Source organism: Psammomys obesus, unplaced genomic scaffold (assembly GCF_907164565.1).
Source record: "Psammomys obesus unplaced genomic scaffold, mPsaObe1.curated_primary_1811, whole genome shotgun sequence".
Taxonomy (NCBI): domain Eukaryota; kingdom Metazoa; phylum Chordata; class Mammalia; order Rodentia; family Muridae; genus Psammomys; species Psammomys obesus.
Genome location: NW_026596040.1, coordinates 37173651 through 37234593, shown reverse-complemented (window position 1 = coordinate 37234593; position 60943 = coordinate 37173651). Strand labels below are relative to the sequence as shown.

Here is a 60943-nt window from a genome sequence, read left to right as displayed (position 1 = left end):
TGTATCTGTGCTGGGAATTAAACCTGGATCCTCTGGATGAGCAGCCAGTGTTCTTAAGGGCTAAGCCATTAAGAACAGTTCCTCTGTTTCCTATTTTAATCTGCCTACTTGCAATGAGAGATATTGAATGTTACAGATAGGCTCAGTGCTATAGGGAGGCCAAGAAACTCACAAGAAAGCTTGTCATGGGTTTACTCTACAACCAGCTAGTCTTTCTACCCAATACCTAAATCAAAGGCAATGAGTTCACAAATGATATAAACAGCATAAATATCCTCTGGAATGTTGTCACATAAGCAAGTTCTGCTGCTGGCTAAGCCAAGGACAGAAATAGAACAACAGTTTGTAATAAGAGGTAACAGAAAACCTGATATATCTGTGGCTAGATAAATAACAGCCCTCTTTTCCTTCCTTTTGTTCTTCCTCCCTCCATCCCTCTCCTCTTTCTTCCTTCCTTCCTTCCTTCCTTCCTTCCTTCCTTCCTTCCTTCCTTCCTTCCTTCCTTTCTTTCTTTCTTTCTTTCTTTCTTTCTTTCTTTCTTTCTTTCTTTCTTTCTTTCCTGGATTCTAACTTAAGTTTTTTTTTTGTTTGTTTGTTTGTTTTTAATTTGGGATGAACTATCTTCAAAATCAAGTGATTTTGTCCACAGCACATGTCTCCAGCACAGTGCTGTCATTAGGAAACATAGTTAACAATCCTTGGAAGTCCTGATTAATTCAATCCTTCAGCAGTTTACTTTCATAGAAACACCATCTAGAAAACTGAGTGACCAAGACACACTCCAGGCTCCTTCTGACTGATCTACCCTGTTTAAGATCCACCTTATCATTGTTGTTTTTAAAACAACTTTATTCTTCAAACAAAGATCAGTTTTCTCCTAAAATGCTCACACCTTTACACATCTACAAAACTAGGCTTGGGGATTGAGAAGTAAACTTTACTAGTTAACTTAATTTTGCATGCAGCTAGTCCTTTGAGGCAATTGAACGGCTATGTTGTCTTGGCTTATTCATAAGGCAAGTGCTAACCAACATGTTCAAATTAATAGTTTTCAAATGGTTTGGAGCTTCTTTCCTCCATCACAGCAAACATGCAGGACATGACTTGGAGATTTTCAAATCTCTCTGCAGAATTTTTCTGTCGGTTTAATTTCTTATCCTTCAAAATAGTCATCCAGACAGGATGATCTCAACTCAGGATGATCTCCAAACCTGTGAAGATCCTGAAGCTAATGCAACTCTGGGCAGACAAGCTTAAATAACTATTCTATGATTCAAAGGACCCAGGAGTGAGTGAGGAGTGGCTGAAGAAAGAACACATACAGTGCATTTAGAACTTTGCCTTTGATGATTCCAAACTTAACACTTAAAAAAAAAAAAAGATTGATTTATTTATTATTTATACAGTATGCCTGCACGTATGCTGACAAACCAGAAGAGGGCACCAGATCTCATTGTAGGTGATTGTGAGCCAACATGTGGTTGCTGGCAACTGAACTCAGGACCTTTGGAAGAGCAGTGCTCTGAACCACTGAGCCATCTCTCCATTTCCTTTTCTGGCTTTTAAAGCTGTGTGCTAAGGTTACACAATATTTTTAAAATGTAACTGAGGGAATATTTAATAACTTTATTCTAATACAAAGTGAGCATAACTTAATTTTCCTATTCCTTTCTGATGTAAAAGAAATCTGGGAAATAAAAGGCCCAGAGTCAGAATGGTGACTCAGTAGATGCCAAGGACTTAGCTTCTGTTACCTTCCTGTGTCCTGTTGTTTCCATCTTCAAAATCACCACAGTGCTCCAAGTGGTTGCCATGGCTTCATATTACAGACTTCAAGAAAGTAGGAAAAGGGGTCCAAGGAGATGGCTCAGTGAGCAAAGCACTTGTACAAGCATGATGGTCAAGTTTAAACTCCAGGACCCATGTAAAGGTAGGAAAATAGAACTGACTCTGGAGTTGTCTCTCTGGCCTTGGAGTGCCCTCCATCATACACACACACACACACACACACACACACACACACACACACACACACAATCAGTTCCTTTTTCTACTACTGTGTCAGAATACTCTGACCAAACAAACAAACAAACACAAACAAACAAACAATCACAAACCGACATCTTAGAGGAGTAAGTTTATTTTGGCTTACAATTCCAGGGATAGAGCCTACTTTGGGGGTGGAGGGTGGGTGGAGGGCATAGCAGTGGGAATGTGAAGCTGGCTTCATGGTCAGAAAGCAGAGCAATAACAGGAAGTGGGCTATAAACCCTCAAAGTGCTTTCCCTCCCTGCCTCCTGAAATAATGTGGTTCCTCCAGCAAGGCTCCACCTTCCCAGGTGGTGTTTCCAAGGGTTCACACACATGAGCTTATGGGAGTCATTTCATAGTCAAATCCCTATAACATGTCTCCCCACAAAAGAGGGTATGACAGAAGGTTGGCTATGAGAACACTGATGGAGTGATCAGACCTTGGGCATGCAGTAAAAAGGCACAAAGGAGCTGTCCCTGGGCCTGGAGTCAGCAGAACAGCCCCCGAAATGACATGCCACATATTCATTCACGTGACAGAACTCCCTTTTCCCTACTGCTCTGGTTTCGTTTCTGTTGCTGTGATAAACCACCCTGACAGAAGTCAATTTAAGGAAGAAAGGGTTTCTTCAGCGTACAGTTCCAGGTTGCATGCCGCTGTCACTGTGGGAGAGTCAGGGAAGGACCGTGAAGCGGCTCGTCTCGTCGCACTCACAGTTGGGAGCAGAGCCAGTGGATGTGTGCGTGCCCGTTATTGTTTTACACAGACCAGGACTCAAAGCCAGGGAGTGGTGCCGCCCACCGTGGGCTGGGTCTTCCCATGTCAAAGAACAGAGTCAAGACAACCCTCAGAGATGTGCCTACAGCCCCACCGGATGCAGACAGTACCTGACTGCAACTCCTCAGGTGACAAAGCAACCATTACAGTAACCTACACTGTTGACCAGTGCTGTCTTTGATTCTTAAAGGACAGAGCTCTTCTCTGATTGATTGTGCCCCTTGGAGCTAGGAGAGAGTTCTCCCTCTATTTTCTACACTTACTGATCAACATAAGGAAAGTGGGATGTGATGTCCCTCTCTCCTTACCTGCAGCAAACTGAAAAGCAATTATTCAGTATTCTGTGCACCAGAAGCAGCAGGCTAACAGGAAATGCTTTATGTGTTGTGCTGAAAGCTTTGTTTTGTTAGAGCCTTTTAAATTTTTATCATTTAATTGGGCATTAATATAGAGGACACTATTTGTATCACTAGACTTCTTCCTTAGCTAGCGTTTGGGCTGACCTTGGATTTTGATGATAAAACAGTGAAAGAGAGAAGTGTGACATTCTTCGGCTGTCATTTGGGAGAGCCAGGAATTTTTATTCGTCCTTCCAAAGAGTGGCTTTATTTTTAGCCCCCTGCAAGCACCGCAGATGGATGTCCTGTCGGTTTCTACGAGGCAGCTGAGATAACCCAGGCAGATCCAGTTTTAGCAAGAACTTCTTCTTACTCCTGCTTTAAAGCACCACGTTACTACAGTGAGGACGAGGTGTTCTCTGTCTTCGTGAGAAGCCGTGTGGGGTAAATGCCATGTTTGCCATGTTCCCACAGCCCATGCTTGATGCCTTGGTGCTTTTTCTATGAACGCCTTTGGGTTCTGCTGAGTTGCTAAAGCGTGGCAGACTGCTGGGTTCTAGCGCTTAAAGGGAAAAGAGACTAAGATATGAATACCTTAAGAAACGGGGCTCTGCCAATTGTGGTGGGGCACATTGGTAGGATTTGCTGTAGGAGGCAGAAGCAGAAGGATTACGAGTCGAGGCCAGCCTGGGCTCCACATAGAGAAAGAAAAGAAAGGAAGGGAGGGAGGAAGGGAGGGAGGGAGGGAGGGAGGAAGGAAGGAAGGAAGGAAGGAAGGAAGGAAGGAAGGAAGGAAGGAAGGAAGGAAAGAAGGAAGGTAGGTAGGTTAGGAGGTGAACAGGAAGACACAGTGTAGCTTTCCATTCTCAGCTGCAGGCCAACGGTCTCTGCACTGAGTGTGGTCTTCACATCAGTTCAGAGCTTTGCTAGGGCAACCTGGACATAGTTATCAAGTTATCCACCTCAGATTTCTTTTTTACTTTGTAACCATTTGCTGGTGTTTGTGCAGCAATAACTGAGCCATTTGAAGCTACAATGGGAAATAAAAGAATGATGTTTTGGCCTGGTGTCTCAAACAAGTATCTCTCCCTGCCCAGAGCCATCCTTAAAGGGGACATTCTTCATTGCACCATCTTCATCAGTTTCTTCAGGAGGCTGCAGGGACCTTATTTACATCTTGGCTCTCACATGGCCTCTCATTCTTCATGAGCCAAGAATAAAGGAACAAATTAGTAGGCTTCTCGTTTTCGTAATGTGTGCTTTGGTTCATTCTTTAGTCAGTAGCCTGTGGTGCTACTGGCCATGGTGGAACCTTAGAAAACAGATCCTCATGGGAGAAAGAGCGATCATTAGGGGTGGACCCTTGAGTGGAACGTTGGAATCCTGGGACTCCCTCTTTTTGTCTCTGGGCATCCTGGTTCCTCTACACATTCCCATCACAGTGATGCTTTGACATCAGCCCAAAGGCAATAAGACTGACTGACCATGGACTGAAACCTATAAGGCAAAGGAATTTTTTTATTCTTCTCATTTCAACATCATCTTCTCCTGTCTGTCTGTCTGTGTGTGCATGCGTACGTGTGTGCATGCATACGTGTGTGTGTGTGTGTGTGTGTGTGTGTGTGTGTGTATGTGAGTGCAGTCATATGCATGCCCCATCGCATATTGTGGAGGAGGAAAACTTCCAGCATTGGTCCTTGTCTTCTGCCTTGTTTAAGGTCTCACCCATGCTGCATATACCAGGCTAGCTAGCTCATGAGCATGCAGGGACTCTCCTGTTTTGGCCTACCATTCATCTTAGGAGCACTGGGATTATAGATGCATGCTATCAACCCAGTTTTATGTCAGCTCTTCATTACTTCTGAGGCAAGTGCTTTTCCCGTCTTCCAATCCTTCTTTAAAAAAATTAATATGTATGTGTATATGCCTGAATATATGTGCATCATGTACATGCAGTGCCCTGAAAATGCCAGAAGAGGGCACCATATGCCCTAACTGGAGTTGCAGAGTTTTGAGCCACCTGTCACATGTGCTGAGAACTGAATCCAGATCTTCTGCAAGAAGAAGGAAACTTCTTAGCCTCTGAGGCATTTCTCCATTCCCAACATCCTGTTTTTATAAGTTCATGTATTTCAGGTATTTGTTACAAGGTCAAAAAGCTAATGTAATGTTTCATGTAATGTTTCATGTAATGTTTCAACTTCCTCCTATCTCAGGAGGAAGTTGGGGTGTATTCTTAGAGAGTTCATAATAATAGAGCTGGTGTATAAAAGGATTAAACATCATGAAGACACATTTAAAAACTCTTTGTGTGTGTGTTTGTCCACATGAATGTGAAGATGCTCACATAGACGCCAGACCCTGGAGCTGGGTTGGGAGTTGAGAGATGTGGGTGCTGGGAACTAAACCTGAGTCCTCTGCAAGAGCAGCAGCTGCTGTTTCTCCAGCCCCATGATGATGCCTTTTAAATGCATTTTAAACTCTGTCAAAGGATGACAACAGTGGGGCCTATCTTCTATTAGGATGGTTCTTGGCAACTTCAAGTTAGGAGGTCATCCATGTTGGATCCAGATGAACCTTAGAAATTATTACTGCAAAAGGGTCACAATTTTGGCTCCTCTGTTTATTGCATCTAAAAGGCCTTTTTTTTTTTTTTTTTTTTTTTTTTTTTGGAGGGGCATAAAACTATGGATTTGGATTTAACATCACAGAAAGAAGTAAGCCATGGACCTAAGCCTGTCACTAAATCTTTCAGAAGGCTGGACAGGAGCTTAGAAAGACTCTGAAGTCATGGAGTGGTCCCCAGATGCTGATGGGGCCAAAGGCTAGTCTAATAATCATCTGTGAAGGAAATCTGTTTTCAAAAATAATTTATTCAAACACTTTATGCCAGAATAGCTCTGAAAATAGCTTAGCATTAGCTTCTGAGTTGCCCCCAAGCAAATATGCATTTAACTCCATGAACACATCTATTACTTCATAGTTTTTTATTATAGACTTTTTATCCACATCAATGTTAAAGAAACTACAACAGAGTTAAATACCATTTTTGATAACATGATTATATTCTTAATTACACTCAATATTAAACTGTAAAATATTTTCAGAGGAATACAATCTTCATACAGCAGGCAAAGTACCAGGAGGGGGGCATGTGTGTCTGTCCTGCTGGCTATGAAAAGCAGGTTTGTCTAAAAGCAAGTCCCCATTCCCAGCACTGTTCTTCTGAATTCTTTCCACTATGAATCACTTCTGAAAAAGCAAAGGACAGTTGTGTGGTGCTGCAGGGACCACACGGGACCATCATGGAGTGCCCACCCCGCCTGTTGGCCGACAGCACTTTGTACACTCTGGGTTCAGGTATGCTTTAAAAACACAAATATTCAAACTTTGGTTCCACCAAAAGATGTGACAAGCATTGGCTGCTCTGGTCGGCTCCCCCCTCCCCCCTCCTAATGAATGACAGCCACAGTCTATTTTACATGGTTGTCCAGGCCGCTGTGAGGTCACTTGTCCTTGGCTTCTCTCGAACCTGATTTTGATTCCCAAGCCCTTTGGGTTTGAAGTTCTTCTTTCTGCAGGTCCGGAAGTGCTCAGTGGTAGGCTGTACCTTACAAGAGAACAAGAGTAAGTGGGTCTGTCACCTGGGATACAACAAAAGCACGTAACAACCTAAGCACAACACTATCAGACAATGAAAACACTTAAAGTGGTAGAGAAGATACTTGTTATTACCGTTTCAATACATATCAAATAAATCATGGGGTGTGTGTGTGTGTGTGTGTGTGTGTGTGTGTGTGTGAGTGTGTGTATAGAGGCTATTGTGTGTGTATGCACACAGGTGCAGATGCATACCCATGAGTATGTATGTGGAAGATTGATGTTGGTGTCTTCTTCCTATATCTCTCTCCACAATATTCTTTTTTTTTTTTTTTTCACAATATTCTTTGAGGCAGGGTCTCTCACTGAACCTGAAGTCCCTGATTTGGCTTGATGAGCTCTGGGGATACATTGTCTCTACTCCTCTACTCCACCAGTGCTGTGGTTTCAGAAGCATACAGCTGCATGGTTGACAGGGATCCAAACTCAGGCCCTTATGCTTGTGAAGCAGACACTTTCCCTGTGAAGCCATCTTCCCAGACCCTGAATACAGTTTTTAAATGTAAATATGCTTAGCATCTTGTTTGTGCATACTTGTCTGCTAGGTTAGATTGTGCAGCTCTGCTGACACTGACATAAACCAGAACTGTTAGTTAAATCACAGAGTGCTGCTTTGCTCTGCCTGCTTCACAGTAAAGGCATTTGACTGGTTCAAAAGCTCCCCTCTGTTGCCGGGCAGGAATTAAGCCAGCCTGCCATGAAAGGACAGACGCAGCCCATGCTCCCTTGCCTGCTGGTTTCAATTGGGTGCTCTAAGTCATGCTGCTTTGTTTATTTATTTATTGTCAGTGAAACTGTTGAAGCACATCTAAAGGTTTTGTGATTCAAAATCAGCAAGGTCATCAGGTTGGCACACGCATAACCTGATGACTAGCTGCAAAGCAGGTCACGGCTTCAGGTTACAGTTCGGAGGAGCACAGATGAAGTTCAGAGTCTCTGGCCACACTGCAGGTCTCTGCTCATCAGATGAGCGACAGAGGAGCAGCAGTCCAAATCTCATCAGGTGACTCTTAAATAAGGCGATGTGGGGCACTGAGGACAGCGGGGGTCCATGGCTGTTCCCAGTAGAGGTTCTAGGAAGACCCTTGCTCTCCACCACCCATAAAGTGCATCCTTGCTCTTCATCTTTGGTCATATATAAGGACAGCAGGATGTTCAGCATTATCTTCTCAACGGCCATCTGCAATGTTTTCCTCATTGTTCTAAAGGGTTTTTTGTTGTTTTTTTTTCCACAAGTGAAATGAAAATACTAGGGATTTAGCAAAGAGGTAGATATTCTTAAATGGGGTCAGAAGTCATTTTCAAACCCTCTTGAAGTGTCTAAAGTAGCAATTAGTGATAGAAATAATGCAAACATAGGCCAAAAAAAAAAAAAAAAAAACCAACCAGGTGGGACATCGTCTGTTACACATGATCACTACTTGGTCTCAGTAAGAGGAGCTCTGGGCCTGGAGGGATGGCGTGAGTGGCAAAGAACACGCACTGCTCTTGTGGAGGGCCTGAGTTTGGTTCCCAGCAGCCGCGTCTGGCTGACCACACCCGCTGTGACTCCTGCTCCAACATTTTCCTCTGGACTCTGTGGGCACCTGTACTCACTCATGTTTACTCCCACACACATAATTCAAAATAAAAAAATAAAACTTAAAAAACAAAAGCATCCCTTTAGGGAAAGAGAGACTGTAGCAGAAGCTGGGGATGCAAGATGATCCTCAGGGCTGCAGAACAGGGAGAGGCCTTGCCCTTTTAAAATGTACAGATAAGAGCAAACCTGAAGACGTTGAATGGGATTGCACTGTGTCACATTAGAATCCTGTCCGCTCCTCATCAGCCCTAGGATCCAAGGGAGGCAGGAATGCGGCTAAGTGTCAAATAGTCCAGGGCTAAATCCTGGCGATATCAGTTGCTAGCTACATGACCTCCCTAAGCCTCAGTGTTGGAAGCTGTGAAATGGGAGCCAAAATTGGATCTACCTTACAGACCTACAATGTCTCCCGTACAGAGCTGTAAACCACGGGGGTAACAGAGTAAAGCATTTAGTCCTGGCTCTGGCACAGTGCCTGCTGAAGTAACGATGGGTACTGTTGTTACAGCCTGGAGAATAGTGTACCACCATAAGGAGCCATCCTATGACCCACTTCCCACTGAGGTAAAACAATTTCATTATTAGATGGTAGAGACGGGTGTTTTAACCAGTTACATGACTAACATTTGCAGCATTTTGAAGGTAATTAAAAGAAAATGAATCATTAAATCATGAATAATTATATCAATGTTGACATCATAACATTTTTTTATATGGGTAGAGAGTAAATGCAGGCTACACTGAGGTATCTAGACAGGAGCTGGTCAGAGCAATGACTACAGACAAGGAAGAATACTGGAAGTGATTCTGAAGTTAAATATGGGCCCAGGGGCTAAAGACATGGGCTCAGTGGTTGAAAGTACTTCCTGCTCTTGCAGAAGACCAGGTTCAGTTCCCAGCATTTATGAGGAGGCTCACAGCCATCTGTAACTCTAGTTCCAGAACATCATTTTGTTCTCTGAGAACTGCACATACACACACACACACACACACACACACACACACACACACACACTAAAATAAAATAGAAAATGTTTAGAGGGGCCCAGGTGAGTATCCATACATAACCCTTAGATATATTTGTTAACTCCTTCCCGTCAGTCTCGTGAGCTCACAATACAATAGACTAGCCAAGCAGAACAATGTCTAATCTAATGGGGCTTGTTTTAGTCGATGGTTTAGAGATAAATAAACTAAACTACACTTTACACAGCTGGATGCTAAACAAATAGAATTCATTGCCCCAAAGGGGACTGCGCCTAGGTTGAAGAAAGACTTTAAGTAAATCCACAGATAATGAATATATTAAGGGTGAGTTAAAAGTGTTCAGTACATATGCCTTAACTGTGAAGCTGATGTCATTGTGAGAAACTTGGCTCTTCCGGTGGAATTAGTTACTATGCTGGCCTGGGTAGACACTTTAATTTGACACACCATGGAATTTCTTGTATTCTAGCAGAGGGCCAAAGGAGATCTGTAGAGCAGTGATATGTGGCGGTACTTGCTCAGCTTATTAAATGGATTGCCTGTGGTTTTGAAAAGCTTCCTCCCCTTAATATTCATATTGGAATCCACTGGGTGGCATGAACACTACCTTACGGGTCACTCTTGCATAAGATGTTAATGTATCAGTCCCTAATTTGGAAACCTGTGGTCACTCAGCAAGACAGAACTGTCTCTCTCCCTTGGCATAATGATTTTTATCTCATACTCTCTCTTGGGGTAACTCCTTGCAGGCTCCACACACTGAAAGTCAGAGACCGCCTCTAACAACATGGTCGTGATTCTCCGCTTGGCTGAGTTAGCTAAGTAACCGCTAATCTTCCGAAAGCACTAGGGTCTACTTAGAGAAATCCCTGCTGTCTGCAAGGATGGAAACAAAATCAGCATGGAGGAAGCATTAGTTACTAAATATAAATCAATCTCTTTCTCCACCACAGCATAGCCACACGGTAGGCCTCTGTCAGAGATCTCAGGGCAATGAATACTCTCTACATTCCTGCAAGATGGGCTTTTGTGATAAGCAGGAAAGAGGAGACTGGGAAGTCGAAGGAATAAAGAGCTCACTGAAGTTCCTACATATAAATCAAGCCACCCTCTAATGGATGAATCTCACAAACACTGAGTCAAACACTTAATACAGCATCTTTGACGTGAGGCTCACAAATCCGCAAAATTAACTCATGTTGGGGGCAGGAAGTGGGAGAAGCTGGCTGGCAGTGAGGCAAGACTGTCATCAAGTGCTAGAAACCTGAAAGCAAATTTATCTTGTAAACTCTGACTCAGCTTCCATTTCAGACTTCTCCATTTATGTGACTTCATAAATTTGTAGGCTTTACTGAACGTGTGTCACACAAAGATTTTGTTTTTTTTAAACACCCATGTTAGTATTTTCTCTGTGATTTGAAAGATTAGTTTGGCATTTTCAATACTTATCACAATTCATTTGGGTTATTCTTGTCTTGATTATCTTAGTATTCTGATTTAAGTTTCATGGAATCTGAACACCATTAAGAATTTTATTCATTCGCTTTACCAGTACCATCCTGCTCTATCATAATATGGAACAATCATTAAGTCAACATTGGACTGAGCAAAAATATTTCAGTTGACAGCCAAACTCACATGCATGTTTGAGTTTAGCTTTATGGAGATGGAGGTAGAATAATTTTGCTTCCAATGCTTTTTCCTTCATTTTTGCCAAGAAGAAGATGTCCAGGTTGGAGCAGATAAACATGGTGCCTTGCCACCTCTTCCTAGCTTCGCATTACAGACAAAAAATGCTGCATGCCCTTTTTCTGAACTTCATTTCCCAGTGTACAAAATGATGTGTGTTTTGCAGGATTTTGGGAGGCAGATGAAACATGACATCATCATCATCCAAGCAAAGACTGAAATCTACCCCTGACAGAGATGGTGGCAAGGACAGCCACCATCGCTACATGGGCAGATACACAATATGCAGAAGAGAAGCATGGCTGAGAGCAAGGACACTGAACCTGCTTTGTAAGGACCCCCCCCCCCCCGCCCAAAGAGACTCTAGGGAGGAAGTCTCAGAGTCCTCTGAAGGAAATGGATAAAATGCACCTCTTGGCCATGAGCAGGAGGAAGTACTACCCTGAGGCCGGGGTGATGGCTCAGTGGATAAAGTGCTTGCTGTGAAGGCACAAGAACCTGAGTTGGGATCCCTGGTACCCACAGAAAACCTGGGTCTGGTGGCCCACGTCTGCCCAGCCAAGGGCCGTGGTGGGGATGGGCAGAGACAGGTCGATCACAGTAGCTGCCAGCTAGTCTAGCTGAAGTGGTGAGTTTTTGTTTTAGTGGAAACAGTGTCAAAGCATAAGATGGAGAGCAATATAGGAAGACAACCCAGCACTGACTTCTGGCCTCCATATGTACGCATGAGCAAGTGTACCTGCACATGTACATACATGCATACACCATAAACAGCACACAGACACACACAGACACAGACACACACACACAGGGTATGGCGGGAATACTACCTCTACCCCTGAGTTAGCAATTCTAACCCTTAGGTAATCCTGCCTATTGTCATAGAAACAATCATGTTTTAGTTTTTTGCAGTCTTACAATTCATATTAACAAGTGTGTCTTCCTCAAAAGGCTCAAAAGGCTGCTTTTGAAATTCTTAGGCATGCTTTGATTATAACCAGAGGATTTTCACTGCCTACTTTCAGATTGTTGCCAGGAATGTGAGCCTGAAGCTGGTTTCATTTGAGACAAAACTTTGGTTTAGGGGAAAGGCCAGATCACTGGTCCCTGCAGAAAGTCTCCCTGGTAGTGCCACTGCTCAGTTGTTTCTGTCACCATGTGTAGAGACTCCCAGAGTCAGATGGAGGAGCCTTTCAGGGACAGCGACACAAGGAGACACGCAGTGAGGATGGCTGCTGATACCTCAGAGGGGCAGATAAACTCCTACAGAGAAAGAAGTGTCAAAACAGAATGACTATCGCTTCTAAAGATTGGATAGAGAAGTTTTTAAATTTGGGAGTTTACCATGGCACTTCCGGGAAGCCCTTAGCTGCTGCTTTAGGAGGCTGGAGCCTGGGATAGGAAGCACGGCCGGTATTTTGACTTAAACACAGACTATAACTCTCTCAGTCCCTCAGGCTACCATGATGAAACCTGCCTCTGCTGCCAGCTCACCTTTTAGCTCTTGCTGAGATGGGCGCCAAGCTTCTCTTTCCTGATCAAGCTTGCTGCATAGGGAATCTGTAAGACAGAAACAAGCAAGACCCTCAAGCTGGAGACAGATACTTCCTGGAGACCCTTCGTCACCCCTAACAACCTGGATGCCAGTGCACCTTCCCCGCAGAGAAGAGAGCTTCCCCTGCTCTCTTCTTTGTAGGGGCCTCAGAAAGGCCCCTACAAAGCATAGTAAAGACAGAACCGGTGACGGCACACCTGATGGTTGTCACAGCTAATCATTGAAGTTAACATGAGGTGTTTTCTTTTTCAAAGGTTTTGAGGTCTTTGTATTTAATAGTATGGCACTATTATTATTGAAAACTGAATTGCAATGTTGAAATAGGGCCAAGGTCAGAAAAAGATGAGTGTGATTACAAACTAGTTCAAAGTAATCAGTTTAATTAGAGTGTTTTCTTTACAAAACATGCTATCATTGTGAAGCACAAAAAGGCTAAACATAAATTATTGCTGTGCTAAATTCTCAATTACTGATAAGAAGAGCTAGAAATAACTGCATTGAATGGGAGACATGATTCATTCTATCTGGGTGGACTTGAGTGTGCCTCTGAATAGTGGGTTGTGAATGAAAGCCTATCACATTTGATATGCGACTTTTCATTAGAAAATTCAAATGGCTGCGAGCAGACACATACATTATTTACATTTGCTTTTATGTTAACCCCGGTCAAGCGACTCTGTCATTGTGTTATCCTAACCCTGGTCAAGCGACTCTGTCATTGTGTTACCTGCCTGCATCATTATGAGGTTAAATTTAGGACTCTAAATTTGCATCTCTGTTACATTTGAGGAAATAAATATCCAGCACCTTTTAAATATTTTATTTAATGCATGTGTATCTGTCTGTGCACCAACTGTGTGCAGTCCCGTGAAAGGCAGATGGGGTGTCAGATCCCCTGGGATTAGGATTGGAATTGTAGACTATTGTAAAATACTGTGTGGGTGCTGGGAATTGAACCTGGGTCCTTTGGAAGAGCAGCCAGTGTTCTTAAAAGCTGAGCCATCTCTCCAGACCCGATACTAAGCCTTTTCGAATGTAACCAAAAAGAGGACTGTTACATACAAGCAATAAGAGAAAAAAAAAAAAAAAAAAAAAAAACCACAATCCTTTTCCTTCAAAAAGGTGATATTTCTCTCCCTTCCTCCCTCCCTTCCTCCCTCTCCCTTTCTTCTTCCCTGCGTCTCTCATCTTTCTTTCTTTTCTTTATAGCTCAGGCTGAATTTAAAATTGTAGTCCTCCTGCCTCAGCCTCCCAAGGACTAGAATCAGAGATATGCACCACCGTGCTTGGCTATGGAATATTTTCATATTTTGTTAATGCATCTCTCCACTCCCAGAATTTTATCAGGTATTGGTTTTATTTCCTTGATTCACTGTTCCACTCATGAACCTTTATTAATGGAAAGAAATTGTGAGCTTACAATAATGTGGTGACTAAGATAAGCAGGGCCATTTTGTTATAAAACTGGTCTCGAATCTAGCAGTGTGTTAATGAATAAAAAAGAAGATAAAAATAAGCACCTCACCATTTGGATACACAACATATCTGAGAAAGCACAAGTGGCAGCATTGAAATTCATGATTCACACAACAGCACAAACTGTTGAGTGCTCTAATGTTCTATTTCAGGATGTGGGCTGAGTACATCCAGATAGCTATAACAAGGGCAGTTAGATGGGCACCTACTCTAGTTGCCTCTTCTTCTCATGAGAGGTTATGTTATATCTGCTATTCACAAAGACACTCTTGAATGGAGATTTTCCATTCTGGTATAGGCTGGAAATACCAAAGAATCTGGGTGACCTCTCTTGTTGGCTGCATAATGTGAGAGTCTTGAATGCAATTTTATTATTTAGGATAGCAAGATCTCATCTAGACAGACGTCTGAGTGCGAGGAGTTAAACAGTAAGATGTGCTTGCTCCACTCTCCTGTCTACAAAGGGCATTTAAAATGATGAACAGATACTACAGGACTTTTTAAGTGTGTTATGTGCTGGGCACTATAGGAGAGAAACTCATACCACCCTAGACTACTCACCAAAGTGAGTAAACCACATCCTAACCCAAAGAAAACTCCAGGACTGATGCTACTTTTTCAGCCAGGTCACATCTCTTCCCTTTCACTTTCTTTCTATCCCACTCTCCTTCTTTCCCTCCTTGGCTCACATTTTATTCAGCTAGAAAAAAGGGGGGCTGTTTCCAATTAACTGTGTCATAGTCTCAGAGCTCCAGATTAAATTGCCACAGAGAGCTGTCCTCATACAAATGCTGGGGTCTATGTCTTTTTCCTTGGAACAAGAATAAAATAAACACCAGGTAAAAACAAAGATGAAGAGTAAGAGCATCTAGACCAACAGTTGTATGTTTGAAATTCCAAGCCCCAGCTCATAAATGATAAATAAAGATTATCCCAGGCCTACTTGTTCCTTAAAACTACACTGTTTCACTAGTTCCAAGACACACTTTCCCCTGCACATTTTAACATCTCTGAAATTGGATGTATAATAATTGATGGCATATTAGAATTGTAGTTAGAAGCTTTTTTATTTGTGACTCATTAGGCAATGGTGCCTTGTACAACTGATGCTTTCTTAGATTCTATAAAACATAATATTGGATTTACAAATGTCAGAAAACACTCCTGCCTTGGGAGCTTTATATTCTAGAGGACCTTTTAACATATATAAATATATATTTATATACACTTATATAAATATATATAAACTATATATTTTGTTTTGTTTTTTGAGATAGGGTTTCTTTGTATAGCCTTGGCTGTTCTGGACTCTCTGGACTAGGCTGGCCTTAAAGTCACAGAGATCTACCTGCCTCTGCCTCTCTGAGTGCTGGGATTACAGGCGTGTGCCACCATGCCTAGCTTAGAAAGTTTCTTTAAGTTACTTATTCCCATGGAAGTCTACTGTAGGACTTACAAACACTCTCTTTTCATTTTGACCAGTGTGGAAATCATGAAGGCTTGGATAGAGAACTTTGAAATGTTATATAACTTATACCTTACCCTACTAGGCCAAAAGCATTACTATCTCACAAAAAAAAAAAAAAAAAAAGGCTAATGTTCTAGTTAGTTCCAAGGTAGAGTTGGTCTGAGCTCAGACACTCAGGTGAGTCAATATCTGGAAGCTAGAAATGTGAGAAGAATTCCTCAGGATGGAGGGACAATCAAGTCACTGTCAAGACACAGGGCACTCACTCACTAGTGGGGAAAGATGCACATGGGTCAAGGTCTGTCTGCTGATATAGAGTCTTACGAAAGCTTCTGTGGAAGTTCAGATTTTTATCAAGCTGGGAGGCTACAGGGACCTCCTTCCCACGCATGCTTAGTTACAACAATAAAGCTTCTTAATGGCTCTGGGAATCTTTTTTGTAAAAAATACAAAACGGGAACAGTTCTACCCGCCTTTTAGAAAAAGACAGACAATGCAATTTAAAGAACTTTCTGGTTTGAGACTGTGGACATTTGGTCAAATTCCCTCTGAAAGAATACTGGACACTATCCAAAGAATGATGGGTATCACCCAGAGGCTGTGTCCTCCCTCAAAAGCTGGTGTTCACCAATGATGATAAAGGTTTACAGTTCCTCTGCCAAGAGCTACTGTGTGCCCATCACAGGGAAGTGGGAAACTGATTTTTTAAGTCCACTACTAATGAAACATCAATACTAAATTTATTGCTTGGACGTTATTCTAACTGCAGTCCTTTAAAGGGGGACATCCGGTTCCCTAGCTGCATGTGACTGCAGCATTCTGGAACAACAGCAGAGGGCACTTCAAGACTAGCACATTTGCTGCATGCCTGCTTGTTGGAGTAGCTGTCAAGAAAGCTCAGGGGCTGAGTCTGGGTCTAGCCCTGGACCGGGTGTTGACAGCATCCTTGTACTGTATTGTACTGTACTGGTAGTTGACAGCATCCTTGAAGAGTTTGGGGTTTGAAGAGTGCACCATAGGTAAACCTACAGTAATTGCTTATTTAGATGCACTTTCTTAAAGAGTGATTGTCAAATTAGTAATGAAAAAGAAAGCTCATCAAATTCTATATATTACTACCCATTCCAGGACTTAGGTCAATTTCAATTGAAAGGTTATGTGCTGAGTAAAACATCTTCAGTTTCTTTCCAAACCTACCAGGCAATAGATTTACTTTTTAAAACCGAACACATCCTTTGCCTTTTTGTATGCTAAATACTTAACATTTTCACAAACTTGCTAAATTTTAAAACTTTTGTATTTGGCTCATAACTAGAGGACAGTCTTTGTTTTCTAGAAATAAATCTGGCTTCATAAAGAAAACACTTTAAGCATTTGCATTTGAAAACTCAGAACAGGGATGACAGATTTTTTTTTTTTTGCACATAAGTGCAAAATTTTAAGTATTCAAATTTTAAGTATTGTTTTAAGAGTTAGCTTGTGGCCATTTATAAATGTTAAGTAACTTAATTCTGTGTGTGCATTGACGCTGGCAGGACAATATACGCACATTCATTTATAAATGCACAAGGAGGCTCAATCATTTGACTGTGTAGCCATTACAAGTTTATATTCAACAAGCTGGAAAAAGAAGATACAGAAATTATAGTCATCAGAGGATCTAAAATGTAGGAGTCAAGAGAAATTCATGAATTTTCTTTTTATGGCAATGATACCCAAGATGCTTTCCATGTAAGTATTCTGGATAGGAACACTGGGTAAACAATACAGAATAAACACACTGTGCTTCTACAGGAACCATTACCAAGTATGACGGTTTTTAATATATATATATATATATTTTATTTCTCAAGGATTGCAAGACAGGCTAGGTTCTACTTCATCTGTGATTCCTCACTCTGTAGACTTTGAATATGAAATGACTGAACTCGTTTACCTTGTTACCAGAGAGCAAAGTTCACAACCGTATGTACTGACAGATCCTTGACTAAAATACTGTGAAAGCAAATAAAAGTGTGACACTTTCCCACTCCTTGATAATCTTCAGAGATTCTCTGAAGACATGCCCTCCAGTGCTGTACAGAAACATAAAGCTGACTAAGGAGCTTGGTGCTTGTTGTGCAAGCAACATTGGGTCTGTTGTCTTGTTTCCAAAGTAAGTAGAAAAATTAAAGTTAGAAGACAGCTCAGCTTCATGTGGGTTCACTAGTAAGGGGAGCAGGAGTTGGGGAGGAGGGCTGTCTGTGACATGGCTCTGTTGCCTTCTTTTTGATCACTTCCCTCTGATGGCACTGCCTTACCAGGTCTCAGGGGAAGAGAACAAACTCAGTCCTCATGTGACTTGATGAGTTGGGGTGGGGGAGCTCCCCTTTTCTGAGAAATAGGGGAGGGGGCTGAGGGAGGGAGAGATAGTGGGACTGGGAAGAGAAGAGGGAGGGGCTACAACTGGTATGTAAAGTATGAATAAATAATTTTTTCCTCTTGCTTAAAGATTCTTTTTTTAATTAAATTTTTATTTTTTATATTAATTACAGTTTATTCACTTTGTATCCCAGCTGTAGCCCTCCCCCCCCCCAAGGATCTTTTCTGAGACTGATACTCTAACCAAGGAACATTCATGGATATAACCTAGAACCCCTGCTAAGATGTAGCCCATGGCAGCTGAGTATCCAAGTGGGTTCCTAGTAAGGGGAACAGGGACTGTCTCTGACATGAACTTGGTGGCCGGCTCTTTGATCCCCACCCCCTGAGGGGAGAGCAGCCTTGCCAGGCCACAGAGGAGGACAATACAACCAGTCCTGATGAGACCAAATAAATAAATTTTTTAAAAAAGTGTGGTGGTGCATGTCTTTAATCTCAAACCTCAGGACGGTAAAGCCAGGCAGATTGTTGTGAGTTTGAGGCCAGCCTAGTCTACAAATTGAGTCCAGGACAGCCAAGGCTACACAAAGAAACTCTGCCTTGAAATCCCCTCCCCCCAAAAAATCTTCAGCTTCCCAGTGAATTTAGGTGCAAACAAAACCAAAACACACACACACACACACACACACCCCACCGCCACCACCACTACCACCACCACCACCACCACCAATGAAAACAAAAACCCACAAGAAGACCCCAGCTAAGCAATGCCTGGTATATAGGTTTTCCAAACCTGGAGTTATTAATGAGTGTTTGAGACCAGAGAAACCCCAGTGGGAGTGTCATAGTTATAAACTGTTTATACAGCTAAGACCCCCAAATAGAAGATATAATGAAATCAAAGATTGCTTTAAATACTCTCAGGAGTCTCTGTGAACATGGGCATACTTCCTCTTTCCATACATCGGAAACATTAGCAACCATCTTTCTCAAATAATCCTGACAGAGAACTACATGGTTAGATTTTAGACATGACACTTTCAACACACTCAGTGGTCCAAGGGGTAGAACAGATCAACTAAAAACAGTATCAAACAACTAATATGACAACCGTTCTTCTAGAGATCAGCATAAATCTTTAGCCAGGTGTTTAAAAATAATCTCAAAAATACTGAGTATAAATTATTTTCCCTATTGCTTGCTCTTTGGAAAAATAAAGACTGCTTCAGAGACTGATTTAAAAACTTAGGGCTTATAGCAGATGTGTCTGCCTGGGGTGGAACAGTGAAACATTCAGAAAACCAAACCTCAAAACAAAATAATTCTGTTTATCAGCTGTCTTTCTCACTGTTGTTGGTTTCCATTTAAAGAGATCACTCTGAGACTCGAGGAGAGAGAACCCTTCACCTGGAAATGAATTGCTTCTCTTGATCAACCTTCGAGGGCATGTAATTGGTTAATTGTGTGTATATTCTGTTCTATTGACCACAGAGGACCCGCCTGGTGAAAGGTGTTTCCCATTTCTTCTCCTCACGATGCCTGCGAGTTTGCAGTTAAAGAATGCTAGATACCTCTGGTTTGCCCACAGAGGCAGCGCACACAGCTGTGTATTAACACATGGGAGGTAGTTACAGTTAGAAGAAACACACTGACACATCTGTTTACTCTGAGCCTACGTAAATCCCTTGGTAATTAGCATCTCAACCAGCTGAGAGGTAAGTGGACCAAAGGATTGCCTGCAAAACACATGGCATGCATTGAGGGCTTTGAAAACAAAGCAAGGACGGTGCACATATTTATAAGCAGAAATGCATCTTACGATTTGTAACTGCTGCACCATTTCTTCTCGGTAAGCCAGCTCCCTTTTCATCTGATCCTGAAAGTTATCTGGGGAAGACAGAAACAGAAAGGAAACTAATGAAAACGCAAAATCCATGTTTAGTGTGCATTCGGCCCTCCAAATCCTAGACTCTTGAAACTACCATAGAACACCAACAACATGACACTGAGTCTATAATAAACAAAATGGAGTATCTTCCACCCATCCAGCATCTATCTGTATTAGGTACAGAGACATCAAAAATGAAACTCTGCTCAGGACAAACACTGATTGATATATAAATATATAAATCATAAAGAAGTTTATTTAAAAAAATTCTCTGGCATACATATAACTTCCCAATTAGTGGCAAAGTCAAATCTGTTACTCAGGTGAACATGCCTGCTTTTTACTTCATGTAAATAGTTAAATATTGGCAGAATATTTGATACTATAGGATAGCTTCAGCGTTTGTCAGAGTTTATTGATCCTCTGATCTTGTAATTATTAGTGCTGAGAATGTGGTTTTACATAAATATGTACCACAAAGTGGCAGAGGTATGCTTAGGGCCATTTTAGAAATTGTTGGAAATTCTATCCTAATCCAAAACCAAAATTCATTTATTGATTGTTTTAGAAGACTCAAGTCAGCAACTCAAACAGCAATTTTAAAAAAACCAAACATCCTAACACAATATAATCAAAAGATATATTAAATTAATCTTTATATGCTGAAGAATGATAATAGGGAGATATAAAAAAAAAACCACTTGTTCAGAGTTCTGAAAAGATGTCTCAGAAGTCAAGAGCACTGGCTGCTTTTCTAGAGGCCCTGGGGCACCCATATGGCAGCCCACAACTGTCTGTCATTCTAGTTCAAGGGCACCCTACACCCTTTTCTGGCCTCCACTGGCACTTTCCATGTGGTGCACAAGCATACATGCAGGCAAAATATCCATACACATGAAAACAAAATCAAATAATTAAAAAATCATTTCCTGTAACTTAACCATTCTGTTTAAAGAGCACGGAACTTCATATGGTAATCATGAACATCAAAGCGTGCCATGCTTGAGCACCTCAGGGCTTGGTCTGCACGCTAGTGGCAGTCAGGGGTGAAACAAACACAAGTGCTGCCCAATAATGTTACACAACAAACACAAGTGCATGCCTTCCACAGTCACTTATGTGACCCCTTGGGGGGGGTGTGACCCGTGGCTTAGTGAGTTGTAGTCTAAAGTGTGTGGGAGGAGGTACCCAGGCTGTATGAAAACACTAAGCAATGCTGTATGGGACTGGCACATCCATGAAATTTTGTTATCTGCAGAGGGTCCTAGAGCAATCCCCAGTATCCCATGCTCCATCGAGTCTGTTCCCTTGCATGTAAGAATCACCCAGAAATGTCCATTGCAGTCATGTTCTCTACTTGCGCAAGTCACAGCAGGGAAACCTCTTACTGTCTGCAGTGCTACCAGTCGGGGGTGGGGGAAAGGGTGTAGCTAAAATTCTGCCTGAAAAAATCTCCAAACGGCTTCCCAACACTTCCAAGGTAACAAATCCTAAGTCTCTGGTGCATAGAAATAAAAGTAACTGGTCTCTTCTTTTTTTTTTTTTTTTTTTTTTTGGCATTTGCCTTTCTATACGATTAGAATTTCTTCCCCCAACCCAAGGCATATATTATCATTTATGTTTGAGAAGCATCCAAACCCTATTTTACAATACCTCTACATGTACCTCTAAATGTGATGAGGAAGTCTTTACAGTAGGGGGGGGGTCAGTGAGAGGGAGGGGGCGGGGAGAAGGAGTGCTGGAGCAGAGAGGTAAACAGCATCCTGGGGAGAAAGCAGGGAGGGGCCCTGAAGGTGACTTCACAGGCTGCAGCAGAGGGAAAGGAGGACATTGCAAGAACCCTGCTGTCCATCAAACTACTCTCCAGCTTTCAAACAGGCATTACGTTCCTTGTTTCTGGACCCTTGTTTCTGCTGTGGTCTACCCTTACATCAAGTACCTTCATTTTCCTCAAATCCCAGTTCAAAATACTTCCTCCCTGTACAAAGTCTTCCAACTCTCTTGACTCTCCTGCCAGAATCAGTTATCATTCTTTTGCACTCTTCTAGCTAGCTGCCCATACCCCTACTAACACATCCATAATATGTGTTACTAGTTGGAATACATCTGTCTTCCAGCTTGCTACATGGTAAGGTCACAGGACAGGAAGTTAAGGTTTAGAGACTTTAACAGCCTCTAGGCCCACAGCAGTCCTCAGAAGGCGGCAGGGGAGAGCGACAGAGTGGAGAGTGGAAGAACAAAGCCTATCGCCAGGGGGCCGGGGCTTTGGCACCAATAGTAGGGGCCCTGGACCTTCCTTAGGGAGAACAAGGTGGAAATGATGCCCCTAAGGAATATTCTTGCTTTGGCATTTTAAGATCTCATGACAAAGCAAGCTGATTTGGTCAGGGGCAAACATCCTTTCTGCCTTTCCCATGCTGGGGAACAGGAGTGCTTGATTCTGATATGCTCTGATGAACATGATAAGCTGCTGTGTGAGGAGTGAGCAGCTAGCCCACATCAAGAGACTCTGGAGTGTGTCAGAGTCCACAGTCTGGGCACAGGGCAACATGAGAACCAGCCATGACAAACTTCTCCCAAACGGCCTGCCCCAGAACTTCCACATAGCCACCATGTTTCCAGACACAGACTGTTTCTTTCTTTTTCTTTTTCTTTCTTTCTTTCTTTTTTTTTTTTTTTTTTTTCTGTGAGGAGAGAATTTCACAGTAGATTCCTCTTTTCATTCAGTGATCTTCCCAGAGCAAAGTGAGAGGGATGAGGATAAGGGGTATTCAGGAGCTGGTTACCCAGATGGGGCACTACCCTGGATCCTAGAAAGTTCCAGGGAGTAGGCCAGAACAGCAAAGGGCAATTTAGAGTGGGATGATGGCAATTAGACTTTCCCTAATTCACTCTCAATGCTCTGCTGTGCTGTGATGAAAACAGTTCTCTAAAAGGTGGGGGCATCAAGGGTTAGACAAGTGGTGAATGCCCGTTCTCAGATTGGTATGGGGAAGGGTGTCAGCGGCAAAAGGCCAACAGCAAAGTATTTATGAATCTTTTTGTTGTTGTTTTATTTTGTTTGAAACCAGGTTTAGCAGTTTAGGCTAGCCTCAAGCTCATTATGTAGCTGAGGCTGTCCTTGATCTCATGGTCCTAATGCTTCTATCTCCCCAGTGCTGAGATTACAAGCGTGCAGTACTACACCCAAGACTGACGGCCTTGATGAGGCAGAAGTTGAAAACTTCACTCTGAAAACAAATTTACATTCAACTTCCCACAAAACACCATAGTTAACACTTAAAGGTAAGTTTAAGGGCTTCTGTTTACATGTCAAACAACTGGTATTTTACTGTTTAAGGAGATTCGGCATGGGGGAACTGTATCTCAGGGTAGAACGCTTGCCTAGCATGCATAAGGTCTTGGGTTTCTTCCTCAATATGGGGGAAAAGAAACTCCTACAAACCAGTAACAAAGTAACACATCAAAGAAATGTGGAGGGGAGAACATACAATAAGGGTTCATTGTATATTCATTAAAGGTTGATAAACAAAATGTGGTCAGCTTGTGAGCAGGGGAAGGAAAGGGGACAAAAAAGACAAGATGTCACATGTGTTTCCAAGCAACTGGAGCACATACTGCTGCCTCCTTTCTGGAAAAGGACTTGAGATCTCAAGAGATCCCCAAGTTCAGGCCCGGCAGCAGAGCAATTCATGTAGGGACAGCACAGAGAGATGATAATAGTCTTGTGCAAAGACAATGCCGCCCTTTGTCTGGAACTCGGACAAGGCTGGGTGTTCAATGTGCTTATTTCCTTTCACATGTGAGTACTGTATTTATGTCATTTCTCCTCCAACTCCTTCCATCAGCCTCATTCTCCCTCAAATTCATGGATGCTTTTTCTTTAATATATGTACCTCTTTAATATGTATATATTTCTCCTTAATATATACCATATATACACTTTCTTTTATATATATAATGCACACACATAAATTGATTGATATATTAGAAACAACCCGCTGAGTCTATTTAGTCTCATATGTATATGCTTTTAGGGATGACCACTTGGTATTAACCATTAGGAGGCTCATCTTAAAAAGATCCACTTTATCTTCAGTAGAAAGACTGAAATGCTAACACATTAACTGTTTTTAATTGGGGAAGGGTTGGCTAGGCAACAAGATTAGGAGTCACTTTCTTCTCTTCCCCTTGTGCCTCGGTCTAAACATGTGGATGACTTTTGAGTTTAAAAAATCGCCAATCCAAAAAGGAAAAGCATGTTTAAACTTCGTTATAGTCAAACGTCAATGAAGGTGTAACCCGAGATGAAAAATCACCAAGCTTTTTTCTCTACCAAGAGGCACCTGAGAAAGTCGCTGCAGAGCAATGTCAGCCAAAGTGGGGCAGGGCGTGGCATGGCAACTGAGCATACTTTTAAAGCGCAGTTTTCCAAACAGCAGCAGTGTCCAGCACGTATTCCTGGGACCATGAGTAAGAGGAGTACCCCCCTGGCCCAGCTGGCTCACCCAGAGGCCCTACTCACAGAGCAGTAGGCACACGGCTCATCAACTTTACCTTTTATCACTGTTTGCAAACAACTCTGGGAACTTTTGAGCTGTCTGTATTTGGGGATCCACCCCCCCCCCTTCCAGAAGAAGCCACAAAAGAGACAGGAATGGAGGAGGAAACCACTAACTGTAAAGTGAGTCCTAGTCACGGACAGAGGATGTGGACAATTGGATTCGTGTAGGTGGCGCTGAGTTCGTTTTCAAGAGTAAGAAGTACCTGTGGGAGAGGGCTCTGGGGATGCTCAGTAAAGGGTATGCTGAGTTCAACCCCCAGAATCCATGTGACAATGCTAGACATGGCTTCATAGATAGGTACTTCTGTGACAAGGAGGCAGAGGCAGGAGGATGAGCCAGTCTAGTCTAATTCGTGAGCTTTGGGCCAGCAAGAGATCCTATCTCAAAGGAAAGGGATTTCCTGAGGATGACAGCCAAGACTTCCTTCTGCCTTCCACAGTCTGCGTATTCGTGCTTATGCTCCCGCACACACATTTGTCTGCCTCCGAGAAACATACACACATACAAAAGGAAAAAAAATATGTAACCAGAAAATACATTTGAAGAGTGATCCTTTATGAGGTGGCTCTTCACCTCCTCGGGCTACAGATGACCGCTATTAAAGGTACCTAACGTGAGCCAAGCGCATGCATGACGCTTTGCGTGGGTTGTGTCATTTAATTCTTTCATCCTGAGAGACAGGAATTATCTGCCCCAGTTGGCAGTTTCAAGGTCTCGAAACCAGTAAGGAGAAGTTTGCTCAGGTGTGGTAGATTTTAGAACCTGGATTCCTTAGGGCCACACCTGATTGCTCCTCACCTGTGTCTCTAAAGTACAAGGATTTCGCTTGAGACCCTGAGGGCCTCTCCACTGGTGTAAAAGGCTTTCCATCTCTCCTGTGCTTCCTTCTGGTGTAGCTTTTCCAGAGCTCGGGTTTTTCCTTCTTAGAAGGGAAGGCTGAGTCTGCAGGCTGGCCTCACCACCGCTATACTTAACAGCACATAATGTGAATTTTCTGTTTTTGTCATGTGAGATTGTCTTTTTTGGTGTGTCTGAACCATGCATTATTCAAAGTCGGGTTTACACACACTACCTCCTTGGTGAGTGGAGTAGGTTGCAGATTTCTGACACTGTAGAATGTTGTTTACTGAAATACTTCTTACATGTGGCAGTCACAGACGGCCTCATATCAACTCAGATCAAAATGATGACTCCTAGGTCTAGTTGATTCATTGCAGGGTTTTTGTGGCAGTAAAGACTGGCCTCGGGGCTGGGCTATGCCCTGGTCCAGTCTAACATTGTTTTAATCTGTGTGGTTTATAGTAGACTAAGGGCAATGTAGAAGAATATATATTACTGTGAATTACTTAATCCCTTATACGATTATTAATTAGCTGTTATTAATAGAACAAATTATGATCACACTGGCCTCATGGGGAACTGAGAGGGCACTTTGGGGCTTAACTGGATATGAACCCATTCTGCTAGATCTAAAAGCAGCGATTCCTTAACTCCGTAATTAGATGAGCCTGAGATCAGCCTGGCCATAGCTCTTTGCTCTGGAGACCAGGCTACACTCTTCCTTTAGGATTCTAGAGCTTCACAGCTCAGGTTTTGTGATGTCCACAGTACGTGAGACATGCTAGTGTTCTAAAGAACTGTCTCAGAAAAAAATTAAGTTTACATAATTTAAAAAATACTGGTGTTGGAGAGATGGCTCAGTGGTTAAGAGCATGTACTGTTCTTGAAGAGTTCAGTAACCAAGCTGTGAAGCTCACAACTGTCTGTTAACTTCAGCTCCAGGAGCATCTAATATCTCTGCTTTCCTTGGGTATCTGCACTCACATGCACAGACCTACACACACACACACACAGAGACACACACACACACAGAGACACAGAGATACAGACACACACAATGAAAAATAAATCTTTAAAAAAATGTTTGCATGCTATTTCTTTTCTTTCCTTTCTCTGACGAGCATAATATGATTAAATGAAACTCCTAGAAGCCTGAAAAACTCTCCCAAGATGCATTTGTTCCTGTGCTAGCTTGCCCACGGCACGTGAATTTTACATGGATACCTACCATGTAGCCTTTCTAAAAGTCTATGGTTCTGGGGGGCAACGGGGTAACCTGTTAGTTTTCCTGCTTCGCATCGCTATGGAATTTCATGTTAAAGTATACTGAGAGTGTAAAACTATTAAAATTAAATTGATTTAATCATGGTAGTGCCCCTTAACTCTGGTTTTTCTCTCTTTTGGTTCTATTTATACAAGGTCAAGTGTGGCCTAAAATTATTAAATAGAAAATTCTAGAAATAAACAATTCATACATTTTAAATAACTTTTATTATAGTATAGATGCTTATAATTGTTCTATTTTTGCCCTTGGCTATTTTTACTAATCTCTCACAAATTCCTGTGAGAAATTAAATTTTCTCACAGGAATGAGACTAGAACAGGAGAAGACATGGAGAGGACTTGAAACTACCTGCAAGTTTCATGCATCCATTGGTTGCTGCCTGGCATAAATCTCCAAGTAAGGAGAGCTACTATTATCAAATGGATTCATGGACACCAGCTTGTTTAAATCTTCATGTTTATACCTATCGCCCACATCAGCGGCTAAGCAGAGCTATCTGAGAATAAACGGTAATTGTCCCTTTGTTTTTCTTACTTCAGAAAATGATAATTACCAAGGAATTGTATATTAAAATATATAATCTGGACATATTTAAATATGTGAACACATTTCATACTGAGTTATGTGTTTACCTGCACATTTTAAAATGTGTTCACCCACAGCTACCCATATATCAGAGCATAAATAGCAGGTGCTCTTTTGAGAAATTTTACCTTTGAGTTAGTTTTAAGCACAGATCAGGGGTTAATGTGTATGAGAACTTAAGCAGAGCGTGGGACGGCTGTGTGGGCTTTGCATTCAGCCGCTTCTTGCTCAGCCTCACACTCTTGAACCTAAAGATAGAGATTCCAGCAAACATCACACACAGAAAGGAAGGAAAGGGCTCCTTACTGAACACCGGGAAGGATGTGTTTCCTTTTAACACTTGGAATTCTTGTTCCAGTCGTCTTCGTAAATCTATTTGCTCAAATAAAACCTTCTGAAGTTCCTCTAATAGGGGGAAAAAGAAGAGCCATTTTACTAATCTTTACAAATAACTCTCCAGAGAACTGTTATATCTGGCAATTTGTTATTATAAGACAAAATATTTTCCCAGTTTAAAAAGTGTTGCATAGACATGGGATAGATTTTGTGCAGAAATCCATGAATATAAATCAATGTAATATATTATTTTAAAGTATTATATTACAGTGTCATATATTGATTGATATGTATGCATTAATCTCAATTATATCCACCCAATGGTCCATATATTATTCATATGTTGCTTGTCAAGCTTAAAGTACGGTGCAGAACAAAAATATCTCCTTATTATCTCTGTACTCTTTAAAAGCTAAGAGAAGTGTACAAGACTTAGATTTGTCTTTACCTTTCCCCATATTTTCTACATCCTTTTTGAGTGAATGAGGTGAATTGGTATCTTGTATGTGTTCACCTAAAAAAAAAAAAAAAAAAAAAAGGAAAAATATTAGTTTGCATGGACCATTTTCCCAGAGTTTTTCTTCTTTCTTTTTACATCTAGAAAAGAGTTTATTATTTAACATAAGCTGACATTAGAAATTCAGAGGACTACATGCTATTTTTGTGAATGGGTACCATCGCTTTGATAGTGGAAGCACTCTAAAAAAACAAGGTAGGGCAGGATCACTGGAGTGAGGACGCCTGCTCTCCCTGGAAGGCTCTCGAGACTGGCAGAGGCAGAAGTTTCCCAAAATTTTGGTACCCCCAAAATTTGGAATGCTGAAAAAGGAAGGGGGCGTTGTCTCAGCAGAACAGTAATGTATCTGGAGGCTTTCCTGGTCATTGATAGCAGGCTGAAAGAAATGCAGACTACAGCAGAGGTGTGAAATAAGTTATCTGTCAGCGTGTAAACATTTACTTACTCAGTGAGTTTCACAACTATTCACCTGGGACCAATAGAAATGACTGTGGGAGCTGAGGGTGCAGCCCCAGAGCTCAGCACAGGCCTTGAAAGCACCCGGCTTCTGCTTCTACCCAGAACCTGAGCCAAACTCAATAAGCCAGCCATCTATATTCTGAATAAAGTTTAGATATTGCTCTTGTGTGCTTACTGTTTGCTCTGTGCTCACTAGAATAACAGCAAACTAAATAATTCATTTATCTACAGTAAATTGTGTGTTCATGAATCAGAGAGCCCAAATACACCAAAGGTTTAACCCATTCCTTAAGCTAATTAGATGATTGTGTTTTCAAATTTCAAGCTAATTTTTGTGAGAGCCACGTGTGACTGAACATCTGTTTTTATCTAAAGAGGCGTGGTAATGCGGGTAACCTTCGAGAAAGTTTTATGGATTTTTTTTCCACACTGGTTCCCAGAGGTGAGGCTGCGCCTCTGCGCCTGCAGATCGCTGAGCAGGGGTTTGCCTGCCTCCTCCTCCTCTTCACCCACTACTGGAGGCAGAGCTCGCTCTCTTCTCTACAGCCAGCCAGTAGCTAACTCGGGGCTGGACATACAAGAAGCCCTCAGCAAAGCGCCTTCTGCTGTTACTAAAGGAACCCCAGGAGAACATAAATCCTAAGTCACGGCTCCAGCCAGAATGTATCACTTCAATTCTCTGCCTGCTGTTTATTCATTTCCCTCGAAAAGAAATGGAGTGTAATGGCCCCTTGGCACTTGTTGGAATACTGGGAGAAGTTAAATTTTCTATAAAAAAAGAAACAAGATTTCCTTCCAAAGCAGCAGCCTATACCACGGGCAGACACCTGTATTCCACGTGCTGATTGCAGTGTGTGAGGGAGCACATGAAGGTACACATTCGTCCCTTTAAGGACTTCTATACATTCGTTCATATATTCCCAAATATATGCATGCTTGGGGGTGGAGCCTAAAATATCCTTCACACTCCCATGTTCCTGAATGCCAGGCATTCTCTACCAAGTAGGAGCATATTCACACAACTTCATTCTGATACATCTGGAATTTGACCTCTCTCTACAGTCTCAAGTACACTCTTGAACCCTGACAGCTTGGTTTTTTCTCCTTATAGTGAGGAACAGGCCTGTGACGTATCCCAATTGTAGATCTCAATAGAAACTTTAAGGAATTCAATCCTCTACTAGGAAAGAAATAGGTTGATAACAAATCATTAGTCTGTAAACCAAGCATGGTGGCATTTTGAAATGAAGATAAATTTGTATTAGGTACAGGTCTGCCTATATAGTGTCAGATGACCAGTACAGAAATTCCCCACTGATGCGATGCTGAATCCCAACAGAGACAAGCAAGCAGGTACCTGTCTCCATGCTTGCTCATATGTGGTGAGGTGGTGCTGACCATTCAACACGCTCACAACCTAATTTTCCAAGGCTGACTCAGGTCACATGTGAATGCTCTTCCAGAAGCCATGTTCTTACCATGTTATAGACCAGATTTTGATTCACTAATATATTTTGAGAACTGTTAATCTTGTATTACATTTCAATTGGGTGAATAAATTAAAAAATTAAGATATATAAAACCATGTTTTCTTGCCCCTTCATAAGTACTAGCATTATATGCACAGAGAACCCCTAAATCAATAGCTAATAAAATGGAAACATACTACAGGACTACAGGAAAATCCACTGGTGATGTTAACAATGGGCTGTTCTTTTCATCGGCTCTGTGTAGGTTTTAGTAACATTTTGCGTTAGTGTCTATTTCAAATAGACATTTTACTGCAATTTCTGAGCAAAAATGGCCAATTTAGAGCGTAGACGACATAAACACCTCTTTTACACTGAGGTTCTCTTAAGTGTCTAGGTGTTGGGTAAACAAGGACATGGAAGCAGTCTCAGCTGCGCTTTGTGCATCTTCTGCTGGACTGCCACTCTTTGCATTACTGCTAATCTGTGAAAAGCAGATTGTTAATGGTGGTTAAAAATGACCTCTGGGAGCCTGGATGTTTGTTCACCATTACTGCTAATGTTTTCCATCTGGTTAAAAAAAAAGCAGTCTAGTACTAGATTAAATAAATGTGATTTAGGGGACAACGATCCTCCAATTTTTATAAATATTCCATCAGGTTAAATGCATTTCACTTTTCAAAATTAATGAATGGCTTTGGAGGCATCCCAAAATTAAAATGCTTACCTTCTTTCCCCTACATTCTTTTAAAAAATATTTACAAAAAGAGATAGTGAAGGAAGCTTGGAGATCCCAGTGACTTAGAGACAGAAGACAGAACATTATACAGGGGAGGACTTTCTTAGAGGCTGGCCTCAAACCTGTCAGGCACAAGAAAACACAAGTGGTTTCCAGTGGGGAAGGAACGAGTCATTAGCGTACAAATGCAGTGGTGGATGGCTGAGAACCAAGGCTGCTGCTGAGGGCTGCGCCAGCCTCTCCTGGAAACTTCAAGATTCCATGAACTGTGCTGACCCCAGTGGAAGGGGACAAATCTCATCGCAACCAAAAGCCAAGGCCTGGGCACATGGTTTTGCTTTCCATTCTCTTTGGGGTCCTTTCATCCAGGTGGCCTGATATTCTAAGAGATGTTCCATCCCACCATTGGTTTTACCCGCACTTAGCCACTCAAGACAAGAGGGATGGATGTGAGAATGTGCCATCCTACAGCATGGATTAGTCATAAACAGCAAATGAGCAGGGACACAAATTGACACGTATATACACATCAAAAGAATGAGTCAACAAATTCACTAGCATAACCATTATAGGCTCAAGAGTAATCACTTTCTCTTAAATATTGTGGCATACTCTTGTTTAAGAGCCTGTACTGGATTCCCTGGTCTTCACTGGGAGGAAAAGTCCACTCTAATTCCTCTGGAGTTTCCAGGTCTTCTTATAGCTTGCTGCCTTGTTCCCCATCTCCTCTGTCTCTATTGCCAACACAAATCATTTGCTGCATTCAGGCCTGCATTTCTCTTTGTGGACTGTTTTGCCTTGTACTGTTGGTCTTGCCTGGGCTCTCTGACCCTCTCCCCACTTTCTATTCCAAAGCAAAAGGCCATTTAAGTCTCCTTGGCATGGATTTAACATTTCTAACTCTCCAACCTTCATTTATTGAAACCCTAATTTTCGAGATGACAGTTCGAGGCAGTTCAGCCAATGACGTTGATTAGGTCATCAGGGCTGCATGGGATCAGTGTCATCTTCAGGGCTCTGTCCCACCACATCCTGTATAGTTAGGAAATAGCTGCCTACGAATCTTCTAAGAAGCTCCCATCGGATACCGAGACTTCACAGCTCCAGGAGCTCAGAGAAATAAAACTGTTAGGTATTTTTGTTCCAGCACCACGGCAGGACAAAGATGCTACTTCCATGAACAAGTCCCACCCACTTCCTGGGCTTCTTGCCTAAGAGATTTGCTTTCTGAAGGCAACAACACTGACCACCCTACCTCAAGGAAGGTGCAAATACATTCCACAAATGCCTGCTGTACTGTTTTATTCTAGTTTGTGAAAGAAACATCAACCAGTGATATTGTAAATCTTCGATTATCATGAGGGCATTTAAGCTAATTTTTATAGTTAAACCTAGCTCTTGTAAGTGAAAAAGTACGTTTTGATTGATTTTATAGTCAGACTATATCAGGCTAACTATATTTTCAGTCTATTGGGAAGTTGGCAATGTCTCAATTAAAAATAAGTTTTGTTCCTGTCTGACATTTTCAAAGTTTCTATGTGAAAATATATAGTCTAAATTCTAGCTAAAAATGTGGAAAATATTAATAAATATATATGTCTGCCACGGCTTCCAGTAAAAATATCACATATATTAGGATTCATTTATTTTATTACAATAATAATTTCTTTTCATTTTTCTATATATGTTAATGATTTATTTTAAAATTATTTGCTAGAGATGAAACCTAGGGACACATGCATGTTAGGCATGAGCCACACAAATAGATGAGATGCATGTTCTGTTGATGGTCATAGGACAGGGAAAGAAGCTAATAAAGTAGATGCCATGGAAACACTCCCTGGTAGCTAGCCTCACAGTGCTGGAAATGCTATGCAGGAGGAGGAACTCCATCGGTGGTCTTATCCACACTGGACCCGAATACTGCTACACTGGCCAAGATGTGCCCACTGGTGCAGGAGTGGCAATAGAGGCAACAAATTGCTCCCCTTATTGGGTTTCAGGCCTGCTCTACAGGAGAGAATTTAAGCCTAGGATTCTAAACATGGTCCAATCCCTTGTCTAGGGAACTCATTTGGCCCTAGGGAGAGAAATCATCAATATTGTTGTGTTTTCAAACTCCCTTCTAATCATTTCCATAGATGTGTGTTGCCTCCAGGTCAGAGACGTGTCTTACTGAAGTGGGTAGTGGTCAATGCAGAGACTTAAACCTGCTTAGCATGCTGAGAATAAGTGACTGTGGGGGCTCGGCCCTAGATGGGACACCTGTCTGCATCAAATATCATCCCTACCCACATCTCAGAGAATACTGAGGAATAAGAGCTAGAGAGAATGTTAAGAGCCAGATATCAGGAAAAAGTGCTACAGATGCTGTCTTCTGGATACGACATGGCTGCTGCACACATGGGCCCACAGTAGCTGTGGTTACCCAGAATCTGTGCAAGAGCAAGCCAGTTCAGAATTCCAGCATGGAATGTGTGGAGGGACCCCAAGTTCCCTGGCTGTGAGTAAGGAAGTGTCACATTCTTTTAGGAGTGCGGAGACTGGTTGGTTTTCTAAGCCCCAGTGGATGATCCTACTCATTGCTGTTTTAACAAACAAATAAATAAATAAAGAGGACATGAAGTTGGGAGGAAGATTTGATGGAGGATTCTGGGAGCTGTGAGGGGTGGATATTTTCAAAGAACATTGTATGCATGTATAAAAATTTTCAAGGACTAAGTACAAAATTTTAAAATTTGAGTTCAAGAAATGAAATCTAAACATTGTAACCTGAGTGTTCAGGTTATATGCCTTAGAATGTAGGTTGTCTTATCTGTATGAAGCACAATATCAAATGCAAAGTCTTAAAATAAGGAGTAAGAGATTTGGCTTTTCGTATTCCTTCTACTGACCCTCTACCCCACTTGGTGTCCTGCTCATTGGCTTAGCTAACTCCCCAAATTCTTCCCTGAGATACAAACAGCAGCACCCATGGGCTCTGCCAGCCAGCACATTGCTCCTCCCAATACTGTTACTGAGAACACTTGGTGAAAATATTTCTGGAGACCACATTCGCTTGCACAGGAAGAAAGCATACGTCCCTTGGAAGGTCACTTCAAAATAGAGTAAAAAAAAAAGATTTTGATTTGGGACAGTATATATGAGATCCACCTGTACGCTAACATTCAGATGATGGGTGGTACCCAGCAAGCAAATGCTTCAACAGCCCCTGGGAACTCGTGCACTACCGTCTGTGTTCTGGTGCAGGGGAGCAGACATCTCACACATTAGAGGTGCCGATGGGCACTGTATGATGTTCCCAGCACACTGCCACAGTCTCTCCAACAGCACGGACACTCCACCCTTTCACCTCCCGGCACCCTAACCGGGCCCAGCATTACCAAACAGGACTGTTGAATTCTCAAAATAAACACTGAATTTTAATAACTGGTCTTAGCTTTGTAATCTAGCTTAGGACTTTTCTACACCTTTTCTCTTTTCCTTATAATGTGTCTTAGAGGTGCAGGTTAGGTTGAGTCAAAATTAATCTACAATTGGAATAATGAAAAATTTAGCACAACGTGTGGTTTACAGGGTTTTTAAAGGATCCTTTGCACGCAGGCATAAGAAATCAATTATGGAGGTCAGGGAGATAGGTTAGCAGGTAAAATGTGAAGACTGAACTCTGGATCGCATGCACCCACTTGAACGGGTGGATGTCATGGCCTGTATTCCAGAGATAGAGAGGAGATCCCCTGAACATGCTGGCTAGCCAGACGAGCAGAATCAGTGAGTTTGGGGCTCAAATGAGATGGACAGTGATCAAGCAAGACACAATGTTGGTCTCTAGTCTCCACATACACACACGTGCCCTCACATGCACAAAAATCTAGCTGCTCACACACAAATTACACAGAAAATATTACAACATCAAATACATAGGAAGCAAAATTAAATAACTTTCTCCTCTGTCAGTGGAAAAGAGTCCTGCTAATTTGTTGGTGTTACAGCTACACTATACTTCCTGTGATGATGGCTCAAAGAACAAACAATCCCATTTTTTTTATATATATATACATATATACATATGTTTATTATATATACTATATGTATGTATATTACTACTCCCCTATCTTTGACTTGTGACTCTGGAGTTCATTCTAGGTTTCTCTTAGAATTGAGCTAATGCCATGTAAGTTAATGCTATGTAATATTTGTATTTGTTTGACACTTATTTATTTCCTTTGTGTATGTATGTGTGTGGTCGGGAGCACGCATGAACGTGGCTCATGAACACAGAGGTCAGAGAACAACTTGCAGAAGGTGGTTTTCTTCTTTTACCATCTCGACAACTCTTAAGTTTTTTCTAGAAAGCTTTTCATTACTTTCTATCTCTTTGAGTTTCACATAAATTTTTTAAAATCATTAGCATGAAGAAAAACATTTCATAAATAGAAAGTAGATGTCTGAAATACAGGGATCATTTAATTGTTATCTGAAAGAATGTTCATAATAAAGAATGTTTAAATTCTATAGGCAGACAAACTTAGCTACAAACTTACCCAAAGTTCCCTTACAAGTGAGAGAATTAAAACACAGGCCCACTACTCTGGCTTTTAAGAATTTCTTTTCTTCTGCTTTTTTTTTTTTTTTTTTTAAATCATAAGCCTGTTCTAAAATCCAATGGAATAATAAATCAGAGTACCTCATCTGCTATATATTCATGAGAAGTGTAACTGCTTCTTACTATTCTTGGAAATCCATCCACAGCATATTAAGTACACTAGAGAATCATACCCGTGGAAATAAAATTGATTTTAAAACTCCTATACATATAACAAGATGCAGCCGGGCTCAGAGTCCGCAGGTGCTGGCATTTCTACAATGAGAGGGATTGGAAGGCAGGATGACGCCTCTGTCCCTCATTTCCTTGACCTGCCATGGCTCTGAGCTGTCTCACCAGCTTACCCCATTGCATTCAATTTCAAATCACTTAACTTCACTCAAGTTATTCAAAGCGGAGATGTGAAACCCACTTTGGGATTGCAAGCGAAATCCTGTCATCTACAGTTTTGAGTTGGTAATATTTTGACCAAGCTACTGTCTGTGTAATTCTGTTTGGCTTGTACTTTTAAAATGCTACTGCTTTCTGGGGAATTTTGGTTGCTGGAGACGATCTTGTTCGGCCCCTGGAATTACTCATGGTGCAACATCTATTATGTACGATGCTTTTCCAGAGAGGAATTGAAAACCTTGGTTGCAAATACCAACAAATAACTTATCAATAAGGCTGAAGCTGGGAGTAAAGGTGATCCTGAACTATGGGGAACAACTGCTTCCCAGAAATAAACTGCGGATAAACGGAATTTATAGTAGGGACCTGTTAATGCAGTAACTGCCACCGAGGATACGCATGTCTGTTTCTTTACAGAACCACTGAAACTTCCTGGTAGTTACATGGGTGAGTACCATGAGAATGAAAAATTCATATAAAAACAAACAAAAACTGCCCACTGATTAAAAAGTGGCAGTTTAAAAAGTGGTTTTATTCTCCTATGTTCTGCTTATGCAAAGGAATTAAATTACTGCAAGTCTTAACAAATGATGATTGAGTTAAATGCTGGATAAACAAACATGGTTATGAAAGCACCACCCCCATGGTATTATTTTTTTTCTATCTGGGTTTTGTTTTAAGGCAAGTTCTCACTAGACAGCATGGGCTTGGTTGAAATTTGTGGTCCTCCTGTCTCAGCTCCCTAAGTACTAAGATTATAGGTATGGCTTATCCAATATCCAGTCATATATGTGATGCGGTCTAGCTGGTTTGTCTCCTGCACCTAGACAGAAGCAACCAGAGGGCAGAGACTGGCATTGCTTTACATATCTGAATCTCCAGAGTTTGGCAAACTACCTAGCATGCAGTGGGCATTAAGCTAAGTGTGGAGCAAATGAGAAAAATGCATGGACTTGTGTAATCAAGAAAGCCAACAGTTGTCACAGGGAGAGAAATCTCTCCAAGGATGAGGTGGCACTGACTGGGTGCAGCATTTGTCTGCTACTGCCTGCAGCAGCAAGCCACATACACTCGCAATCGGTTTGCTTTGTTTTAGTTTTTGACATTGCCAAATTGAATAGAATCTGGTTATGATTATATAAACTAATACCAAAACACAGGTGCCCATTCTTGGATTTTGTCAGTTGTATTTCAACAGGAGACCATTTAGAAGTATTATAAGTAAGGGACAGCTGAAGGCATAGCATACTAAGTCCCACAAAACCCCAGCCTCTTCAACCTTCTGAGGTTTTAAATTCTACATCTAAAGTCAGGAGTGGTGGCGCCTACTGGTATGTCAGCTCTTCGGGAGGTGAGGCATGTGGCTTTCTTGAGCCCATGGATTTGAGAACAGCCTGGGAAACAAAGAAACTCCATCTCAATACAGATTAAATGATAAATGAAATGAAGTAAAATTTCAAAGGAATAATAAAGACGAACTTCTTGTGGTCCGATGTTCTGGTATCAACTCAACAACATTCACCAGAAAGTTGCATATTTCAGTTGTGTTTTTATCCTTCCAACATGCTTCCCATTCTCCCAGTCAATACAAGATAATAATATCATATAACCTACTACCTACATACTTCCCCGAATAATATGAGGGTAAGATTGAGATATGGAAAATCGATATGGAACAAGCTTCTCTGGGAATCTGTGTCAAAATAATTATTGCGAGAAAGGGACTAACAATAGATCAATAGTGTGAGTAGGTGTTATTACCAACGTAACTATTGACTGTGCTGCCCTGAGCTCCAGGAACCATGGAATGTTTACATGAACAGGGATCCTGGCTGCACTTTTACCTATGTCCTTTTAGCATTTGTGTTTTCATCTGCAAACTAAACAGTAGTGGATCGAGGGGTTTTATCCACTTGGGCTATCATTCTCAGGGTTTGAGGGCATGCCACAGCTTACTGGCCTGAGTGGCTGTGAGGATATGAACACTCTTTCAGGGAAGCCAAGAAACTTCTTTCGAAGTCCCATCCAAGTCAAAGAAAGGCAAAAGATAGAAATTCGGTTTTTAAGAAATAAGAGCCTATGAACAGGAGTGGCATGAAGAACCTACAACACCAAGGGGCTCGCTTGTCATTAATACATTTACATTCTTATCCATTCGTACCTACTGAACTTCTAGTTCAAAAGTCCTTATAAAAATCCTGGATACAGTTGCTAAATGCAATGCAAAAAGTTAAGCTTTCTAAAGAGAAACAATCTCAGATTGTAGAACCTGGATTCTCCCACTAAATCCATGTAAAGTTTTAAACATCAAATTATCCATAGTTTTATGCAAATCATTGCTACCTCTTAGAAAGCTATGCACATTTTACATTTTTATAGCATATAAAATTCATTTTTATTCCCTTCAAAAATTATACCTAAAATAGAGGAAGAATTTAGCAGGGCAGACTCAGAATAATTAGTGTTTAGTAGCTAACGTGTGGCGTCTACTGTGAATCATTCTCTAAATGATCATCTACATTTTGTATTAAATACATGTATCCTGTAATTCGCACCACAGACTCACCAATGGCCAACTCCAGAGTCAAAACCTCCAAATATAGGCAGTCAAACAATCTGAGCAACTAATGCACACAATCATAATGTTATTAACTTTAACGAGCATAACTAGATTTAAAACTAATCTAATTAAGAAAAGTAAAAGGAAAAAGGGGGGCCCATCTCCTGCCCCTGAAAGGGTTAAGCTGTTGTATAGTACACAGCCCAGGCCATTCTGCCAGACTCCAGGCCTCACGGAGCCCACTTTGTATGCAGTGGGGCTGCATACAAAACAAGATGAGCCAAATAAAAGTCCCCCGAATTAAGTAAGTAATTAATACAAGCACTAGGATATGACAGCAGCTTTTAGACTCTTTCTGAGGTAGTCTGTTGGAATAAAGAGGAGCAGGAATTCTTCAAGTGCTCCTGGCTCCTCCAGCACAGACCTAGCAAGAGCTTCTATCCACTTCAGCTGCTGGAACAGCTCCACTTCATTTGCATTCACCAGACTCCACATAGAATCCCCTGTGTAGTCTCCTGGCATGGAAGAAATTGGGCTACTTTTAAACCTATTTTTAGCTGTACCGGGCTGCTAAATGCCATTTGATCTGGGCCTGAGGAATGACACCAAGATTGTTTCGTATCTATGAATGCTGTTTCCAGTGGCTATTAATTCCTACACGTATCAAATACACAAAAGCAATTGACTATCTAGGAATGTCTTGGAAATGGCAAGATATTACAGAATCAATGGAATAGAATTATAAATGCTTCTTGTGTGTGTGTGCAAACCAATTAGAAATTCCTTGGTAGCAATTCTTTTCATTTCAAGCTTCAATTTTGAGGAATATCACACTAGGGAGGAGGTAGTTCCCAGGCAAATATCCTTGCCTTTGTGACTTTAGATTGTCACAGAAAAATCCACATTTAACAATTTTGTCATATTAGACACTTAGAGAAAATTTGTAAAAGGAAGTTTCATAAATTTTCAAATAGCATGAGGTTTCAATGCTGGGAGCCAATAATGATAATTTTAAATGTCCTAACAGGTAAAGACAGAACATGTAAAATGACAGTATTATGTATTTCATGCAGACTTAACATAGCCACTAACCAGCAAGCACAAAATTATTCTTAGTGTTTTTTGGCATTGTCAACCAAATTAGATATTGAACAATATTTATAGAATATATTAATAAAATAATTTGGAATTGTCTGCTAATATAGATGTTTCTTTCCATATACACAAAACATTTTCTCATTAAAATAGAAATATGCCTTTTGCCATTTAGAATATTAAGAAGTTTCCTCTCTGCAAAAACAAGAACAAAGATTTGAAGATCCTTTTTTCATTGTATTTTGCAGTTATATAAGATTTCTTCAAGATCCTATTTTCTTTATTTCTGCGCCCCGCACCACCCTCTCTCCCTCTCCCTCACTTCCTGGCTTGCTCTCTCTGTCTCATTTGACAGGCAAATTTGCAGACATTGCCGCAGGATAACAACCTCGTTTGACAGTCAATTAACCGTGAATAGTCAAAGCCAAGGCAGTTTGCATTACATAAATGGAAAATTAGATTCCTTTTTCCCAAGAAACAAAACCCTCTCCTTAAGACACTGCAATAGACAACTTAGTATCAAAACTTCTAATCACGTCTTTCCCAAACCCCTTGGAGACATTTAGCAATCAGTAAAAGGTGGTTTCATTTAATTTGTATAATGTAATTTTTGTAAATGTATTATACATTTTGTGTAGAGATCATTATCACGGAGATAATATAAATGTTGGCAGAGATGTCATAAAACACCTTTAATGTCTTTCTGACAGATATTAAAAGCAATAAGCTGTGATCCTTTTTAATGGAAGGTTTCTAAGAGAACATTTCAATTATTGTCATTTTATGCTTTTGCAGCCTGTTTCATTGTGTAACCTGATATATTTCTGAATTTTCTTCTGAAATATGCCCAGCAATTAATAATCTTATTGCTATTAATGTCACTGCTTTCCTATTTGTGTTTTTCTTAGTTATATCTACTGGGAATTGTTTTTTTCTCTAGCTTTACCCTTGTGCTAAATATCCAGTCTTTTGATTATGAATATCCACCCCTGTCTGTGATCTGACTACTCATTCCCCTTGTTTGTTCCCAGCCTACCTGATCTTTCTCTCCAAAAGTCTCCAGAAGAATCAGAGTCTGTGATGAAAAAGCTGTGTTCCTTGTTCTTATCTAGGACCAAAACAAAGCATGAAATCTACAAGTGACCAACTGACAAGCAGAACAGAAAGACAGACATTCAAGAACAGAGGGAAGGACACTCAATTTATTATGACTAAGTTTGAGAGTGACAAACTTTAAAGAGGAACAGCCTGAAGGTTCTACATAGACTCCAAACTGCTGGACACTATTCAGAGAAGATAAAGACATGTGTGAACGTTAACATATTTATATACTTGTGTGTGTGTTGTGAGGGCTGAAGTCACTGAAATGCAGAGAACGATCCTGAGTTTGGGGACAGTAGTACTATTATTTTAAAACTTGCCATTGCTTGGACACTACAGAATTGTTGCCCTTTCAGATATAAACTGTGCTGTCTAAGGCAACAGTAGAGCAGTGACAAAACCTACAGAATGGTGGATGTGGGGACATAGAGGTGGGGTTAGGAAGGCTTGACAAGAGCCACAGAAATGGATGGAGGCAAGGAAGACAAACAGTGGCTCACTTCTGCTTTACCTGAGAAGTTGTCATCCTTTGTAGATATAATAACTTGGTTGTTTTCCTTAGGTTTCTGATTCTGTGTGGACAAGAATTAGACACACAAATCAATGCCTGGATTAAACCATATGCTAATGCCAACAGTCAGCAGGAAGAGGCATCAATAAAAGCGACTCCGTGGAGCCTCAGGAGACATAATTTTTTTTGATGATCATCTTCTCTAAATAGCTTTTATTCTTAAATCCACGCATGTGCCTACATATACATCCACTATGCTTAAGAAGTAACAGAGATTAATTAGATATATGCTAGGTTAGCCCCTGTAAATAAACACATCATGCTATTTGTCAAGTCTACGCTATATCAGAACAGATTCACCTCTGTCTGAGGCCTTGGCAAATGTTTCCTTTTCAAGCTTGAGTGAACACAGCATGCAGAGCCATTTAAAGGTAACTTTGGTTTCTGAGGGGTCCTGGGTAGCACTTTTCAGTTAGTGGAAATGGGGCTTAGGAAAGTCTTGCTAAAGACTCTCTTGATTTTCAAGACACATGACTTTATAGGTGCACCCATTCTGGCTTGAGTCAAACAGTAAAAATAAAAGGGAATTTAGTGCTCAAAATCAACACATTTTCAATCTTTTGAAAAGAAACTAGGCCATTGTAGAGGAGACACTGAACTCACTGGAAGAACAGAGAGAAGGATTTTGTCACACCGGTCTCAGTGTCTCTCTGGTGAACTGGGGGCCAACCGGACTTGGGTTATGGTGTCTGGTCCAACCTAAACTTCTAAAAGCAGTCAGTCAGCTTAAAGCTAGGAGGTGAAGGGAGGTCCTAAGCCTCAAAAGGCTTTATCAGGAAAAGGCCAGGAACCATATTTTTGTGGAGGAACCTGGCAAGAAGTGCGTGCTCCCAAACACACAGAATATTTCATTTCTGTGGGGAGGTGTAGCAGTTCATCTTTGCTGCGCCTATGTAACTGATTCAGCCTAAAGGAGCATTTAAATAATAATAATTATCTTGAAGCCGCCTAAAGGGATATTTACATCTTTGTATGAGGCCTCCTCCTCCATTGATGGATGGTGGACAGGGCTGCCCGGCCTGCTGCCTCCACCGCCGCTCGCTTTCTGGGGGGCCAAGGGTGGGGGCGGGGGCGCCGGCAAGTCCGAGCCCCCGGGGTCCCCCAGCTTCCCATCCTCCTGTAGCAGCCTGGAGGAGTTCAGCGCTAGAGGGAAAGCACCCACAGCTGGCGTCGTGCGGTCCCGGCCGCTCGCCTTCTCCGACAGCCCTCGGGCCTGGAGGAACCGACCAGCGCCGACCAGGGAGTCTCCGAGGAGGACCCGGGCCTCCTCGTCCTCCTCCTCCTCGTCTTCGGGATCCCGACCGTCCTCTTCTTCCTCGCCCTCGAGCGGCTTGTGGCCCTCCACATCCACCTCCTGCTCTTCCTCCTCGTCCTCCTCGTCCTCTGAGCTGTCCTCGCTGGGGTAGCTGCAGCTGGTGCCCTCCGGGGACAGAAGGCCTCGGTGGGGCGGCTGCGGGGCCAGAGGGGGCGGCGGCGGCGGCGGGGGCGGCGGGGCTGCGTGGTGGCGCTCCGCCCCGGGCTCCTCGGGCTGCGGCTGCAGCAGCAGCAGCGGCGACGGCGGCTGCGGAGGGTGGTGGTGGTGGTGCGGGTGGTGATGGTGGTGGTGGTGGTGGTGGTGAGCCGGGGCCGGGTGGGGCGCGCCGGCCGACGCCCCGTGCAGCTTGGCCAGGCTCTCCGCGTCGTCCTTGCCGCCCACCGGCCGGAAGGCGCTAGAATGGTGGTAGGCGGCGCCGCCCGCCTTGCGCCCCTCCAGGAGGTGCGGGTGATGGGGCGCCGGCACCCGGGTGCCCGCGGGGCCGGCTCCGGACGCCCCGGCCGCGGCTCCGGCCGTCACGCCCGCCTCGGCCGGGGGCGTGGAGCCGGCGCTGCAGTCCCCGCCGCTGCCGCCCGGGGGCGACTCGAAGAGCGCGTCGCGTGCCCCCGCGCCCCCGGCCGCCGGGGGAGCCGAGCCGGGGCCGTTAGCCACGACGGGCGGAGGCTGGCCCGGCGGGGGCGCGGCCTCGGCGCTGCCCCCCGCGCCGCCCGGCTCGGCCAGGTCCAGGAAGGCCTGGCGCAGCAGGGCCGGGCTGTCGCCCAGCGCGCAGCCGAGCGCCGACGGCGGCTGCGGCGGGGGCTGGAGGTAGGTGGGCACGGGCAGCCCGCCGGGGGTCCGCGGCGGCCAGAACATGCAGAAGGGCGGGTAGAAGGCGTCCTTGCGGCCCGCGGGCCAGAAGAGGCCCGACAGGCCGGCCTTGGGCGGCGCCCCCGCGCTCCCCGCGCCCGCTCCGCCCAGGGCCTCCGCCGCGGCGCCCGCGTCCTCCTTCTTGTGGCACAGGCCGAAGGCGGCGGCGGCGGCCGGGAAGGTGTAGGGGTGCGGGAAGAGGCCTCCGCAGCCCGGGAACTTCTGCAGCACGCCCCCGAACGAACCCTTGCTGGGCACCGGGATGACCGGGTAGCTGCGCGCGCCTTTGGCGCCTGCGGCCGAGCCGGCCCCCGCGCCGGCGCCCACGGCCGTCACGCAGCCGCCCCCGGCGCCCCCGGCTCCCGGCCCGGCGCTGCCCGTGGCCGCGGCCACCGAGAGGCTGGCGGCGGCGGCCGCGGAGAGGCTGGCCGCGGCCACCACGGCTGCCTCCTGGAGGGAGTCCTCGTCGTCGTCGAAGCGGGGCCGCTTGTGATGGGCGTGCGGCGCCCCCGCCAGCTCGGCCAAGGGCGGCGGCGGCGGGGGCGGGGGCGGCGCCCCCAGCAGGTGTGGGCCCAGCAGGCCCCCGCCGCCGGCCACCGCGGCCGCCGCCGCCACCGCGGCCGCCTTGACGGAGCTCAGGGGGTGGCAGGCCGGGTGCGCGCTGGGCTGGGGCAGCGCGCGCTTGCGGCTGCCGCCGTTGAACATAGCCTTGACGTCCTCCCAGGCGAAGACCAGCTCGTCCTGGGGGCTCTTGTCCGTGAGCTTGAGGTGGCGGCGCCAGGAGTTGAAGTTGGCGGCGTCGGGCTGCGTGTACTTGGCGTCGGGGGTGCGGTGCGAGTGGAAGATGAACTTGTTGGGCGAGAAGTACATGTTGCAGTAGCTGCACTTGATGCACTTGGCGCGCGAGCTGTTGTAGCGCGCGGGGATGAAGCTGCCGCGGCAGCCCCAGGCGCACTCGTGCGACACGTCGAACGCGAAGTTGTCCGGCAGCTTGGGCGGCCGGTTTTCGCCCAGGAACGACTTGCACAGGCGCTCGGCCTCGCGCTTGGTGATCATGCCGCAGCGCCGCGACGAGATGGGCATGGCCCCGGCGCGCCGCAGGATCTCCAGCTGCACCGGCGTGCACTGCACGCACGTGATGCCCAGCGCCACGCGGCGGTTGTGGATCTCGTTGTAGCTGAAGTTCTTGAGAAGGGTGTTGGAGATCTGCGCCAGGCACAGGCGCTCCTGCCCGTCGATCACCAGGGATACGATGGGGATGCCATAGAGGATCACCTGGCCCACCTGGTTGGGCTTGAGGTTGGCGTGGCCCGGCCGCGGCTGGCTCAGGGCGTCGGGCTGGAAGGCGCTCGAAGGCGATGCGAGTAGGATGTCGTTGGGCCCTGGCAGTGGGCTGGAAGCCATCTCCACCACTGAAGAACGGCCTTAGCGATCCGGGTTGGCCTTGGAGACTGGAAAGGAAAGGAGAAAGTTGATTTGAACCTTCTCGGTCTTAAGAAGTGGGATGGGAGCTAACTGCAAATTACACTAGCTTCTTGCCTTGGTTAAGACATGGTCATTACCAGCAGAGTGAGCAAGTTTCAGGCGCGCAAAGGTCATCTTTTAGAATTCCCCTCAAGGTTGCCATTGAGAAAGTTTAGCGACGCGGAACTGGCAGTTTGTCTTGTGCCCTACTCTTCTCAAGTAAATGCTATCTTTCAGCCGTTTGTCTATTTGTCTTTTTATCCATTTCAGCAAAATCCCAAGAAACTTAAGACACCCCGGATTTATGAAATGGAATGATCGTTGGGACAAGATTTGTCTCCTATAGGAATGGGAAGGTGATGACTGTTGTTGTCGTTAATGATTATACAAATCATGAAGAACTTGGGCTTGGCCATTGAAACCCAAATTTTGAGAGAGAAAGAGAGAGAGAGAGAGAAAAAACATTCCGATGTGCATGGAAAAAATAATTTTGCTTAAAAAAATTAACCCAAACATTTTAAAGACTGATTTTTTTTTTGTGGTGTCTGTGGTTTCTTTGCAGGGAGATTCGCTACTGATTGAACCATTGCTCATTAAAGCAAAACGAAATTTCTTCTTCCCCTCTCTTGCTTTTAGGTGTTATTTTGCTTACTCTAATTAGAAAATTGAGGGATGGGGATGAGGAAAAGCTATGCGCATGATTGCGCCAAAACAAAGTACGTTGTTTTCAAAAATTCAAAGACCCGTTTCATGAGCTCAGGGTTTCCAGTTCTAGTGAGATGGACCAGGAAGTTGGAGACACAAACTTTTTTAAAAGTGCTCTCCTGTCATTTTTATACAAGGTACGAGTCAGTACAGGCAAATATATTGAACCCAGAAGCGCGTAAGGAAACAGCTCTTGGGGACCATGAGCGGCCGAGGTTAAAGAGTGTGCTCAGACTCACACAGCCAACGCTCGTGACGTTTACACCCTTAGCTTTGTCCGTATCCTTGTATGTGGGGAGTGCTCAGCCGGAACCATAGTTTCTAGATCAGCCATGGGCGCACTGAAAGGGGATGTAAGGGTTCCGTCAGAAATCAAACTCCTGTTTTCCCGTGGTGCCAGCTGGGTGCCCCCAACGGGGAAAAATAAAAATCCATTCAGTTGAAAATACAGAACAACAGGCAGAGGAGAGAAACCCTCTCCTCAAGCAGGTTAAACGGTGCACTCCCCAGGAAGCCCAGCAATGGTCTTCTGCTAGTCACTTGCTCCGTGTGTAGGCCAAAGCTGTCCTTTGCCCTGGAAAGTCACCAGTGGCCACTGCCTGGCCGCAAGCTGGATTTTATTACACCGATCACAGAGAGTACACTAACCGATCCCCTCAACCAAATGATTGCAGGCGTGTTCCTTCTTTGGGTCTCCATGACATCTGGATGACCTCCTCTGACCTGCTGCCCGGGGAACCTCAGCAGGCTTTACCGTACGCAATCTCCGAGAAGGCCAAACAAACCCGGACTCCATCGAAGGAGACAGGAGCTAGGTGTGTCCTGCCCGCCGCTTCAGAGAGGAAAGGCCACATTCTCGGGGTCAGGGCATTAAATGGCGCTAGAGGCATGCTGGCCCCCGAGCATCACACACCCAGCTCTAGGTTGGGCTGAGGGCCCTTCCAGGCTCATTTTTCCAGGCTCGTATTATCTCCATATGGCCCTGGGAGAACTCGAACTCTCGCTCTTAAACCATGCGCTAAGGTGCTGAGTTGGTTCCGAGTTAGGAACCGCAGCCTTCCCAGCGGAAGACCCCGCAGAAATACCTGCCCTGAGCGCCTCTCACTTTTACCCCAAACCCTTCCGGACACTCCGTCAGCAGAGACAGAAAGATGATTTGGTTTGGGATATATTTTGAGGGGTGAAAGAGGAGACAATTAAAAGTTAGTTGAACCGAAAAACGAACCCGACAAACTTCTCCACCTCCCTCAGAGGCAACGAACCCCAAACTCATTCTCCCGGCTCCGACACCCATCCTTCCCGAAGTCCGCCGCCCTCCACCGAGCGCGGAAACTCCTCGGCTGGGTTTTCCCAGCCCTCGGCTGGATGCCGACCCAGGGCGGGCGGCTTCGGGCAGTACCTGGTAACCCCTCGGTGTCTCTAGGCGCGAGGCTGCCGGCCCATCTTCCGAGGGCGCTCGGAGGCGAAGCATCCAAGCGGGTCCTCGAATCCAGCGGGCGGGCGGGACTCAGGCGAGCTGAGCGAAGCTCCCGGCGCCCGCCGGCGCGAGCTAACGCCACTCGAACCCCGGCGGGGGCGGGGGTGGGGGCAGAGTGAGGGCCTGGGTTGCGGCGGGGTGTCCCCTCCACCGCAGAAAGTGTGGGCGCGTGGAAACCCGCGACAAGCGAGCCCCAAGTGGAGCGCAGCCTGACAGCGCCTTTCTGTCTCTGAACTCGTGTCCGATGGAGGGGACGCCACCCAGCGGGCAGGGTGACGTCACCGTCTCCCTGACACTCCACATTAAAGGGCTGGCATGTTACAGGCAGGGAGGGGGAGAGCGAAAGCGAGAAGAAGCTGTATAGAGATCCTTTTCCAGCAGGCACGAAAGCCGCCACCTAGCCAACCGCAACTGGCAGCTCCTCAGCCTGGGAACAAAACGCGACGGTGAGGCTGCATCCCCCTGATCCGGTTTAGGAGCCCAAAGCTGAACGGCAAACTAATGTCTGCCTGCCTGTAGCAGCTCCATCTCATTTCTGGAAGTCACCCTCCTTCCTGAAGGGTTCCTCCGCGGCGGGGAGCACGGTAGCAGCCTCGAAGATAGAAAACGCAGTCAGCTGGAGAGCAGATTACTTTCAGCACCTCCTCTGAAACACCGCAGAGTGAGAGGGAGAGGGGAGAAGTTTCTCCATTGGTGCCCAATGCGGAAACTGGGAAAGAAGCAGGAAGAAGTCAGTAAGCCCCGGTTTGCACTAACTTTTCAGGGCAAAATAGCCACTGGGCCTTTTCTGGTGCACAGAGAGTACAACAGGGTGAAGACAGCAGTGGGTGACAACGTGCATTCACCCACCAGGACAGTTAGAACACCCCGCTAACTTATCTTATAAGATCTATGCAGGCAGGCCATGTCCTCACAAGGAAAAAGCAGAATGGCCTATTACAGAGGCCCTTGGACAAATTGCCAATTCCCCTGGAGAAATAAATTTCTACAGACTCCTGTAAAAGGAGCCTACTAGGATGAGAATCTTCCCCCATAGTCTCCCCAAAGTGAGGCGCACCTGGGGATATTAATGAAACGTGCAATGTAATTGGCTCTTAAGAGCCAATGCAGCCACTGGCCAGAAAGTAAAGAAGCCATTTGTTGGGAGGACATTCTAAGGAGCATTCTAACTTGCAACAAGAGCAGCAAGTTATGTTCTTCCAGTACTATGCTAGATGAAGTTCAGTTGCTGCCGGTGAGATAGGCTTAGGGGTGGGCAGTTATGCCCCAGAAATGATGTAACTACCTCCACTAAGCTCAAAGCCTGACCAGATCTCATTAGAGCACAGACACTTGCTAAATACAAGAACAGAAATCTTAACAGTTTTCCATAGCTTAACAAAGCTGAGGAGAGCCAAGAAACTTGGGGCCTTTGCTCAGGAGTTGGGGCTTTTAGAAAGCATGAAAATGGTACTGAGCAAAAAAGGAAGGAAAGACAGGAAGGAAGGAAGGAAGGAAGGAAGGAAGGAAGGAAAGAAGGAAAGACAATGCTAAGGTGTGTCAGAGGCAGAAGTTTCAAGTGGCAGTGGAATGATTTTTCAGTGATCTCCTTATTTCTAAGTGCACCAAAAGCAAAAGTTAGATCCCATCTTAAAGGGCTGAAATCAGCTCAGTGCTTCCTGTCTAATGCTTCCAGATACCCTTTACAAGAAGGAAAACTTGGATTTGGGGCCTGACTCATTCATTTGTCTAAACAGCATGGTTGTCATTAAAGGGAAGACAGGCATGGGTAGTCTTCTTGCCTAACTGTCCATCCCTAAGCCTGTTTCCTAAGGTTCCAGGGCCAAGCCCACATCTTCCTTCCTGCCTGCCTCCTTTTTGGAGTTGAGGGCTCCCACAAGTCAGACAGGCTTGCTCTGTCTGACCCCGAAGCCCAGGGCGCCGGGAGGGCTGGGAGGAAAGCTCCAGCCGCACATGGGTGGGCTTTGAGGCTGGAATTGGGATGACAGGAGTTGATCATTTCTCACCGAGGTGCCGCTGGGAAATGCCTGGGCTGCACGATCTGGAGGAAGTGCCTTGGGGTTTGTGCTTTTACTGCAAGGCTCCTTTATTTACTAAAAAGGCAGATTCCTACGCCTAAGAATTTGTCTTCAGAAACATCTTTCTTTGAAAAGAAATTCATCTAACTGGGTTTTTTGCCTTCCATCCGTCTGTCCCCACAGTGAATCGGGGACAGTCACCGCTTCCTCGCCTATCACACAGTACTTTGGAGATTTACTGACAATGCTTAGGAGGTTGCCTGACACCGTGATTTTTGAAACTTTCGATAGATAGAGAAGTGTGTAGTATAAGGCTAAATATTTTTACTCAAATGATTTTAAGAAGCGCCAGTATTTTATTTCCCTAGAGAGTCTGGATGTCCTGCTCAGAAAAAATCAGGCCATTTGCATGCTTAGAATTTGTAGTCACGAAATAGCCCCTCCCCGCCCCCCAGTGGATTCTGCTCTCAGAGAGTCTTGTCTGGATGTTCGAGTTCAGGACATGGCAGCCCATTTGTGTTCTGTGAGCAACTGTATTGCCCACTGCCTTAGACCCTTTGTTTGCCTTGAACAAGTCCCCTGCTGCTGCTCCTCCTATGCCAGCCCTTGCCATGGCATCTGGGACCCTGAAAGGCGCAGGCAGGAGAAGGCTGTTTGGGAGGAAGTTAATCAATGCTTTCCTATTCCAGCGGTCGTGCATTTTACACGTTGGGACTCTCCTCAGACTGCTAATTGATTCAAACAGTTTTATTGGTTAAAGTGGTGTCACCCGTTTGCATGATCTATCACCGCACAAAGGAGAGCATTTCCACTCCCATCTCCATTCTGGGCGGCTGCGGTTCACCCAGGCCAAGGACAGGTAAAGGAGCCCGACGCCCGGACCCAAAGGAAAACCACAAACCGAGCAGCCACCCTCGGAACTGGAGAGGCAGAGGCGAGGACTCCATGCAAGAGCACGCGGCCTGCTCTCCAGCGCTGCTGGAGTCTTTTAGCTAAGGCTATGAACACCTAGTTGAAAGGACTGTAACCCAAGCCGGGGCGAGCTCAGAGCCCTCCACTTTGGAAGCGGCTTGATTCGGAGCCACGCAGCCGGCCTGAGCACGACGCCCTGGCGAAAGCTGGGGTGGGGGTGGGGTGGGGGAGCTGTCCGCGGTGCTGACGCAATGCTGTGCTCCCAGGCATAACGGATCATGGACGAACCCTCCCAGGCTCTCGCCATGGGAGCATTAGAATCAGCTTTGGGCAGAGGCGGGGCCCATTACGTTTAAGAGGCAGGCAAGAGGTGATTCGGGAATCACGTCTCCAACTTCTCATATCTGCCCCGTTTAGAAGATAAAGACCTTAATACAAAAAATTTACTACAACAAGAAACACCAGCCATCCTTCCAACAATCATCCCAGTACTGAGGAACCCATGGTAGTTACACATCAAAGATTCACTAACCCTAACCCCACATCTCTCCCTCTCACCTCTGTTCCTCTTTTGTATATTTTCACTGTCAGGCTGGAATACCAATGCTCTTGTCCTTGACATAAACGCTCCTGGCATGGTATTGCTGTGTCAGATAGGGAAAGACATGATTTCCCTCTCACTCCCAGGGGTGCAAAAGGAGCTCCAAAAGGAAGCCTGAAGCCTGGAGGACAGATCAAGTCACCAAATAAAGGGGATTTGTAGTCACATAAAGCTGGCACAAATTTCTCTGCCACCACTTTTCAGTTGTGGAAACTTGCTCAGATACCCACATTTCCAAAACTTCACCTGCAAAATGGAAGACTGATAAGTAGCATCTGGGCTGAAGTGAGAATTAAATTGTACACACCACACACACACACACACACACACACACACACAATGTGCTTGTCACATTTAATAGATGCTTATCTAAACTTCCCTTCACTGGAGAATGAGAACAAGATCTCCACCTATTAGAAGATGTGCTAGATAGCATAAACGCCTCTATAATAAATGACATCAGTGATGCTTTCACTTAGTGAGCAGTGGTGAAACCAAGTTACCCACAGTCAGATCAGTTCTTCTCTATAAAACCATATCTTGTCCTTAACTGATAAAGTATTTTTAAAAAGATTTATTTTGTCGTTAATTGTGTGTGAGTATAGATGTCTGAGCAGAACAGAGGTGCTGGTTGCCCTGGAGTTGGAATTAACAGGCTTGGTAAGCCAAGCAATGTGGGGACTGGGAATTGAACTCCAGTCACCGTCAAGAGTAGTTTGTGCTCTCTGAGTCACATCAAGTTATCTTTCCATCCCCAGGACAGCACTGTGTATGTATGTACTTATGTATGAATGCATGTATGTAGCTAGCTAGCTAGTGGGTCTTGAATGTTCAAGTCTCTGGCATTCACCTACCCACTGCTGGGATTACAATCATGTGCCAATATGCCAAGTTTTAATGTTTGTTTTATATACAGGTAGCCAAAACCCCAACAATAGTTTGTTCAACCCACTTTAAGAAAATTAATAATAAAATTACCAAGGACAATGGCCATAATGATGATTACTGACTATTCTCAATTTTCAATTGCCATCCTTTCTGCAACTTGGCAAGCAAGCTTAGCTCAAACTCCTCAATTTTCATTCCACTGACTCATTCAGAGTCATGTGAAATAAAATAAAAAGCAGGAGTGAACCAAAGGTTCATCATTTATGATGGAAATCATAAAGAAATGAAAAAGGCCCTTGAACTTTTGGAAGCAGATAAATCCTTGAGCCTTCTCTAAACATCATCCATTGAAGAAGACTCTTTCTCCAGCTTTCTCTTTCCCCAGCTGACTATAAAAATAAGGGAGAACACAAACTTACTTGGGGAACAGAAGGGAAGAGAAAATGCATCCCAAACTATGTACCCTTAAAATCCTCATGGGAATTAATGATCCTGTCTTAAGTTTGAAGCAGACACTTTCTAAGAAATAGAAACTCTGGGGGCGGAGTCAAATTTTCTTTTCTTTTCTCTTTCTTTCTTTCTTTTCCCCCAAAGGAAGCCATTATTGCAAGAAAACTTGAACTTAGGTAAATGGCAGAGAAGGTTTTTTTTTTAAATCAGCTCACAGAGACTGGAAAACAATTAGGACATTTGCTGCTGGGAATTTTTTTTTTTCCTTTTTAAACAGAAAAAGAACATCTATTTTCTCGCAGTCCTCACACTCCTATGAACACAGCAAGACGTGTTTACATCATTTATAGGAAGTAATAAGTAATAAATCCAGACTGGAGCATGAAGTTAGCATACGTGCCGGTCACTTAACAAATATTAGTTGATCAAGATGAAATTCAAAGGCAACAAAAACACCCAAGAAGATTTGTGGCTGCACGCTGTCCCTAAACACACCTGCAAATGTGCATCGAAGAGAAACAGTGACACAGGGAATAAGCCTGTGCACTGGGCTAGCCTCTCTTCCCAGTCTTCTTTCTCCCTCTCCGGGAGCATGCATATACATATAACCCATCCCTCCGCTCCCCTCCTCTGCACACTGAAAAGGAGGGGGGTCCTTTGAAATGGAGGTGGTCCCAGCTGGAAAACCCCGGAGCTCATTTAGATCACATCACTCCAGGCTTTTGTCTCTGCTCCTGAATAACGTAGGCTGCTGCAACAAAAGGATAGACATCTACATGGAGTTTTCATTGGCAAAGATGCATCTCAAAGATGCTGCTGTAATAATGAATAACAAGACAAGATGCCTGCTTTTTTTTTTTTCTTTTTTGATTGCCATTCCTAAAGAAGGGAAAGAAGAAAAGGGGAGAAGGGAGAGAGAGAAAGTGATGCAAGAAGCAGAGATTGTAAAAGAGGAAACCAAGGCAAGTATTTGGGTGGATTCCCCCAAGAGTCTTTAATTGAATGAAGATTTCAACTACTACAAAGTATATAAAATGAGGCTTGGGCTTATTTTATTTTATAAGTAGTTCCTTTATTTCAGGGAACTAGTTTAAGAAGTGACTGACACAGAGGATGTAGAACAGGACCGTTTAAAGCTTGGAAAAGAGAGGGAAGGAGGTGACTAGGGGGAGGGGTATAGGTTGTCTGTTGACATGTCACTGGAGAGAAAATGACATAGATAACATATTTAACATTTCCCAGCTGACACTCCCAGGCAGAACATTAGATTTTATTTTCTGGGGGAAAAGGCGTTCTTTTTCTTTCTCTCTTTTTTTTCTTTTTCTGTTTTTCTTCCCCCCCCCCCCCCCGATACTGAACACCTGAAAAATCTGCTTTGCCCTCAAGCTTGATCCTATTTGCTACTACACTAATAAACTGCCATGTGTCCCCTGGGGTTCCAGTGAGCAGCACGCATTTCTTCTGTATGCAAACTTTAACTTTGTGTTAGCAAAAGGTGACATGACACATTAGTCAGACAGCTCATAATTAGCTCCCTCAACTTTGAAGCCTTTAAGTACCAAGGTTGAAAGAGTTTTTTTTTTGTTGTTGTTGTTAAAAAGAAATACCTTGAAATACACAAAAAAAAAGTGAAGTCCTTTCAATACTCTATCTGAATATTTGGTGGATGTCATATTTTTCAGGAATATCTCCAAACCAAAGGCAATAGCATTCCAAACTTTTTCAAAACATATTATGATATCAACAACAAACTCTTAATGTAGGCAAATAATTAAATTTTCCATCTTTTAGAACTGTGTAACCTTGGGTGTCTTAGAAACAAATTGCACAAACAAACCATGGAGATGAGCACTGAGAGTTTCAGAGGAGATATAATGAACCAACTTTAATTACTAACTTGAAATTAAAAATGTAATATACAGATTTAAATTTATTTTCACCTAAATTGTGTATAAAATTATATGGCTTTTGCAGCCTAAGAAATGCTTTGTAACCAGCCATGCTGCTAAAAAGTCTGAAGTAGTTTCCAAAAGCGAGTTCCCAGCCTCACACGGTAATAATGACACATTTATCATTACTGATGACCACCTACTGGGTAATTATTGCTTTGTTCCTACTATTACAATCAAGAGATTTCTTTATTTACTGTTAACATTCACTTAAAACTGAATGTTAATGACTGTTCTGAATTCACCAAAGAGAGTTTTCTGTTATATTTCAGAAGTACTTACGTTCTGGTTCAAAAATGGAAAAACCATATCATAGCAGAATAGAAGGCAAGGCAAGTACTTCATTTTCACCCTCTCTTGAGAACATAAATGGCATTCTAAGGATTTCTGGAGCAAAATTCTCCAGCTCAGAATTGCCAAAAGGTCAACATAATGCAACCACTTGACTTGTGCTAATTATGTGAGTATTTTATTACAGGAGGGCCATTCATTATTGATACTTGTTTGCAGTAACTTCCTGCTTGGGAGACGTGTATTTTATACGAGAAGTAAACAACCCACTGCTCCAGGGCTAGCCTCTCCTATCCCATTTCTTCTTACCCCTTTGTCTAGTTTCATATTCCTCCTAGGTTTTTGTCCCTATTGCTGCACATACAATCTTAGAAGACTCCCCACTCCAGTTCTCTTGACCCTTCAGGACTCCCAGATCTTAAAAATAAGCTCTGGGTTTGCAGAGTTGAGTGGAGTTGCTGTGGGTGGAAAAATATAACTGGAGATTTTCATATAAAGCCTAAAGTCCTTGAGGCTTGGGAGACAATTTCCCTCCTCATAAGCTGCCTGTAATTCCCAGCTGGGAAATAAGTCAAGTTGGGCTTTGGAATACTCAGAGGTCAGGAGATGAGCATTACAGATGTGGGTGTGATACTCTTCATCAGGGGACAAACTCGGAGGGAGGCTCCTGGGGTTGCTGGCGGGTCTGAATCTCACAGCAAGTGGTGGTACTGCAGTCAACAACTTCTTCAAAATGGTGGTGCCTGTTCCCACTAGTAAGACCCATACTTATTGTGGATGGCCTCAAAGAGTCCCGGTGAAATACTACTGGCTGCATGGTCCAGAGACCCTGGAGGGTTTCACTCTAGAAACTCATGTGGCTAGTTGTCCAGGGCTTCCCAGAGAAGCCTAAACCTAGGAATTCCTTCTTGGGTTTTCATCCAGGTTCTGAGATCCCTGCCAGTTTGGGTGTAAGATCAGAAGTCAGCATGCTGGAAATTGAAGGGAGTCTTGAAGTGGAGGTGCTTATGAGCAGAAGAGTATGAAATGTGGGGCAGCCAGAAATGGTCTGGTCCTTCAGACTGTGGTGGATGCAGATGGGCAAGAACCAGCTGGAAGCTGCTGATCCAAGGCTTTGGGTCACTTGAGGAGGATTAAATGGTGCAGTATGGTCTAGGATGAGGTAGAAGGATCCTTCGGGGGAAGCACCTACAGGTTAGCTGAGATTGAGCAGTTCTGGCCAGAGCCCTGAGCAGAATCCACAGCACCCAAACCCCAGTCTTTACTCTGTAACTTAAGAACTTCCACACTTCGAGTTTTTAGCACAGAGACAAGGGAAGACTCAGGTCCCCAGGGCTCTGTGGTGTGGGTGTTTCAGGTTTGGTCAGCTCGCCCTCACTCAGCTAGGCTCCTTGCCTTCTGCTTTTACCCCATGCCAGGGTGAAACAGCTCCCTGTGATCTATGGAGGAATGCCGTTCCCAGCAAGGCTTCTTTAATGGTCCTTTAACAAACTCTTCGATCTCTCTTTGGCCGCTCTGGCTCTCACTCACCTCCTCCCTCTTCCCTTCTCTACTGCCTTCTTCAATTATTTATGAGCAGCATTAATTATTCAGGAAAAGAGAAAACTCCAGCTTTGGGAACTTTATGAAGGGGAGTTGGGGTTCCTTTCCACAGTAGTCTTGGGACCAACCCGCATTTGGCTCGATCCTGCTTTGAAACACAAGAGAAAGGGAACCCAGTAGTTGGACAGGAGATGAGGCGGGAGGGATGTACTCCTCATCTTGGTCCGCTCTGGCTGCCTACTGCTTTGTGTAACCTCCAGGGAACCAGAAGTTATGATGTTCGTCCGCAGGAGTCGCTGTCCGGACCTGCTGGTGCTGAAGCCGCCAGCCTGAATCCCGAGGCTGCGGGTTGGGAGTTGGGGTGCACCGGAGGGTGGGTAGTGGAGGCATGGAGAGGAAGATCTGGATTCGGTCCCGGGCAGGGGGACTCCTATCCAAAAAGTCTTGTTTGCCTTCTCTGCCTTCCATCGTCCCCCGCCCCGCCCCCTCGTGACACCAGAAACGCTGTAACCAAAGATTAATTGCCTTAATCAAATCGCCCCACCCTCTGCAATTAATCTTTTACCAACAAATTAGAAACAATTTACTTCAACCTCCTGGGTCAGGAGAAGAGGAGAGGTAGGGTGGTGCGGGGAACGGGCAGGATGGGAGAAGACTTTGACAAAAACCTACAGAAGGTGCGAGGCTGTCGAAACCGGTGTGCTTACAAGCCGGCCCGGAGGGAGGAGGTCGGGGTCAGCGGTGGGACCCCGCTAGGGCCGGAAATTCCTGCAGTGCCTTTCAGCTCTGGCTTCTCCTAGGAGTGGAGGCCGGGGGCGGGGGCGAGGCCACTTACCTGCCCGCGCGGTCTTCCACCCTCGGCGCTCGATCCTCCCGCCTGCCTGGCGCTCGGCGGCCGCTCCGGCTCGGTCTCCCGCGGCGCCCGCCGCCTCCCCCGCGCGGGCTCCGCCGCCGCCCGCAGCCCGCGTTCCTCTGCGCGCCTGCTGGCGGGCGGGTCCTCCTCCGGGTCCCCGTCCGGTCCCGCCCCTCCCCTGCTCTCCGTTCCCGGCTTTAGCTCTCCCTCCTACTCCCCTTCTCCGCAAGTTTGTAAGTTTGGGGTGAGGGTCGATCTCCTCGCGCCCAGCTTCTCGGTTCCGCTGGCTCAGATCCGCACCCCCCAACACTTCCCAGCTCAGACCTGGGCCTCTGACGCCGCCTGTTGGACAGGCAGAGCAGGGCAGGGCCACGGTGCAGAGACAAGCCCTATCACCCCTCACTCTCTCAGTGCCCAGTAGTTCAAACAGCACCAGAAGAAGAGCCGGGATCTGCAGCGAGGCCTAGGGCAAAAGGTTAGCCGGGCACCTCTGGTGTGCAGAGCCTGGGCTGGGCGTGGGATCCTCACTGGAAAGGATGGCCTGCAAGTCTCTGTGCCACCCACAGACGGTTCATTGAGAGCTACATCCCTGCCCCAGTTCTTGGAGGACAACCACCTGAGGGGGGCTGGGCCAAGAGGCCGGTGCCTTTTGGGAGCGTTGGTCGTGGACATCACTCGAGTGTCTATGGAACTGAGAAAAGAAGGCTGGGACGGTTAAAATCCCGAGAGTGCGTCCTTCCCATCGAGGGGGAGGGGCAGCTTTAGGGATGCCGACTCGAACCATTCTCCCTAGGGAGTGTCAAACCTGGGGTGAGGGGAGGGATTGGCAAGTGTGGTTCAGGGGTTTCCAGGTAGAGCTCAGGGCTGGGGAGGGATTCTAGTGATGGGGACAGAAGTCAGGGCGACTAGGTGGGAGGTTTTGTGCCCTGCCTAGTCCCTAAGTGGAGCACTCTTCCTCCGTTTGCACTTCTTGGGAAGTTTTCTTGGCCTGGACGCTAACCCACCAAGGCTTCAAAGGGTGGGGGTGTGCTACTCTCCCCACCCTCACCCTGTCTTTTTCACTTGGAGAATTGATGTAGTGTTCTCACTACCCCCTCCTCCTCTAATAAACGATTCCCATAGATTATTCGATGCGGAGAAGGAAGGCGGCTGCTTAAAAAACAAAAAGCCATAGCCCTAATGAGTTCAATTACAATGTGGTAAACACATTGCCTCTACGCTTTAATTAAGCCTGCTGCCCAATTTTAACTCATTAGTAATTCATTAAGAGAACAGCCCCGTGCTGGCGGGTGGAAGGCACCGCAGACGAACAGCGCTGGGCAGAGTCCGCGCGCTGCTGCCTCCAGCGGCCCTTGCGTTGGGCCTTGGCGAATCAGGTACGCAACCCAGCGGCTTCAGTGTCTGTTAAAACCGGAATCCCCTCCCAGACGCCCAGTCTTGGCAACTCTGAGCGCCCAAGATGACCTGTCCAATCCCAGTCCCTTGGGTTTTGTAACAGTTTGCAGACCTGTTGGGTAGGTAAGGGTGATGGAGGGCGGAGCCTCGGCTGGGGAAAAAGTCCTCAGATGAAACCAGGTGGCCAGGTTAGGTGCGCTAGTGCTGTCACTTTATTAGACGGAAAAAAAACAAACAAGCAAAAAAAAAAAAAAAAAGCTAGGTTTGCCTTTAGCTCTCAGTGCTACTATAATCTGCAGGCTTGTAGAGAAACCAAACCATCCTTCCATCCTTTTTGGGCCAGGGATGAGGATGGTGGTGGGGTGTTGGCTTCAGAAGGGGAGATCTGGAGGTCGGAGCCCAGAATCCTCTTCGCTCTCTTCCGAGTGGCGAGTGGCTAAGACTGGGGCTCATGCGGGTCGAGAGCAGCACTTGAGACCATCCTATTGTGGACAGAAAGGGTAAGAGTGTGGGAGAGTGAATCCTGCCCTGGCAACGGGCCAGCAAACTGTTCTGGTTGTTCTGTTTCCTAACGGAGAGAGCTTAGGAAGTCCCACCCTCTCCCCTGGCCTTGGAAAGTTCGGGAAAGTGTCAGCAGGCATATTCTGGGGGAGGGGGACTTTCACAGTTTGGGTAGGTCCCCAGATTCCAGCGTGAAGTTTCTAAAGCAAAGGGCCCACAGAGAGAGGGTTACAGAGAGAAGCTTTGGTTAAGGAAAAGGATTTGGCGCACTTTCCTGCCCCACTTCTGGAGCTTTCTTTGGTTCGAAGAATCGCGGGTCTCCCCGGCTGCTCACCGCGCCCCCTAGGTGCGGCGGGAACTTGTCCAGGGCGGCCAGGGCCGGCTCCGCCTCCGAGGGCGGGTGGGGACTCCGGGCGGTCAGCGCCGAGCCCCAGGGCTGGGGCTGTTCGCGCTCCTTCCTCCCCGGAGCGCTCCTCGGTCGCCGGCCGCGTCTGCGCCAGTCCGGCCGCCCCGTTCCCGCGTCCTAGCAGCTGCTTCTGGAATAGAGCGCACGGACGGGAGCTCCTCTCGGCGGAGGGTAAAGGTCCCGCGGCCAGGGGGCCCAGGAGGAGCGGGCACTCGGCTGACTCCTCCGTGCTTGGCCAGGGTGCGCTAGGGGGGTGTCTTGAATTTTGGTCTACCGGCTCCCGGGGTAGAAATACTGCCGGTTCAGACTGGGTACCCCGCGGCGGGGGGTCCTGCCCGGCTTTGCATGCTTTGGATTCTCTGGACACGGTTCGGGAGAGAGCTGTCTCCCGCCAGAACTGAGTCTCGGCCCTGGCGTGGTAGATCCCTCCCAGGAGGGTGGCGGCTCAGAGTGCCCAGACCCCGGTCCCTGATGCGATGCGGCCCTGGTCTGGTGAGTGTCTCTTCTGGTTGCTTTTCCGGAGCCTGGCGCTGACCAGGTCTTCCTCCCAGGGTTTGGCCCTGCCGCAGCAGCGTCTTCCCACGCTCGGAGGAGTGGCCTTCCCGGAGCTCGCAGGGAGAAAGGCTGCTCTCCAGGGCCAGGCGGGAGCAAGCAAAGTGGAAAACTGACCCGCACCGCAGGCGGTCCGGGCGCCTAAGCGGCAGAGGAGCAGCGCTGGGATCAGCAAAGCGAACAAGTGGGCAGCCTCGCAGTGAACCCGCCTCTTTCTAAGAATTTCCGGGTTTGGAATCCAGTTAGATGTCTGTGGGGGAATTCAGAGGCAAGAGGGCATTTATCCACTCTGGGGGGAAAAAGTTAAGGGGAACAATATTTCAGAGACGTCCCTCGCGCCTGATGTTAATTACAACTGAAATAGATTGTCTTCCTTATTTTTTTCCCTTCTCTAATTCAAGTACTGGTGGGTGAGACATACTCTGTTCCTGTTGACAGTAGAATAATTAAGTAGTTTGTGTGTGTATGTATGTGTGTGTGTGTGTTTTGGGAGAAGGGTCACTTTCCTACACTGTCAGGTGAAACCTTTAGAACTATCCCTGTCCTCTGCAAAAGGTGGTGTCATTTGTCAAGAGCGTCTATTCAAACCCCAATCCAACCCCAACCTGCTTTTTTCTTGCCCAGGACGCTGAGAACAGGACAGGAAGCCAGGGTAGAGCTTAGAGATGCCAGGGTTTGCCAAGGTGGGCCTAAGTGAATCTGTGGGTTTCATACAATTTGCTTTCCTTTTTTTTTTTTTCTTTCGTGACCTCCCCTTCCCCACAGGACTGGCGGCTGTGGCAACAGATCCTTAGAAATTGACCATTAAAATAATAAAAATGAAGTGTGTCTCTAAGGACAAGGATGTCACCCCATAGTTTAATACTGTAGAATGAGAGAGTTGTGGAGTGGGAGGAAGAGAATAACGTCTTTGCTAAGGCACAGAAAGTGAAGATCCTGATTTACTAACCCCAAATAGGCAGGCTAGTAACTGTTCACAAGCCTGTCTTAACAGAGCTGATGGAGAACGGACAATAGCTTATGACAGCCAAGTGGGAGGTTCTGGAGATGGTGTCTTGAGACTCACTGTAGAACAAGTAAAACAGGAAGAGCCTGTTGACTCATTCTTGAGGCTTTTTTTTTTCAAAGAAGGAAAAACATTCACAATGAAAATACTTATATGTTAGCTACAAGTAGAACCGTTCACTTAATTATTATGTGACTATCTTGAGTTAGGGAACCATTGTCCACTTTTTACAGACTTTGAAAACTGAAACTCAGAGCGGGTACCTTTTTCTCAAGACCACGCAGCTTGGTAAGTAGCAAACCTGGTTTCAAGTGAATATCTGCTTAGATTTTGAAATATCCTCTCAACTAATAAACCATACTATGGCTCACTTTACATTCACCATGTCACATTATCCTGGCAGCATTCTCAAGGAGTTATGGCCCTCGTTAGCTGCATTTGACTATGATTCTCAGTTCATCAGGCAGAACCGTGACAGTTCATTTGGAAACCGATATTTGGGAAAAGATATTTGGAGAAATACCACTGTTCTGGTTTGGTTAGGGATTGTCACCCAGAGGTTCATGTGTTGCATGTTTGGTCCTTGATGTGACAGGATTAAAAGGTAGTGGAGTCTTTAAGAGGTGGAGCCTAATGGGAGGTAGCTAGGTCAATGGGTGTGTGACCTCAGAAATGATTAATGTGATTGGCTGGGGACTCCTAATTAGTTTTCTTGAGAACAAGTTGCTACACATGAACAGGCCTCAAGGCTGGAATTAAGGCCCTGGGTTTGATCCCTGTCAACACACAGGCATACACACACACACACACACACACACACACACACACACACACACACACA

The 60943-nt window shown here is 44.8% G+C and overlaps 1 protein-coding gene across 1 annotated transcript; it reads right to left on the bottom strand.

The window, feature by feature from the left end:
- Positions 1–12562: 12562 nt before the first annotated feature.
- Skor2 (SKI family transcriptional corepressor 2) lies at positions 12563–44496 on the bottom strand. Its single transcript, XM_055622928.1, has 7 exons — positions 41896–44496; positions 40872–40932; positions 40296–40367; positions 27873–27938; positions 27395–27493; positions 19745–19812; positions 12563–12625 (listed from the first exon to the last, which is right to left on the bottom strand). Exons 1-7 carry the CDS (start codon positions 44494–44496, stop codon positions 12563–12565), a joined length of 3030 nt encoding a protein of 1009 aa, XP_055478903.1.
- Between the last annotated feature and the right edge of the window lie 16447 nt (positions 44497–60943).

Excerpts from the sequence above, each read along its gene's own strand:
- Skor2 (XM_055622928.1), bottom strand. The coding sequence starts at position 44,496 with ATGGCTTCCAGCCCACTGCCAGGGCCCAACGACATCCTACTCGCATCG. Across the intron at positions 40,368-40,871 it reads AAAGGATGACAACTTCTCAG|ATAAGAACAAGGAACACAGC; the intron begins GTAAAGCAGAAG and ends TTTTGGTCCTAG. Across the intron at positions 27,939-40,295 it reads CTTTTGGAGAGAAAGATCAG|GTGAACACATACAAGATACC; the intron begins GTAGGCTGGGAA and ends TTTTTTTTTTAG.